This window comes from Leptinotarsa decemlineata, unplaced genomic scaffold, assembly GCF_025532065.1.
Source record: "Leptinotarsa decemlineata unplaced genomic scaffold, Ldec_3_MD MMD2_tig00000008_RagTag_RagTag, whole genome shotgun sequence".
Taxonomy (NCBI): Eukaryota; Metazoa; Arthropoda; class Insecta; order Coleoptera; family Chrysomelidae; genus Leptinotarsa; species Leptinotarsa decemlineata.
The window spans coordinates 4,129,677-4,201,765 of record NW_027412537.1 but is presented as its reverse complement, the minus strand read 5'-3'; the positions used below and the strand labels follow the sequence as shown (position 1 = coordinate 4,201,765).

At 35.4% G+C, this 72,089-nt stretch overlaps 1 protein-coding gene across 1 annotated transcript; it reads left to right on the top strand.

The window, feature by feature from the left end:
* Nucleotides 1-40,708: 40,708 nt before the first annotated feature.
* LOC111503447 (uncharacterized) lies at nt 40,709-48,385 on the top strand. The gene is made up of 2 exons (XM_023157744.2): nt 40,709-41,530; nt 47,894-48,385. Exons 1-2 carry the CDS (start codon nt 40,742-40,744, stop codon nt 48,323-48,325), a joined length of 1,221 nt encoding a protein of 406 aa, XP_023013512.2. The 5' UTR covers nt 40,709-40,741; the 3' UTR covers nt 48,326-48,385.
* The last annotated feature ends 23,704 nt before the right edge of the window (nt 48,386-72,089 follow it).

Here is a 72,089-nt window from a genome sequence, read left to right as displayed (position 1 = left end):
AACCAAAGGAATATACAGGTCACTGCTTCAGAAGGTCTTCTATTTCTTTGCTGGCAGAATCAGGAGCAAATATAACAGATATTAAGAGGCACGGAGGATAGAAATCTACAATAGTACTGAGGGTTACATAGATCAATCTATTTCTTATAACAAGACTATTGCTGAAAGAATAATTCCAACAGTATCGATCTCTTCACTTCAAAAATTAAATGTTAATGCCCGTTAAATTGACCACTCAGATAGTTCAAATATATTACAAGGCTCTTCAACATCGCAAGGTATTGATATCAGCAGTTGTTCTAATCGTACTTTTCATATTAATGTTCTCAAATAATAATAATAATGTAATTGATGTATTAATTATCATTAATTAATGTAACAGAATTTGTTTGTATCTATATATATATCTATATGACAACCATTAAAAATGTTACTGCCATTGACAGTTGTACAAAAACACGTTTTTTTTAATACTGTCTAGTGAAAATCGCACATTGATGAGTCAAAGATATGATCAATAAGAGAATGAATGAAATGTTATCATGGCAGAGTATCAAGTTTGTTATTCATTGAAGTTATTACTCCTCAAATAAATTCTTATTGTGCCAATAAATCACATAAAATAAATTAAAACTGCTGTAATTCACAGCAGCCACCTGGCGTATATAATAATCAGGCTAAGTCTATCATCACAAGCATCATCATTTTTGTGGAACTTTCAACAAAAAGTCATAAGAGACATACTCTTCAACGATATTCACCCTCTAGTTGGGAAACTGGACACGTTTATTGCAGGAACTTTTATATCTCAAATGTTTCAAACTGAGGAGACATAGTTTTATGTGCCTCTTCAGGATTTGATGATTTATCTTTCCAATATAGAAGGAAATCAGGATGACTCAGTTGGCCAAGGAAGGTGATAAATCTGTAATAATTCAGGATTTATTGCCGAAATCAATATACAGAGGATTCAACCAATCATTTGAGATTCGCAGACGCTGAAATGAAAATTTTTATGTAAACGGATGGTAGGAATATACAGTTGGAAGTTGTTTCATGAACTTGAAGACATCAGGTCGCTATTTTGGAATAATATTACATTCACAAAATTGATGTGTTACTTTGAAATATATAAGAATATGGTGAAGGAATTCATGGTCGGTTTCATCTTCAATTCAGTATGATTCAATTCAATATATTATGTTTCCCTCTTTTGATTCTGAATATTTTTGAAACATTTTGGAGGTTATCAGTTCAGAATAAGTTTACATATCTGAAGTGATATCTGATATGAGTTGTTTGAATGGATACTTAAAATATTTGTAAAATTTTATTTTATTTCCCCAATTTGGTTACCTTCTTTTTAGATACTTGATTACAATGTGAAACTGTTGGAAATGCATAATCTTAAATTGAATGAAGAATCTACAAAAGTGATGAAAATATTGAACTTCACATTTCGATAAAATGTTTACACAAGTTTCAAGTGATATTCTTTACGTTCATGAAAAAATTGAAAAACCAACGATTTGAAGTACCTGAAATTTGAGTATCTGAGTTTTACATATCAAATTAATATTGAAAATGTGTACCTGAGATTGAGGATAAATGAATTAACAACAACATTAGAAAAGAAGAAAAAGGAAATTAGGCTTCAACTCAACTTCAAGAAATGTGAACTTCAAAGTGAACCTGACTTAAATATTTCAAAACAATTCAATAATGTTGCCACCCGGATCAAAATAATTTAGAGAAATAATTCAATTATCATTGATGCCCCCACACAGATAAATAATTTGTCACATCTATCAAGAAAAAATTGACTGATTTCAAAATTATTTCTTCCCGTCTTCATATACTGTCAGGACATGTAGCTTTTTATTTCCTCAGGAAATGTTTGACTATTTCAAAGCTCATTCAAGTTCAACATTAAGTATTAATGTTGGTAGGTTAGTGTTACATGAGTTTTTGTGAGGCTCTGCTATAGGCTCATGCATCTTCAGGGGCTACCAAAGCTCATTCATCTTATGGGATGTTTGGCACCACCAAACAAATCTGACCAATTTGATGGAGAAATTCGTAACACTTTTCGACTTCTCTTGAAGGATCAATTGTAGAGCAATGCAGGACTTCAGATAACTTTTCCGGTCTCTCATGATTGTTTAGACATTGCACAACCACCGATCTTCCACTACCTGTCTTTCTATCTTCAAGTTATAGTGTGATCAATGTGATGGATTTAATTCTACCACCCTCGTGTCCATTGGACAACACCTTGAGTGAGGCCGAACGACAAATTCACAAACTGATCTAGATGTACCAAGTGTCAGAAAAAAAAGTTCAACAAACCTGAAATATTCCTTTGGCAAAAAATGTCATAATGTTTCGTCTAAATCTTCTCACAGTTTCGACGGAGTCGCATCTGATGTGGCCACCGGAAACGAGTACAACAACAATCTACCCAGTGCTTTCCAGAAGGTTCGATTAGTTTGTGGATTCTGGCTATTACAGAATGGACGATTTGATATCTACATACACGATCAACGGTGGGGCAGTAAGTTTGCAGCCGAAGGGTCTGATTAATCAAAGCAATTACTGATTCATCAATTTTGCAAGCACTGATCGAATGTCCACCACTCTTCAACTTGCTGAACAGCCTGAGAAATGAAATAGGAATTCCACCCCGCTTCTAGTTGGAATGTGTCGTTTTGTGAGGAAGTTTGATTACTCACCTTCCAACATTCAGACGAAAGACGATAGTGGATAAAAGCTCAATAACGCCCAAGCAGTTACTGTTAACACGGGCACCCATGTTGGAGTTAACTGAGTTGGTTGAGTGCCACACACTGAAGATGTTTGACACATTACTAAGAACATCCAGCCTTTCTTCACGCTGCCACCCAAAATTGAGAAAGTTAAGACTATCAGGAAAGCACTTGAGGTATTTGTCTACAAAAACAGATTGGAGGGTCTAATTTCGTCGAACCTGATGACCAGATTGAAGCGTGGGAGCAATCAATGCTCTGCGAACCTCCCGCTATCCTTATGTTACATCTGAAGTGTAGCAATTATAACCACGATGGTTGCACGAAGATTATCAAGGCTTTGGACAAGAAAAAAAATCTATGTGACGTCTATGTGACACTATATAACCGATGCCGTGTTAGGAATCACACGTTAAAAGGTAAGACCTCGTTAATCCTTAGCTCGCACAAGTTTCGACTTCTGAGGGTTGTCGTTCGTAGGGGTGCGACAGCTGGTTAACGGAAAAACAGATTTTTTTAAACACATGCGTTCCACGTCTAATACAACTATTGTTTGAGGTACGGCGATTCCTCAGTCAAGACCGTACAGGAAGAACACGTGCTGATGCTTCAGGGAACTCGAGTTCCTTATTTGTTAATCTACAGGTGCAGCGATATAATTCGCCGCCTCCTAGATGGATGAGCTTGCGCAATATCTTTGTTGCTACCAAATTTGATTTTTTGTTGGTTTGGGTGGATTTTTTTCATTCATTCTGTTGTAATGTAATTCCTATTTTATTTTTCTATTCAATATATTTTCGAATTGAGTATTATATATAGGTCTTTGGTCTAATTATATATAACCGTAGATGAGGAGATTTTCACTTTTATAGTGGGAAGAAATATTTGTAGTATCCATTATAATTGGTAAGGTTTTCAAACAGTGGAGAAAGTTCTGTTGATTTGAAATGAAATTGTGAACTTTCGAAATATTTTAGGTCAAATAAAGTTTTGTGTATAGGCGAGGCAATAGTTTCTTTGGAATGAATGTTCCGTGCAAGCTGCCGTCGCTAAATATCTCTTGAATACTTTCACTATCAACGCTGGTGTTCCACAGATATCTATATTCTTTTTGGAAAAACCCAAGAATACACACTTGTCTCGTCATTCCATTTGGATTCCAGGACATCGGCTACGGAGGCACATCTTCAACGGCAGCAGAAGTTTGCATATCTTAATGAGAATCTAGAAGTGATTTCGAATTGAGGTGAGAGTAATCAGGTTCAATTCAATGCCACAAAAACCCAGGCATCGGTTTTCTCCAAGAAGATAAATGTCTCCGAACCGGATATAATAGTGTCAGGTCAGACAATTCCGCTTTCTGCTTCGATAAGTTTGTTGGGGGTTAAAATGGACACCAATATGTCTTGGCACAATCATGTCGCTGGGATTGCAAAGGCTGCCTCTTAAAAGCTTGGAACACTGTTCCGAACACACCTTAGCAACTTTTGATTCATAAAGCTCAGACCATCTTTGGAGTATTGTTCTCACGTATGGAGCTCTGCCCCCAAACATACCCTGAAGTTGCTGGATTCCATCCAGAAAAGAGCCATCGGCCTGACTGGAGACGCGATCATCACATGCAACCTTGATAGTCTGGAACATCGGAGAAAGGTTGGAGGTTTGTCTCTCTTCTATAGATATTTTCACGGGAAGTGTTCAGTTGACCTGGCACATTTGATTCCACTAAGAGCGGTACATATCAGAAATACACGATGGACTATGTCTGCTCAACATTTTGAGGTTCAACTCAGTACACCTCGAATTCTACTGAACTATTTCATTTGAAGAACTACGTTTGTGTGGAATAGACTTCCTGAGAACGTTTTTCCAAATGGATATAATCTCCAGCGATTCAAATCCAATGTGAATGGCTACTTTCGCATAGGCACCGCTATGAGAGCGCCTTAAGGATTTTTCTGTAGTGCTTGTGTTTTGTTCTTAAAAAAAGATTGAACTATATATTCTCTACGTGATTTTATGATCATCCATCCAGCTATTTTTAGTTTAAAAGTAGGCTTATTTGAATGCAGCAAATGAATCGAAGGCAATAATTCTGAATTTTCTGAATCATCTGTGCTTCAACTTCATGATGATATTAGATAAATGGTCGACAAAGAACACCCCAAGTTGTCTCTCAATCGAATCGTTTCTGCAGCGTCACGTTCAGTAGCTGGTATCGGCGGCTCGTCTTCCCGGTAATTTGGTAAAACAAGTAGCGAACGAAACGAGAGTAAATAACGAACGCTTGCCACCCCGCCAGCTCTACTCCCTTCTCTGTTAGCGAACAGATTTAATCTAAACGACTCTGAGTTATTCGGTCTGTACTGGTGCATGCCTAGTGGATGCTGTGTGTGCTCATTTCGATTCTTCGCCAACTTTGTTTATTTTATTCTTTCCTGATCCGCGGATTTCTTGCTACTATTCCTTTCTTTATGGGTTACACTCGATGCTGCACCATATGTATTCCCAACTCCTGAGGATTGAAATTGTCAATTCCATTTGATATTCTGAATTTAGTTTTCATCAAAATTCAATTATTCTACTCTTCCAATTATCTAGTTGTCTTGCCTCCACAAGATAAACTTTTCTACAGGTGTTCTCATGAATGAAAGAACTTTTTATCCATTGAGTTTCGTCGAATACAGCTTTAGCAATAGTTGGTGCTTGACAAATAGTACATCATATTCCCAATATATAAATAAATGCTTGATTGAGATCCATTCCAAACTGTGAAAGATGGTTTTGAATGGTCAAGATCATACTTTAAAAGATTTATCCACTGCAAGAGTTCTGCGTATTGTTCTGAGTTGAAGTATTGAAATTGAAATGAAATTGAAGTAGATAGAAAGGCTTTCATTTTGAAAAATGCCTATTTTGACAAATGCCTTTTCAGCTGTCGTATCTAAAGAAAGTGAAATATGTATTTGCCTGTGTCACATGGTGCTATGTAGCATTTTCAATCCTTGTTTATTGTGTTTTTGTTGCGGTTTTGTTTCTGTGGTTGAGGAGATGACTACGTTCTAGGTCAAAATTTTCAATGAATTCCAAACCAATTTTCTTTCTATTTGAGTGGTTTTTCCATTGTCTCCTATGATGAACTGTTCATGAACGGCTTTGTTCGTTTACTTGAACCATTTATTCAGTATATGCTTGAAGCAATAAACCAGGTAGATATTATGTCAATGGAATCATTCAATAAGGAAACAGAAATGTTTCAGATGGCCTAAAATATCTTCACTCAATATAATAATGTCATCGACAAACTCATGTAGGTAAATACTGGAAATATATGCCATCAATCTCTGACAGGTGGATGAAGAATTTTTCAATCCAAACACCGAAATGTACAAGTTTTACCCTAAGTTCCTAGATTTCATATGATAAATCTGCTTCGCATTCGGACAGATTCTAGGTTCTTTATTTCAATCAGGTTGAATTTCCGACATTACAGGAAGAACGAATTTGTTGGTAATAAAATGATTGAAAAATTACTAGAAATCGACAGCAATTGTCACGTTTCGAGGTCTGTTCTACTTTTCTTTTTGGCAACCAGAACGATACGACAAGAGTAGACGTTTAACATAGTGTTTGGACACCGATACAGCATCCAGGCACTCTCTAAAAGTGAAAACCCACAAAAATGGTTACTTTATGGTGGTCAGCTGTTGATGTAATCAACTATAACTTTCTCTAATCGGGCCAAACCATCACAGAAGAGTCTTATTGTGAGAAAATCGCCAAAATTTACAGAACATTTAATCAGCAGCAGCCTGGTCAACAGAAGAGGTCCGATACTGCTCCAAAACAACCATGTTTTCAAGCACTTTCTCACCAGTAGAACTTTCGCCAATCACGACCAAGCAAAAACGGCCTCCATTGACTTCATCAAATCTCGAGCATACACTTTTAATGCTGATGGAATTAGTCGACTTGTATTACGTTGAAAAAAGTGCACTAATTCAAATGGCTCTCTTTCGATGTAATTGAGTGACCAAACTCTGATGAGAGGACACTCGTAGATGAAATACGACCAAAACATGGCATTTATGAAGCAAAATGATAGGACGGATTTTCCTGAAGAATGGGTTGACGACGTGTATGGTGTTCAACAGAGACCCAAACAATTCAATGTTATTGAATGTTACTTCACAAAAATCAAAGTTGGTTTACACACCCGGCTTCTTTTCGATCCATGAAGGCAGGAATTGATGAGGCCTGGTTTAGCTTACAATATACTTCTTTATGCCGAAAATATTGAAGAACTAGAAGTTCATAGAACCAGTCATTTGAACTATTTACTGTTCTCATAAATGCAGTGTAGACAATAGTCATAACAGTTCTGGCTTTTCTAGACTCATTTAAGGTCATATAACTGGTGAAATTCTTCAGAAAATACCATACCATGTACAATTCATGTTTCTCAACTTGAATAAATGGTATTTTCTTTTCTTCAAATTTGAGTGTTTTTTTACCATATATGTTGGAATCCAATTACTATAATAGAATAAAGACAAAACGACATTCATCATTATTTCAATGAAACATTATCAGTTCTTAGAATGATGATACAGTTTGAGTATTTGACATCTTCTTCTTCTTTGTAGAGTATAGGGCAGAACTTTTTAGTTTGACATGGAAATGAGTTTCTCAAAAAATGCGTAAGATGGGTATATTCAACAAAAACTAAGAACCTCATTTTCACAGGTTTTTTACGATATAAACTTTTGTTGATAATCTACAGATCTTTTCTTCTGATTGACCCGGGCGTTACTTGATGAAAATCCATAGTAATTTCACAAACTACATTGGAAACGATTTGATCTTTGCAAACTTCATTTCCAAAAATATTACGATCTGTTTCGCTATTACAGTAGCTTAGTAAATATATAGTGTATAGTAGTGTAGTATGTGGTATATGTAGTGTATATGTAGGGAATATGTAGTAAATAACATACATAATATGTTATTCACGTCGTAAAAGCTACTGTAATAGCGAAATATGTCATGATATTACTGGAAATGAAGTTTGTGAAGATCAAATACCTAGATAATGGTGAAGTTTGTGAAATCTACAGATTTGTATTTGACGCATATTATGGAATATCAAAATCAAATAAAACAAAACATAAATCAAATGTTCTCAATGAGTTGACTCACATACGAAAGCAGATGTGTCTCTTTCTGTGATATGGAATCGTGAAGTCTCAGCAAGGATTATTTGAATCGTTTTTCGAAAAATTCCAAAAGAGTACTGATGAGATATTGAAGATTATTATTTACAGCCGAAACTTAGAAGAGTATGCCTAGGAATCAATAATTTTAATATAGGTGAAATTTTATAACAATACCTTTTCATAAACAACGTTGTGTAGAGATCAAACTACTTTCCCGGCTATATCCGACATACATTTATGCAAGATACTTCACCTTGTTCAATCTTGCAGATGTTTTTGTTCTTTCAGCTGCAGGACCATGCTTACATGATTTCAAAGTGTATGAAGTATATGAAACCTTCCTTGACGAAGAAATATTGTCAACCAATAATAACTCTATTCCCCAAGTAGGGAAGAAACATCCCATATAGCAATACTCTCACAGAGATCAAACCGTGTCTGAACACTGTATCGAGAAAGTAGGTTGTGGTAAATACCTGCCGGAAAACAACTACTTCCTTGGCTGATACCACGCTGAATATTGAATTATGTCCGATAGGAATTAATGCAAGCTACCTGACCAAGGTTGGTCTCGCAGATGTTCCTCTGAAAATATCTGTGAAATTCGTTTGATGTTGCTCTTATTTTGGTTATGTTCTTTACGCCCCTATATTTCTAGTTTTTTTTTTCAAATCCAAAATTAACAAGGGGAAATAGGATATCAACGTTGATTTTTTTGTCTACAAACCTTGGGTTGTCATTCTCTCACACATATCTTTGTGAGGAATTGATATTGATGTTAATTTTTTTCTCTCTTAGAAATTTTCCCACATTTGTTGTATGATGATGAAGAAATAGAAATCTAAAAGGCTTCCTCCCAAAAACTGATCGCTTTTGAAAACTAATCCCTTTCCAATTGAGTTCAGATTATCATATCTAGATAAATTCACCGTGGACAGGGTAATTGTAACATTTCTAAATAGTAGCTTTCGAAGGTGAATACAAGAATGAATCAGGCATTCGATTCACGACTGTAGCGACATTTCTCTCGCACCAGTCTCCCCTATTTCATGCGTCTTGTCAACATCCATCGCTAGCTGCGGACAGCAGGAGCGCGGCGTGGACTTTACCAGGAGCCAGTGCCAGGCATCAGCGAGCTCTCTTCTTGCCACTCCTCGCCGACCCTATTGTTCGCCTGATTTACGGCCTCGGGATCGAATACAATGCAATAGTGCACCGGCCAAGACCGTTTTCGAGATACTAGTTGGTAGCATACCTTTTTACACATGCGTTTATAAACATCGTCAGCGTCACATTGCATTACGTATTCACATTCGAGACATGAACATAGTTCGGGTTGTTCTTCGAGTTGTTGAAACAATTCAAAGAGTTTTTATCGAACTTTTATGGGGTTTTTCCACCTTCTACAACCTGATATCAATAAAAAATGGTAATAGGGAATTTAATGCAGCTGTAGAAAAGGCAAACTTTTCAGCTTACCCGTTAAGATGCTGAGAAGACTCAAAGTATTTTTCACAAAAAAATTTTTTTATTCATACAGATACTTATCGTAAAGTTTTCGAGGCCAGAATCCGCCATCTACTTCAGGAATGAAAAATCTAACATCTTACAGTTTTTTTTTCAGTTTGATTCATTTTCAGTACTTCTCTGATGGATGCCAAAGAAGTTCCTGAATATGAAATAATGTGGACTGTTAAAAAAATAATGGGAATATTCGAATGTAGTAGGCTACGTCCATTCAATTTGCGCTTTTTTTTTAATTTTTTATGTTAGTACACTCGTCTCGAACATATATGTTCACAGTTTCAGCCGTTTAGCGTGTTTAGTTTATTGGTGAGAGGTATAAAAGTCAAACGTGTTTTGGTGTTCGTCAATTTTCTTCTATCGAAAAGAATCTGCATCAAATTTTGTGTGAAAAATGGAATCGAGTGCTCAAAAACACTCGAACTGTTGACAGTGGCATACAATGATTGTACTCTGAGTCAGAAAAATCTTTACAAGTGGTACAATCTTCTCACAGAAGGTCGAGAAGATGTGAATGAAGACGTTCACTCTGGATGGTGATTTTGGGCATGAAGCATATGGCAGCAAAGTTTGTTCCAAAAAACCGTCGCATGAACATCACACAGATATTGATTAATGAAGTCAACGGCGATCCATATTAGCTTGAAAGGGTCTTAACTGGTAACGAATAATGGGTATATGGTCATGACATCAAAACCAAAGTCCAATCAATCGCCCGAATGGAAGAGCTTAGGAGAGCTGAGGCCAGAAAAGCTCATCAAGTTTGATCGAATATCAAGGTTTTGCTTCCTTTTTGTCAATTACCGTAGCGTAGTGCATCACGAGTTCTTGGCCACATGGTCGTATGGTTAATAAGGAGTATTATCTTGAAGTTATGCGCCGCTTGCGAGAAATAATATAAAGAAAACGTCCGTTGTTGTAGAAAAACATTTTATGGCTTTTGCACTACGATATTGCAGCTGCACACTCGTCATTGCTTGTTCGTGATTTTTTGCCCAAAAACAACACCGTAATCATACGTCAACTACCATATTCACCCTGCGACTTTTTCCTTTTCACAAGATTGAAGAGATCCATGAATGGACGATGTTTTGCGTCAATGGGCTTATTTCATGCTATTGAAAACGATACTGGTTTGCTTATAGACTGATTGATTTAGGGGTATATTATACTTATCAAGCCTAATCAGTCTCAAGATCTCTTTATATTTGCAGAAAAAAGAACAATTCGAGAAGCAAGAGTTCAAATTTGCCGCGTGTCTGTTAACCAATAAAATTCATCGTGTCTACAGCGGTGTTGCCGAGTGTTTTGGTTTCTAATATCCAATCACAGAACTAAAATCATAGTGATCCAATTTGACAGACGTCATTTTTGTTGTTATTGTTGTCAACTCGGTATGAATTCAACTGTTATAATCCGATTTGTTTGTTACACTTTTCTAATTGAAGAACGTTTCCTTTTATAAAAGGTAGGTTGGGTCATTTCCACCCAGGGTTTTTGTGTATATTTTATTTCAAGTGAAGAATTTTTTCATCAATTTAAAAGTTAACGGGTTCATATACACTTGTATTTCTGTAATATCAATATGAAAATGTCTACTGCCGGAAATATTTTTAAAATTACGTTTTTATTGCGTTTCGTGTTGCACTTGTTTCTTAGATTTAGTTGTTGAAAGTGACTGTGATTTTATTTTGAATCACGAATGAATCCTAAACTGTGTATACACTCTGTGAATTTTACGATTTGGCAATGTTGATTATTCGTATTGTTCCTATTGGTCAATCGAACAAGAAGCGGGATTAGGCAAGTGACGTCACGGGCCTGGAAAATCCGATTTTCAATAAATAATTACGGAAGAACAACGGTATTTAGAAAGGTGAAACAAAGTGCATTGTTTTTCAATTTGAAATTACTATTAAATGAACTGTAAACCAAAAATAATGAAACAAGCCCATTGGGTAGATGAAAATCGAATTGCTGAGAGAGCTCAAGGACATCCCAAAAAGTGCATTTCAGGACTGCTTCAAGGATATGGATCATATCTGAGGGGGCTACTTTAAAAGAGATGAAATAGAAATCAATGAATAAATGAATATTTTCTGAAAAATGAAACTTCACCTTATTTTTTAATATCATTATTGTTGATTGACTTTTAAAAACTTTCGATGATATCAGTTTGTTGCAATTTCGCCACTATCCACTCAAGTCTTTCATATTTATTTCTTCCACAAAAAATTAATTTCGTTCAATTTGTAGGAGATTCTGTAGACAACTAACAGTGATCGCCATCAATCGTCATTATCTTTTATAATAGTCACTATCGACATTGATACACTTTTGCCTGTTTCCAAACCAATTTTTTTAAACAGTTGTTCCACTGGGAAGTTAATGGTTTTGAAAAGCTTCAACAGCTTCTTGAGGTGTTGAACATCGCTATCCATAAATTTTTGTTTGACAAGAGAGAAAAAAGTTTTGAGGCGATAAGTCTAGAGGAAACTTACAAAGAGTAATAATTTGTAAGTTTTTTTCTTTTGAATGTTCAATTATTTGATATGTTGTATATAAACTAACGTCATTAGGAAGCATGGTGCGTTGTTCTGAGTAGTTTCTTAAAATTTCCCTAATATAAACTTCAAACCATTCAAAGTTAACTTTTCTCTGAACTTCTAAAGCAATGATGGCGGTATTCCAAAATTGAGCCAGTCACTCGCACTTGAAGTTTTCCAGGTTTGATGCATCAACCTCAGTGAACTTTGTTTTGTAAATAGTGAAGTTATCAGCCTCAGTTTTCAAATTCAACTCCACAAACATATGTGATGGACTTTTTGGCACTGTTTGGAACCTTTGGTGAAGTAATAAATATTACTGAAGTTTTTTCCCAACATCAAATCGTTATTTTATCTTTAAAGTTGTTTCGATCACCAAGTGATTATCTTCATCAAACTGTAGTTTGATCTCTTCCTTTTCGACATGTGTTTCGATTACTTGGTGATCGAAACACATGTCGAGGTGTTAAAATAACGGTTTGGTGTTGGGAAAAACTCCAGTAATATTCATGTGTGATGGAATTGGTCGATTTTTTATGGAAATCCATATCGTTTTCAAGTATCACTCCATTGAGAGATTTTCAATGGACAGTTCGTAAAACTGCAACACCTATTTTGCTCTACAATAGCTTTCTCGAACGTTTTAGTTAGAGAGGAAATGGATATTCGGTAACTATCTGGTATCCGTCCCATTCGGCGGCCTAAATACTAAATGGCAAAATACTGTAAAAAGTATAAATATTTTAAGGTATTCAATTACTTCATTTGGTTAGTATTACCTGAGAATTATAATTTCTTAAACTACACCTCACGATTTGATCTCCACAAACTTTATTTGAAATATATATCACAATATGTTTCGCTAACACAGTAGCTTCTTCGGTCGGTCGCCAGGCGGTTCAACGTGGGTGCTTTGTTCACTCACTCGAATTGACTGCCATGTTGGTCGGTGGCTGAACGATCGATTTTCACTTGTTATCGTCCAACCCGTGTTAGGAATCACACGTTAAAAGGTAAGACCTCATTAATCATTATCTCACACAAGTTTCGACTTCTGAGGGTTGTCGTTCGTAGAGGTGCGACAGCTGGTTAACAGAAAAATAATTTTTTTTCAGTGATTTGAATACTACAAGTTGCTTCCTACGCTAATATTCATATATTACAAGTAACCACAATTGCGACTACCTCCATCAAATTACCTAAGCCTCCACAATTTTTATATACCTGAGGTACTTCTTCTATTATGATTATCTGAAGCATATTACCGCACTTCTACATTAATAATAATATTTCTTCGGTTTTTTAAGAAAACAAGTTCAATAATGGTGATCTATTCAAATACAGTTGGTCATTCATTAGAATTTTCAAGTTCAATAATTTCCATTGCTTCTAAATGATTCAGTTTCAAACCTTCATTTTCTATGTGTAATATTCCGAACTCTTTGTTGAAGATATCATTTTCTTCAAAAAGATGATTTGAATATGTTGAACTTGTTTTCTTATTTATGTAGTTCATACGATGTTCCTAGATTCGATCCCTGAATGTTCTGCCAGTCTGATCAATGTATACATTACGTTTCACATTTTGATATATATACTTCTAATTTTTCAAATTTGGATGTTTTGTCTTTATTATTTTTAATTAACTTTCCCAACGTTCTATATGCAATTTTAATATCTCGTTTCCTCAAAAATGAAGCTTTTTTTCCGTTGTTTGTCCAAAATACGTTTATAACAAACTGAGGGGTTCATCACGATAGTGTGATGGCTATAGAGGTTCCTGACACAAGGTGCAGGGCCTGCAGCCAGACGCCCGAGACCCTAATGCACTTGCTATCAGCATGTCCAGCATATGCGGTCTCGGCCTATATCCATCGACATAACGCGGCCATAAGAGTGCTATATCACCATCTACGATACTCGTACGGTATTGACGAGACACCGGTGTTGCCCTACGCTCCGGGGGATATTAAATCCGTTGTGGGGAACGAGAAGTGCCGACTTTAATGGAACTATTCGTTCCCCACCCTCAGACTCATACAAGCTAATAAACATGATGTAGTCCTTCTCGACCATCATAGCATAATGATATATGTCGTGGAGTTTTCAGCTCCTGGCGAGACAAATATCTTCTGAAAAGAGGAGGAAAAAACTAATAAAATATCGAGATTTTCTCTTCGAACTCCGCAGACTCTGAAAAAAAATTAATTATATTTATTTTCTCACAAGACACATAGGAATCGTCAATATATAGCAAGAGCACTAAAACAAAGTACAGTCATTTAAGAATAAAGATATATAAAAGTCAACATAAAAATACATATACACATATACACCTACAACAATCGAAACGTCGTGAACTAACGTGACTTGGAATCTCTACACTTTTTTATTTTTTTATTATTTTCTTTTTGCATTCCTTTAATTTTTATTTATTCAATTATTATATTTTTACTTGTAGGTTATTTCACTATCATTTCATTTCAGGTTTATTGTTGCTTAATATAATTCATATATATGGTATAAATAGCTATTAAAAAATTAACAAATTTTCTTCCAATGTGTAGAAACATTGTTCAGTCAAGAATGATTTGAAGAATTATTGAAGCTCTATAATAATAATTTTGGACAAACAACGGAAAAAGTTGCTTCATTTTTGAGGAAACGAGATATTGAAATTGCATATAGAACAAGTAATACGTTGGGAAAGTTGATTGAAAATAATAAAGACAAAACATTTAAATTAGAGAAATCAGAGGAGTATATAATTTAAAGTTTGGAACGTGGCGGAACATTTAGGAATCTAAGCCAGGAACATCATATGAACTATGTTTAAAACCAATTCACTTGGAAGCAATATAAATTAATAAACCTAAAAATCAAACATTCTAATGAATGTCCAATTGGATTTGAATAGATCACCATTATTGAACTTGTTTTCTTAAAAAAATCGAGGAAGCATTATTATTGATGTAGAAGTGAGGTAATATGATTAAGGTAATCATACTTGAAGAAGTAACTCAGGTATATAAGAATTGTAGAGGTTGAGGTAATTTCATGGAGGTAGTCCACGCTATATTTATATACCTGTAGTATATAAATATTAGCGTAAGAAGCAACTTGTAGTATTCAAATTACTGTTGAAGAAGCTACTGTGTTACCGAAACATGTCGTGAAATAGTTTTCAAATAAAGTTCGTGGAGTTCAAATCGTGAGGTGTAGTTTAGGAAATTACTATGGATCTTCATCAAGTAACGGCCAAATCAATCAGAAAATGAGAAATATAATCATCAGTAGTCACATAATATTTCTACAATTTAGGAAATTAATTAGTACTAATACTGCATTGAGGACAAATTATAGTGAATGAATACTAATTTATTTGCATAACGAGATAGCAAGCGATTTTGCTTGTTTTTGTGAGCTTGCCAGCTTTAGGAAAAAATCTTTTACTGTACACACTCCTGCAAGGTGCTGAAAGATAGTGGAAGATGACTTTATCTTCCTCTTGAAGATTATCATTTGGTGATCGCAACAGGTGTCGCGGTGTTAAAAAAAACGGTTCGGTTTTGGGATAAAACTACAGGTATATTCATTACTACATCAAAGGTTCCAAAATCGCACAATGAAGTGTTACGTTAATACGTTATAGATTTTCATCAAGCCCATCAAATATTTTGTGGTTTGAATAAAGTCTAGGAATCGTAATAAAAAAAACCCGATGGCGTAATGGTGAAAATTCAAAAATATTTCTTTTTTATTTTTACGTTACCACAAAATAATTTTTTCTTGATTTATCTTCACTCAATTTCAATTCATAATTTTGAATTGATATTTTGTTGATTTATACGTTTTTCCCATCGAAGAAACCCCATCTCAAAACTCTCATTCTGCCCTTGACACTAATGGAATATATTCCAAGACATAAATGAGAAACTTGAATGAACACTATCAGAATAATTCAGAAAAGTCTCGGATCGGGATATGCTATTGCAAACAAATTAATCATAAATTATAGTTATTGCCAACACTTACGTCACCCTTATAATTATAAATTCACTTTTATAGCTTGAGTTGTATCAGAAATTTGAAGATATAGCTTCGTCTTTTATGCAAATCTATGGTCGTTTCGTCTTGTTTTATTAGTCAACTTCATTTGGTTGACAAAGTAAAGGAGAAAACTTTATATTTATGGTCATTTCAGTTTGCGAAATTTTCAATTGAATGTGAGGAGTTTGTTTTGCGATGGAATTGACGTTTCCAGAGGAAACATCGTTCTGATATAAAAAAGCTTAGCTCAAATATATGAAACGTCTGTTACGAAAATATTCAACGATGTTTTGAAGGATATTTCAGAATTCAAAGGCAAAACTGATACTTCAGTGAGGTTAACATAAACAATTTTAAGGTCGCCTTGCAAAAAGAAATCTGGAACCATGTTTATGAATGCAGTAATTGTGAAGAAGCCTTTTAGCGATTCTTTGAGGTTTTCTTTCATGATTTTGAGGTTTGAGGTTAGCTTTCCTAAACAAAAAATATTTCTGAAGGATAATGAAGAAAGATGGATCACGCATGAAATAAAAAATCGAGCTCTTCATTGACACATTCATTTTTTTCTCAAGAAAAATAACCCTTTTGTAGCTGATATTTACAAAAATAATAAGAAAAAACATACAAATTTATTAAGAGAAAAGAAAATAAACTATTATCAAAATACAATACGAATGTGTGAGAATAGTTCAAGGGTTTTATGGAATATTGTATTTGAACTCTCAAGTGGAGTTAAATATTCATCAGGAGATATGGTTATTCAGTAGATTTCATAGATTCCATAGATGTCAATCCACACACTTCATTTTTGAAACCATTCATTGAAAGCGAACTGTCGACGAGGTGCCTGTCTTCCTGATAAAAAAAAAAATAAAAACTATCATAGAACCGTTAACCTTTTTGGTGAATCTATCATTTTCAAACGGCATCTTTCCATCGCAGCTGAAGGTTGGTATATTCAAAAAAAATAAAAAATTAATAATATTAGAAAATTTCAGACCAGTTACTATTTCTCTAACTTTCTCGAAGATTTATGAGTATGCATTTCCATTTTAGAACGCCTGAACGATTTTATCGGATCACACAATATTCTGACTACAACACAGCATGGTTTCTGGTGTAGCAAATCAACTCAAAGTGCCTTACTATCTTTCTACGATGACTTGATTGAATTTATTGACTCAGGCGAGTGTCCCGCTGTAGTTCTAAGTGACTTGAGCAGGGCTTTTGACAGTGTTAATTATACCAAGCTATTAGATATTCTGGATCGTTATGGAGTAAAAGAAAATTCACATTCATGGGTTTCATCTTTTCTCAGCAACAGACTGCAGTGTGTCTCGCTCAAATTTGACAAAGGTGATGTTTATACGTTTTCAACATCAGAAAAGGGGGTGGGTCCAGTTGGGAGTACATCAGGGATCTATAATTGGGCTACTCTTATTCCTATTATACCAGGTGTCCCAGAGCTTTTAGACCAGCAGATATCTCAGTCACCTGCAGAAAAAAATTGAAAAATAATATGTATATCATAGAAGACCACCAGCACTTTCATGTAGCAGAGCAAAATCCACCCCCTCGCGAGCAACCCCTGCGAAACCACCCCTAACTTTTGTTTTTCAAAAGGCAACCCCATGTTGTTTGTCGTTCAACTGACAGCTCTTGTTATTTCTCAACCAACAATATATCATAATTGTTCGAGAAAATTGAATACGTTAGTGGGTACTATTAACTGGACTGATCGAATTGTTCTGCATTGTAGACACCAGAAAAAGTGGGCGCTACGCAGAAAAAAAAGCGATAAAATGTTAGAACTTTTTGTGCTTCCTTTCATTCCTCTGATATCTGGATGACACATTGCCATCAGTCGTGATATTGTTGTTGTATATCAAAATGCCTTTTACCTTCACTCCCAATGCCGTGCTGCGGAAAGGCTGTATGGGCAGCGCTTTCCTGATCGTCGACAACCAGGTCGTAATACGTTTTCGTATGTAGAAAATACCATGCGAACGGGATCATTTCCAGGAAAAACAGATCAAGTACATCCTACTCCCGTGCGAACTGAGGAAAATTGCATAAATGTGTTGGCCTACGCCGAAGCACATCCTGATATTTCGGTTCGTGCATTGGCGGTAGAGATTGGGATCAGTAAGTCATCTGTGCAAGGAATTTTCAAACAGTACAAGTATCATCCCTTCAAAATTCATTTACACCAAGGACTCAGACCTACCGATTTCGAAAGACGAACGGCATTCATTGCTCACATTCAAGTTTTAGTCCATGACAATCCAAACATCCTCAATCAAATCTTGTGGAGTGACGAATCCCGCTTCCATAATAATGGTACTGTTAATCGACATAACATGCACTATTGGTCACAGGACAACCCTCACTGGATTAGAGAAACCAATTTCCAAACAATGTGGGGTGTGAACGTGTGGTGTGGTTTACATAATGGACGACTCATCGGGCCCCATTTTTTCCAAGACACTTTGACGGGCCACCGATATTTACATTTCTTGGAAAATTGTTTACCTGCCCTCCTGGAAGATATTCCACTTGAAGAACGACAACAAATGTGGTGGCAACAAGATGGTGCTCCTGCACATAACCATAATGTAGTTACTACATTCCTCAATGATACTTTTCGAGACCGTTGGATTGGAAATAGTGGACCTGTGCGATGGCCTGCACGTTCTCCAGATCTCACGCCACTGGACTTTTTCCTGTGGGGATATCTGAAACGAGTTGCCTTCGAAACACAACCAATGAATATTGACGATTTAACCCAAAAAATTTTAGAGGCTTGTCATACCGTTACTCCGGAAATGATTAGGGCTTCCTGTACTCGCGCGCTGATTCGGCGACTTGAAGCATGTGTGGCAAGTGCTGGCCAACATTTTGAACATTTTCTGTAGTATCATGTATCAAAATACAGATGACCTTAAACATTAATATTTCATTTGTGTTTTTATTTTCTATGATTCTGCATGTCATTCTACCTACCATGATACATCATTAACCGAGAAATGAAAAAGACTGTAAGTTGAACCAAAACAAACATGGGCGTGCCATTTGAAAAACAAAAGTTAGGGGTGGTTTCTTGGGGGTTGTTTACCAGGGGATGGATTTTGCTATGCTGCAAGAAAGTGCTTGTGTTCTCCTATGATACATATTTTTGTTTTAATTTTTGTTCTGCAGGTAACTGAGATATCTGCTGGCCTAAAAGCTCTGGGACACCCGGTATATCAATAATATAGACAGGAAAATACCATATTCTGCAGTAACTGCCTATGCAGATGATATTAGTCTGGTGATATCTGCCGAAACGACGAATGAATTAACACGAAAATGTGAATATACTCTGAATGCAGTTTTAAACTACTTCAATAGTCACGACTCGTTTTTCAATGTGACAAAAACTCAGTTAATCCGCTTTCACAACTATCAGAATGAAACCGATGACATTCAGGTGATTTTTAATTACTCTATTTTGAGAAACACCTATGATGCTGTTGAATTGCTAGGCATCCACATGGATGAGAGTCTTTCTTGGAATGAACACTGTGATCAACTAGTTTCAAAATTGAGCTCTATAACCTATCATGCCCAGGTTGAATTCAGGTTGCGCTATGGTGTATGTCTGTGGTCACCGACCGTGAGGCACGCCGTATACTCTTAAAATTTGAAGTACCTCAATTTTAAGTACCTGAGTTTAACCCACCCAATTAACGGTAATAATCTATACTTGAGTTTGAGAATAATTCAATTGATAATAACATACTATAAGACGATACAGTGTACAAATTCATTTAAATAAAGTTGATTACCATGATTGAAAAAATTGTCAATAAAGGGGACTCATTTAATTCTATCTGCTCATTCAGTAAATGACCCGAAGTCTCAAATCTTTTCATTTCTGAAAGTTCCAAAATATGGAGTTTCAAACTTTTCTCTTCTAAATGTAACACGTCATAGTCTTGATTAAACTCATTTCCTCCTTCTAAAAGATTGTTCGAAAATGTGAAATTGAACTTTCTATTCAAGAAAGTACTTGTATGCTCTTTAGTATTTTTGTAAATGTTCTCCCCGTTTCGCCAATATAAAGTTTTAGACAAGAGCCACAAGTAAACTCATATACTCCTGATCTATCCGACACTGAAACTTTTTCCTTATTATTTTTGACAAATCTGCCTAAATTTATATTTGTTCTGTAAGCCACGTCCAGACATTCCATTTTTTGAAAAAAAAAACGATATTATTGGTTTTATTGTTCTCGATAAATTTGCTGGGCAAAATATAGTCATTTATTTAACACGGAAAACACTAAACACATTCGGTTTTGATTTTTATCACATTCATTTCACACCAAAGACAAAGGTTTGAATTCTATAGCAAACCTTATTCAATGGTGAGGTGAATTCTGTAGATCAATTTTGAATCGTCAACTTTCAACGCCGAAGAATCGTCACACATAACCGCATAAAAAAGCAATTTTTTACACGTCGAACACAAAATATGATTTTGATCTCTCGTACGTCTCAAGAGAGTCGTGTTCAATGAAAACATCTACTTTATTACCGAAACAGGAGAACAAACGGTCCCGATTCATGAAATCCAATAACAGCTGTACTTCTTCACGACGAGTGATTTCTAGTCTGCTTTGCATACCAATCGGGGAAATATTGGCTGATCTGTCACAACTAGATACATACACTTTGTATCAAGTTGAGACTTGGCTGAAATTCTCGAGGATTTACGAGGTTGGTTCGAATCAAGCATAACCCGAAATGGATTGAATCATAAGTCAGCGTCTCAGGCGTGAGGTGGTGAATTTATAAGGCCTCTTCATAGCCGCAGATATCTGGCAGTAAGGAATGTGGAATATTTTTGCCAGGTTGAATAAATTTTACGGTCAACCTTAAAATTACAAAAGATGATAGTTCAAATTTTATTCATTTATACACCATTTTGAAATTTGAACAGTTTCATTATTACAATATGCTTTCGAAATAGATTTTGAGCTGACAGAAAACTGTGATTTCCTCTTCTCTTGCAGAAGTTTATTTAGACAATATAACATTTTAACTCTTGTCAGCATGTATATATTCGAATTGTCAATGTTTGTATTAAAAAAAAAAACATAAATTTATCACCAATGAAAGCATACATAGTAGGAATACTCGTCAAAAATATAACTTCCACATACAGTATTGTAAATATAAGGTTACTTCTAATTCACCTTATGTGATGGACCCAAATATCTTGAATAGGTTACCAAAAGATATCAAGGAGCTCAATAAAATTAATGAATTTGCCCGAAATCTGAAAAAGTATTCGATTGATAGTTGTTTTTATAACCTAGATGAATTTTTCATAAATATCATAAAATAGTTTTCTTTTGTATTGTATTTTATATTATGTGTTAATTTTAGAGTGTTTTTATATTGATACGGACACTGCGTTTTCATGTGTTCTTCATTGCTGGACAAATCCTATCCTATATGTCAAATAGATAATCAATAAATATTTTAAAAAAAATTAATAAAATCTATATTAAAATTAGTTAATACAGTTTATTGTGTAATTTTTACTAGAAAGGGTTTTACAAAAACCACGACATGTGTTTCACTATACAATAGCTTCCTTAAGCTTCGTTTTATTGTTCTATGATGAATACCGCAAACACTTAAGTTTGGCTTGAGTTTTAAGCGGGCTTGCGCAAGCTTCGCTTGCGCCGCTTGAGCGGCGAATACGGGCTTTATTAGTTCAGACTTCCATTGTCTGAAATGATTCTGTCACGATTCGAAATCCATGAAAAAACAAATAAAATCAAAATGAATAGCTAAAATATCAACTATATCATACAATAAAACGGTAAATGAAAATACAATAAAACGAGTAAAATATTCAAGATACATAATGAAAATGACTTCAGAGTGAAAAAAGTACTTTAAAATAAAAAGAATAAAAATAAAATAAGCAAAACATTAAAAAATAAATTAAAAAGATTTCAAACCAAGTTACTTCATGACTTCTCGATTTGTAGTATCCACAATAGTCTTCGGGTGATCTCTGGACTTTTCCGAGAGATTACTATTTATAGGAAATTCGAGCGCTTTCTCTATTCCTTTTTTTCACTGTGGACATTTTCATTTTTTTATCTTGAGTATTTTATTCTTTTCATTGTATTTTCATTTTACGTTGTATTGTTTGATTGAGTTGATATTTAAGCTATTCCAATTTCATTTGTTGTTTCACAGATTTTGAATCTTGGTAGAATCATATGGAAGTCGAAACTAATAAAATAGATCATCAATTGAAGAACAGATTCGTAGTTCAAATTGACCAAAACAACTGGGATGTATTATTTCACTATATACGTCACTATATATGTAATATGGTCAAAGTAAAAGTATCATACAAAAAACCTAAAACTAAACTTCAAAATTAATCGAACTTAAAGGTCAGTAGAATAAATTAAGGTCAGTGTAAGTTTGGCTGCTGAATGAAGGAATACGGATCTTCATCAACGAGACTATCTCGTTCAGGGCCATCCTACATACAATCCTCATCGAAATATTGAAGGATAATAAATTAGAATGGATAATACCTCTTCTTAGAGCGCATCTTCAATGTCCAGGGACCAAAATCTCTTTGATTGGACTCCAATACACACATTTACCGAACAGACAACTACAACTACTCAACTGTTGATCAGATCTCAACTAAAAACAGAACTGCCACAAAAACAACGAAACTTCTGGAAACAAAGGCTTCATAGAAATATTGAATAGCAAATCGTTGGTACCAATTTTCAAAATGTCATACATTCTCCTATCTATTGTCAATCAAGACGAACAATCATCTGCTCATCTTGGAAAAAGACTCCATTTCATTTTAAATGTTGAGTTAGAAGGAGGCGTGGAGTATTATAAGGGAATCGGTTAATATTTAAAGGGCAAGGTCGGATTGCAGCTTTTCCATCCTGCGGCATTCCAAAGAAAACTGGCCGTATTTCTTTCCGGATGAATTGCAGAGAACACATTTTAATTGGTGTACTGAATTATACACTGGCGAATGTTGGCTGATTGTGTTGGAGAAATTGTAAGTGTTGAAATACAACGCTATTTGGTTTACATTTCGAAGGGAATAAATCGAGAGTACTCGAGATATTTTTCAGATAGTGAAATGAAGTAACAAATTGAAAACATTGACAATATTCTAGGAAATGATGGCACAGGCAAATTCAAACTCAAATTGATGCATTATGAGGTTTTAAAAGTCACCTGCGATTTCCTACATTTATGACGTTGTGTTCTTCTTTAAAAGTCTTGAAGAGTATCGATCATTCCAGAATATTATTCAATGAACATAATTAATAAACTTCTGGATTTCATTAGTTCAGACTTCCTATGTATATTATGGTATAAAATGATTTGTAATCCCTGAAAGAACCAATATATTTGAAAATTGAAATTAACAGCTTGAAATAACAATTATATTAGGCAAAAGAAAACCTGAAATGAAATTATAATAAAATAAAATACAAGCAAAACCTTGAAAATTGAACAATTGAACAAAAAAAAAGTATTGAAAGATTTCAAGTTAGTTCACGACGTTTCGATTGTCAATATCCACAATCGTCTTCTGGTGATTAGATTAGGATCATCCAGCATCACCCTTGGCGACCCTGGTTAGTTGATGCCAAAAAAATATCTGGCAATGACCAGGAGAAATCTACGCTTAACAGTAGGATTTCTGACTGACCACTGTCAACTAAGGAAACACCTTCACAATATGGGGTTAGTGGACACACATCTATGCAGGATGTGTGAACAGGAAGCTGAAACTGTCAGGAAGCTGAATGTCCGGAGTTATCGTCAATGAGAGAATGTGTGTTGGGCGAGTCTTAGCCTACATTTGCTGATAAAAAGGAGATGTCTCCCAGAGACCTGCCCGCCTTCCTGGAAAGGACAGGATGGACGATGACCTAGGAGGACAACTCCTTGGGAGGATGTACAATAGGTCACATGTGGCCGAAGTGCTGTGGGCCTACACTGACACCCTCCCTACTCTACAGATACAGATAGATTAGAATGGATGGTCGGGAAGCTAGCACATTTCCTCATTCACTGCGACCGTTTCAGATATATTGTAATGCTCCTTTGTTATTAGACAATGTAGCTAAACAATGATGACGGGTGATAACTGGGTTATTCCTCCGAGATGTTAGTTGAGTGCTTTCACATATTCCCTCTTCCCTCTCTTCGCTTCACCGGTTCAGCAGGAGATGTCCGTTTGGCGGAAGTTGACCGTTTTCCCCTTGTCCATTGGTTTCCATATGGGATCATTATTCTCACAGGGCACTGACGAATTAAATTAGGATGTGTGAAGTTCGTGATGAAATTAGCAGACAATAATTGACTCTTTCCTGGGTGGTATGACAGTCAATAAAAATACTAGTGAAGATATCCACCGCAATAATAAACGAAACAGTTGGTACCGCAAGTTTCATTCGACTGCGGCCTACCAGTGCAGATGGTGACTTCGGCAGTGAAAGGCTATTTTCTTATACTTCGAAAGAATGTTTGTTATTTGTTCGTGATATGTTTGTGTGTATGGATGTGTTACAATGTTGTAGAATTAATCGCTCCTTCGAATATCCAAAAGTTATAAATTGGATACTCAGCCTCAGCAGTGGTAACCAGGTACGATCCATTTCCATAGATCTATTTGGAAAACATTTGTTAGCTGCTGGATGAATGTCCTTGATCTTCCTCAGCGATTTGATTCTTAGCTCCCCAATCTTCGCAAAACGACATTTTCCCATCAGTCTTTCTGATCTTGAGAACAGGAAAAGTTGCAGGGGGGAAAATCTGGTAAATACCGTAGCTGAGGCATGATTACGGCGTTGTTTTGGATAAAAAATCACAAACAAAAAATGACAAGTGATCAGGTGCATTATCGTGATGCAAAAGCCATGAATTGTGTTTTTACAACACCGGGTGGTTTCTTCGTATTACTTCTCGCCAGCGGCGCATAACTTCAACGCAACGGTAATCAAAGGAAACATTGAGCAAAACCTTTACTTTAGATCAAATTTGGCGTCCTTTTTTAGTCTTGGCTCTCATTGGGACCCTTTTGAGCAAATATCGACTGTACAATCATCGTATGTCACTGTCAACCGTCCAAGTGCTTTTGAGAACTCTTACACAAAGTTCAATGCAATTTATTTTATCAATTTTTTTTTCTATAGCAGATAATCGACAGAAACGCAAAACACTCAAAACTTCTATGCATTTTACCAACAAACTGAACATGCTAGACGGCTGAAAATGTGAAAATATCTTGTAGAGCTTTTTTGATTATATTTGGTTGGTTATTTAACATTCTACAATCTGGAAATGAACAAAACTGAATCCATAAACAATTGAATGAGTCCAATTAGACACTAACTAGCCATATTCACAAATGTTATCTATAATAAAAGATTGAAAAAATGAAATGTCAATTTTTATCTTTCCCAAACGGCTGACGATTCGGAAAGTAATCCCTCTCCCAAAAAATTCAATTGTAAAAAGTACCTCAGATGAAAAGAAATTTATTACAAATTTGAAATCGACTTCTTCTGATTAGTTTCGATGTTGTGAGTTTGTTAAGCAGTCTGCCAATTGATGAAACCCTAAGAATTGTATGAATGAGAAAAAAATCAAACATGGAAGCTACTTTGGAGGTATTGAAAATACGAATAGATGGAACTTTTTTCCATTTCAGAGATTTTATCATTAAGAATTTGGAATGGTAATGTACTCATTCTTATTACCAATTCCCTGTTACATTCCAATGAAACATTTTGAATAAATAATTTCGAAACTCACAAGAGTGCCCCAAAGATATAGTGGATAATGTTGATGATGTATTTGCTATCCTCGTCTGTATCCCAGATAACATCAACTTTTTTTGAATTACAATAGAACCCATGATCAAATTCACATTAGACAAAAAAGTGAATAATCAAATTGTATCCCTGAAGAATCGATAAATACTCTTCATAGGAATTTTAAATTTTGTTATCCAGCAGTACCATGAGACGAAACACGCATGATGGTTGCTCGATTAGTACTGCTCAAAAATAACAAAGTTACTAACAAACGCTTGAATAAACCATATATATTCCTACAGCAGCTAACAAATATTTTCCAAATAGCTATATGGAAATGGATCGTACTTGGTTACCACTGCTAAGGTGGGAGGTTAATAATGGGAAAATAAATTCAAATTGTAGAATGATGTTGTTAATTCTAATGGAATAGTTCGTGTGAATGATAATGAAAAAATGAAAAATGTTCTGTTCGAATGAGGAATGGAATGAGAACAAAAACAAACAGTATCTAATGTATAACTTTTGAGTATTCGAAGGAGCGATAAATCCTTCAACATTGTAACACCTCCATATACACAAACATATTACGAACAAATAACAAACATTCTCTCAAAAACGCAACGACACAGAATCGACAGCAAAACCATAAAATAACCGTTTTATGGCTGATAAATTATGCATCAATCTTAAAACATACGGTTTATTTTGTCCGCTAAAGTTGATCAGTCGATTAAAAAGAAAAGGAGAAAAGATGGCCAAAGCTGTTCGGATGTGAGATGTACCACCACGCAGTGCCATAATAAATGCGTCTTATAAATTGCACTGCGATAAATAAGTGACTTTATATTCTGCACACAATCAAGTATCCCACTTTACATCCGACCTAAACAATAAAATCACTGAAATATGATTGAGAAATGAGTTTTTATTCTGCGAGGAACACGGTTCGTCTGTAATAAATATCTGACCAACATATGTTCAGAGAACAGCCTCATTTCAGAACTTTTATTTGTGAGACAACCCCCTGCCATTTTGTCTCTACAAATATTTGGTTAAGTTGTACCTGAGTTACTCACTCGCGAAGGTCTTGGCAGTGTTATCTGTCAGAGCAAAATGAGTTGTTGAAGACCGTAACAAGAACCGTCGCAAAAACGTAAAATTGTTAACGTCAAATAAAGTAGTAGATGATTCGAAAGTCAGTATTTATTCCTTCCAGAATATTCATGTTTGGTTTATGAAGAAGATACTGTCAGTATCAGAGTAGACTTCGAGAAGACATGAAGGTGTGGAGTTTTCATAATATTTATTTGAAGTTGAAAACTTCAACAACCAAAGGTGGAATTCGACCTTTGATTTTCCAGGCTGGGTAGCCGTGATCCAATGGAAAGATTAACTCCGTTTCGCCCAATACTACGATGGGAATCTTCAGCGGTGGTTGCGATGGCCTCATGACGACTCACAATATTCAGTTCGTCAGTGAGGTACACTACCATTCTCCCAATTTTTCGTTTTCCAGTTTTTCGCCAATAATGCTTGAATTTCAGGATATCTGAAAAGTTTTCCAATCTGGAACAATCGCTCAGCTCACTAAAATCAATTCTTCAGTAATTATTCATTATCTGCTGGAGTTTTATCCCAACAACAAACTGCCATTTTCAACATCTAGACACGTATCACACCCTTACTAACACTTTTAATAAATGATATATTTCAAACCGGTCAATGTCCAAACACGTTAAAAAAATTTATAGTCACACCCATATTTAAAAAAGGAAAACCGGAGGTAGTCACTAACTACAGCCAATATCTCTTGTAACAAGTTTCAATAAGGTATTCGAAAAAACACTGAATTCGAGGATAACTTCATACATTGATGAATATAGGCTCATTTCTTGCAAAGAATATGGTTTTAGAAAAGGTCTCTCAACTAATGATGCAATTGCTGCACTAACAGGGGGAATAAACGGACACATAGATCAGAGACGACCGGCATTATGTGTATATTTAGACTTAGCAAAAGCTTTCGACTGTTGACCACGATCAGTTGTTGGGGGTATTAAATAAATCATGAATACGAGGCAAAACACAACTACTTTTCAGAAGTTATTTGGGTAGCAGAAAGCAAATAGTGAAAGTAAACAATCCTCTCAGTTCTGAAAGAGAAATTACTTATGGTATACCACAGGGTACTATGATTGGACCTACATTATTTTCATTATATACCAACAGCCTACTCACCATGATGATAGATGGTTTCATTTACAGTTTTACAGATATACGGCCATAATATATACTGATGATAATTGGGAAAAATTGAAAATGTAAGTTGAAACCCAAATTAATGTATTGAAAGACTGGTTCGATCATAAGTCACTCACAATCATTTTGAAAAAACAAAATTTCTACCCTTTGCAAGCTACGAAAATCAACTACCCAACTATAATCAATTATTAATAAATAACCACCGAAAAAAACAGAAGTCCTAAGAACAGACCATATTAAATGCCTGGGAGTCACAATTGATTCACACCTCAGATGGAATGAAAATATTAAAGAAATAATTAAATCATTGAGATGTTTATTGTATAAATTCAAGTACTTGAGATCCGTTCTCGATATTCAATCACCTCAAAATAATATACTACGGCATTGGTACAATCTAGGCTCCAATATGCCATACTCCGTTGGGGTGGCATATTAGACATCCATCTGAAAAAAGCTGAGGTATTACAAAAAAAATAATTAAAATTATGTACAATAGAAAGAATAACTACCACTCTAATTATATTTTTAGAGATTCAAAGCTACTTGATGTACGACAGTTATATATGTATAATATAATATTGTATATCTTCAAAAATAAAACATCTCTTCAGCAAATCGTTCATGATTATAATACTCGTACTAAAACAAAAGGTAAAGTGCAGCTGAACGCAACAAAAAAGTCAATTGGACAACACTCTTACAAATACCACAGTGCAAAAATTTTTAATTACTTACCTGATCTGTACAAAACATTCATTCATTAAATAAATAATATTAACCTGATGAAAACCATCTTCAAAAAGTATGTATATAATACTAATAGAGACACTGTTCATGATATACTCATCAATAAATAAATAATCCCCGTTTGTACTTCAAAATAAAATAACTTGTCATTGTCTTGTCATTGTTCGTTCATACTCGTTTACTGCTAAATGTATTATCATTTATATATATAAAACATACCCTTCTTTTTCATTTGTGTCCTTTAGTTTTAGTTTAATATTGAATTTATTTCATCGCCTTGTTTAAATGTGAAATCAATTCTGCACATCAGTTATACATTACGCAACTAAAGAATTCCCACCCACAACTTCGGTTTTGGTGGGTTTCTCCATGTTTGTTTGTATTGCTTTGTTTACATGTTACTGTCTTGAGCTATTGTATATTTATAAATAAACATTATTTTTATTATTATTATCATAATCTTCAATTCGTCTGTGGAGTACACCACCATTTTCCCAATTTTTGGTTTTCGGACATATTCATCTTCCTCTGGGAAAGGTACCACCCACTGTTCCCACACTAGAATCCACAATGTCGAAAATTACTTTTCAACAACGTCTAGACAGGCGAATTCTGAAACATCTCAATGTCAACAAGGAGTCTGGTCTTGATGAAATACCCGTTATCGTACTTAAAAAGTGCGCAAATGAACTCGCACCAGTATTCTGCAGACTTTTCAACCTGTCTTACCAAAAAGGGGGGTTTCCTTTTTGTTGGAAGATTGCTCGCGTTCAGCCTATTCCCAAAAAGGGCAAGAAAAATTCACCAAATAAGTATAGACCAGTCGCTTTGCTATCACTGATATAAAAAATCATGGAAAAAGCCGTAAACTACCAAATCTTGAATATTTGGAAGGCTTCAACATCTTGAACGATCATCAATATGGCTTTCGGAAACAAAGATCAACAGGCAACCTTGTATCTAATGTCACCTATATTTGTAATAACACAATTAAAAAAGATGGAGAGTCAAGAGCTGTAGCGCTTGATATTTCTAAGGCCTTTGGCCGTGTGTGGCAAAAGGGTTTGGTGGCCAAATTTCGAAGCTATGGCTTGTGGAATAAAAACCAAGAATCCAATATGTTGCTATGCTGATGACAGCCCACTTGTTTCGTCATTCCATTTCGTTTCCAGGACATCAGCGGCGGATGCACATCTTCAACAACATCAGGAAGTTGCATATCTTCAACGGCAGCAGGAGTTTGCATATCTTAATAAAAATCTAGAAGTGATTTCAAATTGAGGTAAGAGTAATCAGGTTCAATCCGATGCCATAAAACCCCAGGCATCGGTTTCTTCCAAAAAGATGAATGTCTCCGAACCGGATATAATAATGTCAGGTCAAGGAATTTCCTTTTCTGCTTCGTTAAGTTTGTTGGGGGTTGATATGGACACCAAAAAATGTCTTGGCATAATCATGTCGCTGGAATTGCAAAACCCGCTTCTCAAAAGCTTGGAACACTATTCCGAACTAGGAAAACTGTACACACCTCAGCAACTTTTGATGCTTCAAAAAAGCTCACATCAGACTTTTCTTGGAGTATTGTTCTCATGTATAGAACTCCGCTCCAAAGCATACCCTGAAGCTGCTGGATTCCATCCAGAAAAGAGTCGTCCGCCTGATTGTAGACGCGAACATCACTTGCAGTTCTACTGAGTACAAGAACTCTCCAAACGGTAAATCACATGTATAATCTGCTATAGAAAAGTTTCTATTACATTTTTTTTTTATTTCCAAGTGAATCCAGATAAGCCACAGATAATATATTCGAATGTTTTGCATTTTCCAACTTTTTCATATGCTTCTTTGTTGACAATTTTTGTCAACAAAGAAGCTTTATTTCAGTGGATCACTATCAGGTATTTGGAGAAATTGAGTTATCTGACGACCAATGAATTTGATATATCTATACTCCATTAGGTTCAGCCGGAGCTAAAAACTTGGAATGTCAAAGCGACAATGCCACACCGTATCGTCACTCGCATTACAAGTCCTCAGTTCTTAATTTTCATCATGAAACAACAATAATTTGAACCCTCATATTCTCACTCCTGACTTATGAATTCACTTTCTGAATGATCTGCATTAAGTACGACATTTATTTAAGTTCAAAATTACTCCACATATGATACTGATGAAAGGCCTCGTATTTTCACTCCACACTTCGAAGGACTCCTTGAGAAAAAAAGTTTTCCTTATTAGCATTGCCTTGTGTAACATTCCTGAGTAAGATATTCATTTCAATCCTATTTAGAATGTACATTTTTGTACGGAGGTATTCAATTTACTTTTTTTTTGTAGTTTTCCACTTTTTATACAGGGTGAATCTTCAGGAATTGAATCGATCGATTGTGGGAAAACTATAATTAGGAAAAATGTTGAAATTTGACAATGCAAATTTTTATCATTATGTTTTGGTTGTATTCCTTGTAGAGTAGAACCAAATTCAATAGCTTCATATGAAATTTAGATAATTATCAGTACAGAGTGACCAAAAAAGAAAGAATATAAATAAAATTTAATAAACCGTCTGAAGTGACTTTTTTCAAATAGAAACCCCCATTTTCATGATTCAATCGTACTGAGCAATAAAAATGAGGGTAACTTTGTAGAAGGATACCTATTTCGGAAATTAGCAGTTTTTGAAATATTTGCAATTCAATATTTTTCTATCGACGGGATACTCTCACTATTCGGTTTCAAAATTCCGTCAGTTGACCATGATATAGGACATTATACACAAAAAGCATTTAGATTCTGATGTAGGATTCAAAAATGTAACAATATATAGGGTGTTCCACCTAAAATAACGAAGTTGACGGTATAATCGAAAGTGCCGCCATTTTGAAAATATTTCAACCGAATAACCTCCATCGACAGATTCATTCTAATTATAGTGTTGTAGTGATGTAGTGATGTAGGATTCAAAAATGTAATAATATATAGGGTGTTCCACCTAAAATAACGAATTTGACGGTATAATCGAAAGTGCCGCCATTTTGAAAATATTTCAACCGAACAGCCTCCATCGACAGATTCATTCTAATTATAGTGTTTCCACAATCGATAGATGCAGTTCCCGGAGATTCAACCTGTATAAATAGAGAGTCAAAAGATTCTTTGCCAGAAATTATTCAACAGATTCGAAATATTTTTTCAAGATTTTGGGACTCCGAAAAAGGTGGAATAAACAATCACAAGTCTGGAAATTTTACTCTCCTCTCTGTTCAACTCAGGAAAGAGGCCTCTGTTATGGTCAATCCAATTCATTTTTTCGGTGACTAAATAATAACAAAAGTCACCTGTACATACAGTCCCTCATTTCGAAGGTCGTCATTGAAGTCACGTCAAGTAAACTCCGATCTACTTTCCCGAAAACCCATCTGCGGTTAATCAACTGCTTATCTGCGCACAACGCGCCGTCCTTCATCATTACCAAGTTTTTGTTCATTACCGAAACATCAACGTTCAGATGGTGCTTGATGAAAAATCTTTGGAAATTGACAGGTCTTTTATTTGCAGATTTTCCTTATTCATATCTCATTTTCTCCCGTACTTAGACAATGAGGCGATGTGGAATGGTGTGACAGGTCGGTAATTTCTCTTCTGCTTCGGCATGGCCATCTTTACTGAACCGCCACAAAACATCTAGTACGGCGTTGCCAAATCAAGATGATTTCTTTACAAGAACAGGTAGATTGGGAAGCAACATTGCTGGTGGAAACTTTTTAGTATTAATGGGTTCGATCTTAAAAAATATTCAGAGAAAAATTGAATTTTCAATCTGGCAAGTCATGATTGGTCATTTATTACTTGATAAGTCAAATTTGGAACCTCTGGCGAGAAATTAATCCACTGAAAATACGTTTTCCTCACCAGAATAAATCTGCTGTCTCTCGACGCACATTTCGATAACTAATTTGGCATCATCACCAGATGACTGAATCTCTAGTCTGAAACTTGCAAGAAATTGCAACAATTCCGTAATAATCAACCTAATAACACACTTTATACCTCAGTATTGTGACAAAATATAGGCAGGTCCCTAATCCATATAATACAAATATCATTATTTTCAGCGTTTGTTTGAAGGTGATTGACAATGTTTCGTGATGAATTTCACTAGTTCGGACTTCCATTGTCTACTATATAAAATGATTTGAAATCCCTGAAACAAGTAAAAAAGAATAATTAAAAAAGAATAGTTGAAAATAACAATTATATTAAGCAACAATAAACCTGAAATGAAATGATAGTGAAATAACCTACAAGTAAAAATATAATAATTGAATAAATAAAAATTAAAGGAATGCAAAAAGAAAATAATAAAAATAAAAAAGTGTCGAGATTTCGAGTCACGTTAGTTCACGACGTTTCGATTGTTGGTATCTACAATCGTCTTCGGGTGATGACTGGACTGATTCCTCCGAGAGATGACTATTTTATAGGTCGTTGAAATACTTTCACTTTCTCTACTTTCCATTTTCCGCTTCATTGATTCCGTGAGAGATGACCGATTTGGCGGGAGTTGGTCATTTTCCGTTTGATGATGGGTTTCCATATGTTTCGTATATCTACGCTGGCCTGGCTGAATACGTTGTTGGACAACATGTATGCGGCTTCCTTAAATTTTCTCCTGAACCAATGTTCCTCTCTGTGCAAGATCTCAGCTTGGGACCACTCGATGTTGTGTTGATGGGTCCAAACATGGTCTGCTATTCGTGATTTGCTGGTTTCTCCCCGCTGTGTGTGCTTTTTGTGCTCGGCAATGCGAACATTCAATGGCCTCTTAGTTTCACCAATATAGGATTTTCCGCACTCACAGGGTATCCGATAAATGCAATTCTTGGAATCGCAGTCCGCGATTTTTGCATTCTTTTTGCATTCCTTTAATTTTTATTTATTCAATTATTATATTTTTACTTGTAGGTTATTTCACTATTATTTCATTTCAGGTTTATTGTTGCTTAATATAATTGTTATTTTCAACTATTCTTTTTTAATTATTCTTTTTTACTTGTTTCAGGGATTTCAAATCATTTTATATAGTAGACAATGGAAGTCCGAACTAGTGAAATTCATTATTTTCAGCGATCGATGGTCAATTGAACTGGCCAAAATATGGTACATTTTGAATTATACTGGGTGAAACATGAAAACAAGTTATAAGTACATCTAACCCAAATCAAAGTAACTTGGAATGAAAAATACGAATTACGAAATGACCCAATAAATGAAAACAAGCATAAACCAAGTAACTGAAATTAATTTTCACCTATTGTCTCAGTAATATTTCTGGAAATCAATATTTTTAAATACGTTATTAAATATTCTTATTCGAGTCTGTCGAAAATATTTTCCTGATTAGCTGACCGGAGTCTGAGGAATTTCATGCTTGAAATTTCGTCTAACTAGGATAGACAGGTAGACATTATCAAAGGCGATTTGTTAGGCCAGATCTAACCATCTATTTCAGATATTTGCGTTATATCAGGACCTATTGTCGTTAACAGCACACTATAATATTCGTGGTTTGGTTCTTTGGACTCTGATACGTTCAATGATAACTGTTAACACTCAGACTTAATTTATGTTGACAAATTCAATTCACGATGAACCGGGAAAACCAAGGAACAATCGACTACATGGATGTACCAACAAATAGGTGTGAGAATGGGACATTGAAAAATAGGAGTGTGCAGCAAACCAACAGGAACAGATATCTTGACAGAAGCTCTTACCAACAGTCTAACAGAAGAGTGTTGATAGTCTAAGAGTAGTTTCAGAGTAAAGACACACCAAAAGAAGCTATTGTGTAGCGAAACACGTGTTGCATTTTTGTGAAACTGTGAAAATCTCACAATAAAGTTTTCTTGAATACTACAACTAGTTTATGGAGAAAGAAGATTCCACCCAACGTTATGTATGCGATGTGATGTGAACAACAGTGTCAAGCACATGATCCAGGAGTGCCCAGTTTTTGAATCTGAAAGGCAAGCGGCAAAACTCCCCAGTGATCTCAAAACTGCATTGAAGTAGCGAATATGAACTATCTGATTGTTACCTTTTCTGAAAGCTGTACATACGAGTAAGTTAGGTGAAATCTATACTAATTAATGCGAAAGTCATTCACTTAATACTGACTTTAGAAAACTGGCTTTGTATGGATAAATAGACATGTTTACCAGTACCAGTTCTAGGAAGCTGAAATTTGGTATATAGTTGCTTCTTAGGTCTTAGATGCGCACTTAGGAAGGATTTTCAAATATTCCACCTAAGGCGCCCCCTGTGGGGGTGAAAGGAGAGGGTTTACATATGAAAATTACCTTTTCGTCACTGTTTCTCTGTACCGCTACATTTTTAAAGCTGAAATTTTGTATGTAGGTAGGTCTGTTTTATGTTGTAGATGTGCAATAAGAAGAGATTTTTGAAAATTCCATCTGAAGCGCCAGCCGGGGAAAAAGACGCGTCCAACAAAATTTTCTTTGCATCACTGTTTCTCCGTGCCCTCAAATTTTCGGTGGGTGAATTTATATTTAATATCAGCATTGCATCCGTGCAGGGCCGGGGCGGGCCGCTAGTATAATTACACATAGGTAAATGTTCCTTCGCTAATAACCACCAGCGATTGATGCAGCTATTTTTGGACTAGTTTATATCTTTCATCTTATTGAAATTTGAACAAAACTCTTAAATCTAGGTAGAGGAAAAAACTCCAAATGGATTTCTTCAAATTATTTAGTTCTTCGTGCAGAATTATTTCAAATCGATAAATTACCGCCAAACAGTGAACTAAAGTAATGATAACCCGTAGAAATTCTTCATTTAATATCAGTTCTCACGACATGAATTTGGCAACAGTGTTTTAAAATCCCTATTACCACCGCTGATCTTCATCTGTCATGTCGCTAATGAGATCTTAACTTCTAATCTCCTCCAAAAGACTGTTGTTTTTGTTTCCGGAAATCAACTAACTACATGTCTTGATATTTTGAAGAGATTTATTATGAAGAACACTGATGAACAATTTTTATGAATCTGATATGTAAGTTTGATATTATTTATGGAAAAAATGGTTTGAAAATCATTGTCACCATCATTAATATTCCGGAGAGGTGCATTATGACATGCTCAAGGTTGCCTCCTTTCTCTCATGCAGACCTACGACTTTGTAGGTACGTGTGGAAAAAACAACAACTAACCCAGCTAATGCCGCGCAGAAAGTTGAAGTAAAATCATCACGCATCTGTGCAACGTCTTCGATTTGCAAGATTCGTCTCATTGGAGAATATGTAATTGATCCATACTTTTTTCAGAGACATATGAATGGAACAATGTATGTGCTCCTGCTTACTATTCGACAGAAGTGAGAGATCTTCTAAATGAAGTATTTCCCAATAAATGTATAGGACGGAATGGGCCTGTACGGTGGCCCGCTAGATCACCAGATTTACCAAAACTGGATTTTGTCTTATGAAGATACATAAAAAATATGGTTTACGTCGAGCCACCGATCCACCAGCTTCTTCCGAAAATATGTGACTTAGAATAACGAATGCTTTTGGCAGCATTACACCAGCTGTCTTGCGCAGGATAGAACAGTCTTTCAAACTTTAGCTCTGCATTCAAGGAAATGGAAGGCATGTCGAACATATTTTATAAAAGTTTCATTACCAACCTTCATTAAACTCTTTAGTTTTGTAGTTTGTCAGTTGACAAATTTAAATATCTAGAACTTAAGCCCTGAATTCATGAATATACACTGTAACATGAAAAAAACATATTAGTAATATTCGCAATGTTTTTTCATTTAATCTTGTTTGGTTTGATATTGCACGATTTATGGGAAAAATTCTGCATCCAATGAAAAAAATAATTTTCCATTTAGAAAAATGTGATAGGTACATACCTACATTTATTTCGTATAAAAATATTTGTTTGGACACGCTATAATGTACAAAATTGAAACAAGATATCTTTCGTACATTCTTATCAGTCGTCAAATGGATTTCGCTTTGAAAAAAGTCTTTCATCGAGTTTATGACGTAGAAATAGGAAGAACGACCATTTTTCAAAAAAAAAGCTTTTTTAAGAAAAACTATTGAACCTAGCATAGGGAATACTCAATGAAATTTGTAGAGGTTTCGTTGATGCTCCTTATGGATCATTATTTTACAAGGTGTTCCATTTAAAATAAGGAAGATTCTGCGAATTTTTATTTACAAAATGTGGCAAGCGGTTTTTCATACCCTGTATATCACAGGTCGACTTCAGATATATCGTTTTAGAGAGTTACCACTGTAGAATATTTGATCAAAAAAAATTCAATTGGACTTGGCACAACTTTATAATTTCAAATATTCTGAGTAACGGATATTGGAAAAAAAACCTGTCATGCCAAATATCTATATCTATATTTTCGAAGTGAAGATATACATAAAGTGTCTTTTATTTTCTATGTAGAAACCGAAAAAGCGATAAAAAACCGGAAGACAGCTTATGAGCATCGATAGTAGTACCGGGCAGGCGGTCCTCGATTGAAGACAAAATGTGACCAACCGTCTTCAGTTCAGTTCAGGTTGGAGCCCAGCTCCCTTACCGTTTTAGCTGATTCTTGAAAAATGGGTTCACGACTGAGGGGGACGAAATATGAATAACCAAGCAAAGTACTTGATGAAAATAACTGCATGAACGCAAGCGAGACAAGTGGACCCACCTATTAGTGTGACACCCAAGTCAACTTGCCAAGTTTTTATGTGGGTGTTAGTGGTTAGAGCAGAAATTTGGGTAGCAGAAATTTGGGAAGCTATCCTGGAATGTCATCAAAAAACGAATCCACATCTTTCTAGAAATGATATCAAGTCGAGAAAGGTTAATGTAGTCAAGCTGCTGGGAAGAAATTCCGTGGAATTGCGTGTTTGTCGATTTTGTGCTATCGAAAAAATGGATCAAAGAATTTGTATCAAATTTTGTGTATTGAGTGCTGAAAAACATTCGAAATGTTGGCAGTGACATACAGTGGTTGCACCCTGAGTCAAGCTTTTCACTGAAAGTCGTGAAGATATGGATGACGACACCCGCCCTGGACGCCCAGCACATCAAGAAACAATGGAAATGTTGAAAAAATGAAGCAAATTTTTTTTGAGATTCATCGAATCACTATTGGAGAAGTTGCTGATATATCGGCATATCGATTGGCTCATACCATGCAATTCATTCTAAAATTTTGGGCGTTGGGTAGCGAAGTTCGTTTCAAAATTGCTGAATTTTGATAAAAATTACCGTCGCATGATCATTACAACGGAATTATTGAATAACGTCAATGACGACAAAAATTTGTTTGAAAATGTCATAACTACTGACGAATCATGAGTTTATGGTTATGTCATCGAAACCAAAGACCAATCGTACCGATAGAAGAGCTCAGGAGAGCCAAGACCAAAAAAAGCACATAAAGTTTGATCAAATGACTAGGTTTTGCCCACTGTTTTTTCTTATCACCCTAACGTAGTGCATCAGAAGTTCTTGCAGTATGGTTAAAAAGAAGTATTATCTTGAAGTAATGCGCTGCTTGCGAGAAGCAATACAAAGAAATTGTCTGGTATTGTGGAAGAATAAATCATGGCTTTTGCGTTTGGCTGAAAACAACAACGTTATTATGCCTCAGCCACCGTATTTACCAGATTTCTCCTCCTACGATTTTGTTCTGTTTCCAAGATTAAAGAATCTATGAAGTCGGCGGTTTGCGACGATTAAGGAGATAGAAATCGAACCGCTGAGAGAACTCACGGACATACCAAAAAGTGTATATCAGAACTGCTCCATACTGTAAGTCAACTTCCACACTTGAAACCTAATTAGTCGTAGGCGAATGTTGACAATATTAAAATTAAGGAGGATAAGTATACCAAAAATTAATTTTGCAGGCAAATGTCGGCTGCCCTTGAATAAGTATTTAAAGAGCCATCATGCCCAAAATATATGCGTTGAGCTCAATAATTAAGGTTTAATACCATCATTAACGCTAATTGCCCAACTCAGCCATCCATTGAGCTCCTTGTGTGGAAAATTCTCTCAGGATCAAATTAATTCTTGGAGTCATCTGCCAATTTTTAAAAATACACGCCTCCCTCATGTAGATGAGGAATGTATACCATCTAGAAGTCTTACCTAAAAAGTGTTCAGATCACAAATTACTTGAGGATACCATGATCGTCTGACATACTTATTATTACTGCTATTCATGCTCATGTTTTTCTGCAATAAGATGCAAAAAACTCATCTCAGAAATGAAAATTATATTTTTTCACGTTATTGAAATGGATAAAAACATATTCGTCTAACGAATTAATTAGTAATTATTAGTCAGTATTTATACTTAATAATGTGATGAAAACCAAAACCGGTCGTAAAAATGAAATAACTGGTGGAAATTTTACAAAAGTGTTCCCATTCATTTCATTAATATGATCATGGACTTTCACAAAATAAACAAGTCATCAACTACACAAATTACATTTTCTCAACAAAAACTTTTCAGTCAATCAATTGTTCACTTTCAGTCGAGAATTAGAGAATTAGAGAATTATCTTTTGTTCAGTACAAACCGATTTTTTTGGGTATTTTTCAAAGATATCTTCACTACACATCGAATCATCATGCGAGTGTTAAAAGAGGTATAATAATTAATCTTTACAACAGAGCAAAAACAATGTGCAATTCAATTGAAAATTTCAATAAAGAAATATCATTAATCAAATCTGTTCTGAAAGATAACGCTTATCCAAATTAATTATTGAATTAAACGATAAATGCAATACAAAATAAAGAGTCAATTAAAAACCAAACGATCATACAAACAGCTTCACAAATTCAACAACATCCAACTCAACAATTATCGAGTCAATATCCACCGACACCTTTCACAACTAAGTTTATGCCTTATATTTCAGGACTATCTGAAAAAATAAGAGGAATTGGAAATAGGTATGATGTTAGAACTACTTTCAAAACAAAAAATACGCTGAAATCTATATTCACACATATAAAACCCAATAACACTGAAGAAAAAACAAAAAATTGCATTTATGAGATACCTTGTTCTTGTGGTGAAAGTTATATTGGTGAAACTTCGAGACCATTGAAAGTGCGTGAGAATGAACATCGAGATTACATAAAAAATAGACAATTGACAGGATCGAAATTGTCAGAACACATTTTAAAATCAGACGGTGAACATCGAGTGGAATGGAACAAGACAAGAATGATTACCAATGAGCCTCACTCTAAGAGACGTGAGGCTCATTGAATAAGATGAAGTGAAAAAGCATTTCGGGAGAGGACGTGAAAAAAAAGATTTTGTTATTTGAATATAGGTAGGTGTTTTTTATGTACAACAAAATACCTACTTTTTACTTGTCTTCATTATCATCGAAATTAAGTAATAACTTCTAGGGGCTTGACCACTACTATGTGATCCCCCTGGAACCAAAGCTGGATCCGCCCTTGCTTTGGCCACCCTGTATCTACTTGTGTGAAATTCACCTGGATATTTTCTGATAATCTGAACCAAATTCTATTCCACGTAGTGATAATTGTTATCAATTTTTTAAAATTATTTTTTTAATTATCTATCCAAATTATTATAGGTACTGAATGGTTATGTTAAGAATATAGAAACTATTGTGTAGACACGTTCGATTCGAAATGGTCTCTGATAGTGAAATCACACATTTGGTGAAAACGTCTTTAGAAAATGATGAACATCTTAGGGAAATAATTGTGAATATTCCACGACATTCTAAAGTGGAGGGATGTATTGGTGAAATTATTTTTGTGAATGCCAATGGTATAGCCGAAAACAATGAAAGAAAGTATTTTGAATTGGCCGTTAAATATTTGAGATATGACCGAAAGCGAATAGAAAGTGCAATCTACTCCACTGTCATCGAATTCAATATGTACAACAGAGTATTACCATCACTACAAATGTTTCTTTCCGAAAATGGATTAATTAATGAATTATATTTTATACCAAAACAGTATGAGTGCATCGTATCAAATATTGAAAATGTTATCATAATGGAAAATTTGAAATACACAGGATACAAATTACATGACAAAAAGAAGAACATGAATATGTGTCATATCAAAATGGTAATACAGAAATATGCGAAACTTCATGCAGTTTCTTTTGCCTTCAGAAAACAAAAGCCTGAATTATTCCAGGAATTAACGAAAGTTCTAGTCGAAAAAGATACCATGAAACATGCGGTGATCTACTGTACAGAAATGAGAGAAAGTACATTGAACAATTTGGACACAGCTTTGAAAATATTCAAAGAAAATGGAGATGAAGGTTTGCATCACCTATTACGTACGGCCGTTCCAAAGCACCCTTGTGACGTATTATGGGATATTCTGAACACTGAAGAGATGAAAACGGCCTTATGTCATGGGGACTCCTGGAACAATAATTATTTGTTCAAATATAAGGTGGGTCAAACTCAAGTTCTGTTTTCCATTCGTAATATTCAGATGTGCAATAAACGTCTGGCCTACTATTTGAATTTTCTGCATTCAAATGCGAAAGGACTCCATTGACATTTTTCTGGTGCCACTTTTGGAACTATTGTTGGATTTGAGAGGCTATAGGTAATGTGTTAATCAATTATTATTGTGAATTATCGATGGCGATTCATCGATAAGTTTTCAGAATTCAACAGGATTCACTAGAGTGAGTTTTGAATAACTATTCGTTTGAAAATATCAATTGTTTGCAGATTTTTGAAATGAATGAAAACTGCCTTATCATTCAAAAACAGCTGATCTGATTCAATGAATAAAGTAGTGTTGGATAGAGAATTGAAATATATGTACCAAGAATCCCTTTTTTTAAGTTGGTAGCGCTTCTCGGTGACGAATGATCAGGGCCGTAGCGAAAAGAAAATCCAGAGGGAAAATCCAAATTTTCCCAACTCCACCAGCAAAATTTCCCAACTTTCGAAGAAATGAAAGCCGAGGAATTAGTTACTACTATAATATATTAATTTCCTTACTTAGCTATCCAAAGATTGGCTGAATGCTTATGCCCGTTAGGGTATGCACAAACAAAAATAAATTTTGGTGATTATAACAATATGCAAGCTCATGATCTGTATTTGACAGAATTATCGACATTATTGCTTGATCTATTCGTAGGCAGATGGCGCTGTCATAACCTCCTTGATATATCGATATATATTGCTTGATCTATTCGTGAGCAGATGCCGCTGTACGTAACCTCCTCGATGTATCGACATTATTGCTTGATCTATTCGCGGGCAGATGGCGGTGTACGTAACCTAGTTGATATATTGACATTATCGTTTCATCTATTCGCGGGCAGATGGCGCTGTACGTAACCTCTTTGATATAATTCGAACTCACTTCACATGTATTTCTTCATTTGAAAAAAGTATCTCCAGAATCGGTCATCGGTCAATGGTCATTTTTCTAAACAATATACGGCCGATTGATCCTAAAGTTTATATAAAATAAATATAGTTTAAAAAGACTATAAAACACGCTTTTATAGCATACGATACCATAAAATGAAAAATAAATATAGTTTAAAAAACTGAGGAACACGCTTTTAAAGAACATCGAACTGAGAAGTTAAAAATATTTTTTTGAATGAGGTCAAAATAATAACGAACGAAAAATAATAGTATTATTGTGAAAAAAGCGTGGGCGCTTTTTGCCAAATTTTTTGTATATCAAGCGCACGTCGCTTTTTTCACAATAATATTAGTATTTTTCGTTCGTTATTGACATTTTTCTGGTGCCACTTATGGAACTATGGTTGGACTTGACAGGCTATAGGTAATGTGTTAATTAATTATTAATGTAAAATATCGATGGCGATTCGTCGATGAGTTTTCAGAATTTATCAGTATTCACTAGAGTGAGTTTTGAATAACTATTCGTTTGAAAATATCAATTGTTTGCAGACTTTTTAAAACGAATGAAAAATGTCTAATCATTCAAAAACAGCTGATTTGATTCAATAAATAAAGTAATGTTGGATAGAGTATTGAAATATGTATACCACAGTAAAATTTCTCAACTTTCGAAGAAATGAAAGCCGAGGAATCAGTTACTACTATAATATATTAATTTAATTTTTCAGCTATCCAAAGATTGGCTGAATGCTTATGCTCGTTAGGGTATGCACAAACAAGAATAAATTTTGGTGATTTTGAAAATAACAATAGGAATTATCTACTTTGGACCAAGGTCCCTGGTCTTCCACCATATCCACCATGTATAGGAATATTGAATACAAATGAAAGGAAACAACAGTTAAATAATATTGTGCTTATTGTTTTCTACTAATATTTTTTCTATCTTCACGGCCCGAAATTTCCCAACTTTTCCAAGTCGAAAAAATTTGTGGACAGTTCAGGAGTGTTCTCTTATTAGAGAGAAATTGAACTTTTCAAACGATTCAGAATTCTCTTCAAGTTATGCATGTTGGGAAATCCCAACCTTCTCCTGGTTGTTTCCTTTTCTTAATACCTCTCCTTTTCTTTTCTTTTTTTTTTAATATTTTTGATTTTTATTGTTGTCTATATTCATGACCCAAAATTTCCCAACTTTTCCCAACTTTTCCCAACTCTTTCCCAAGTAGAAAAAGCAGGGGAGAAGCTCCCCCCCATGGCAACGGCCCTGCGAATGATGCAACTCTTTTTTGCCATCAAGAACTACTAATGACAATGCCTTCTTAGATACATTTTGAACAACCTTGATAACTCATTTTATTCAGAAGTTGACGGGGGACTCTTTCAGTTCAGACTGAAATACTACTAAAATGACTTACGATAATGATTATAATGCTGCACAACTGCAAAATGGAATTTCAAAACGAATCCATAAGTAAGAAGTTGTTATTTGATTCTTTGGAGCCGTTTGACTCTTTCATTTCCCCCAAGTTTCTGGATGAAACTGCAATCTTATGGGATCCTTCCAACAATTCATGTTTTCTGAAGTAGTTTGTACAGGTCCTATATCATTAAGAGCCTCACTTTCGTGTAAAACAAGACAAGCTGTTTCTGTTTATATATGTCCTCTTGGCGTCCATCAAAATGGTTGCTTCTGAATACACTGACAATCATCGATTTCGCACAAGATAACAAGATAACACCTCCATCACCTACCAGTGTTTTGAAAATTATTCAGGTGTTTTCACAACATAACCATGTTTTTTTATGGCTGGGTTTATACAACCTCACTTTACAGTTCCTGAAGGAAAGTTAATGAAATCTGAAAGGGTTGAATAGAAAAAAAAAGGTCTTATTTTTTTTTCTGCGATTGACATACCTGCTTCAGAAATTGTACCTGTATTGTTAACTCAACCAATGGAGCTAGTTTCTTCATCTCGTCAAGGCAGTGATTGTAGTTTGTTGGTCATTTTTTTAACATAACCAAAGTTTTATGAAATAGTTTTCAGCTACTACAAGTAGCTCAGTTGGAGAAAACGTGTACGTTTTGGATACTCCAAGAACCAGAATTAGTAATAATATTAGATGGTAAGAAGTTTTGTTTGTTTTATTATAAGTCTATTTTGAACTTTGATATCTCAATTCATTCGAAATTACTTCGAGATAAGCGCCAGTTGAATCACTGATTTTTTGCTAGTGTATCACAAGTCGATCAATTCTATCAGCATAAAAATGGCTTGCTCGGGATTTGATGTAGCCGAGGAAGATCGTTTTCGCCTGGTACTTATTGGCGAAGGTTCTACCGGTGAGAAAGTTATCGAAGTACTTGGTTGCGAAGTATGGTGAGTACGACAGAACATCGACGCCCAATTCGTTCAATTTTTATAAGGTCAATTGTGAAGCTTGCGAACGGGGGTTGTCGTGGAGCAGGACCGGACCTGCTGACGCAATTTTTGGTACATTTTGTGGATTTTTCCACAATAGGAATATGCTGTGATGTTTTGGCCTAATTGCAGAAAGTTATAATTAATCACACCAGCCACTGACCACCATATACTAACCATGGTCTTTTTTTGGTGGGTTTTCGCCTTTGGAATGTGTCTGAATGGCTCATCGGTGTCCAACCAATGTGCCTAACGTCTTCTGTTGTAGAGGATCCACTTTTTATCCCACGTGATGATCCAATCTGAAGAAGGGTGGTTTTGGTTACGCAAAAGCAAAGAAGAAATTATTTCGAAACGTGACAATTTCTTTTGATAATTCAATCCGTAGGGTACCCACTTTTTGAGGTTTTTGACCTATCAAATATGTTTTAAACCATCAAAAACCGCATAGGAGCTGACGCCCAGTTCTTACGCTATCCCACGCACCGTTTGTTATGGATCAATCTCCACCAGGGTCCTCAAATCCTCATCCTAGATTACAGTAGGTCAGCCACTTCGGGGATCATCTTCAAGTCTGTTTCGGCAACGCATTGGTTCAATTTGAATTCATAGAGAATTACTTTATGCGTATTACTTCATGATGTAGAAGCATCATAAAGTAATACGCTGAGAAGTGGCATGTAATTAGAATTTGGGAAAAATAAATGTATAAAGTACAAAACTGTCCATCAATCAATATACAGGGTGTTTATTGAACATGCGGCAAAAGATCAAGGAAGTATTCCTTGGACTATTCTAAAAATATTTTGCCCTTTGATGATAGGGCGCTCTGTTTCGAAAAAAAAATTTCGACAATAACAATTTTAGTAATTTTAAAATACTTAACGTAGCCAAAATAAAATATAACGTACTACACTGGACCTACCCAGAAATAAAAACATTCCGATTACTACAAACAGCTGCAGACATTCAGTTTGAATAGTATGTCTCGTAAGTGATCCTGGTGTTTTTGAAAGAGTTCGAGAGTTGATGAGGGATTGGATTCTTGCATCCGAACGGGGGGAACTTAGTCATTTTCAACAGTTCTTATAGATTAAGAACCATTACATGTAATTTTTGGTAATAAATTCTTCTTCGACCCGTATCTTTGAAACAAAGCGCCCTATCCAAAATCATCAAAAGAGAAAATATCCTTAGAATATTCCAAGGAATATTTAATAAACACCTTTTTTACCACGACACACTAGAATAAATATTTATTGAGATATTGACCTGAAAAAACACGTGGTAATTTCATAAACTACACCTCCACAACGTTTGTGGAGATCAAATCGTGAGGTGTAGTTTATGAAATTACTATGGATCTTCATCAAGTAACGGCCGAATCAACCAGAAGAAAAAACACATGGCAAAACTTTTTGAAACAGCCTAATACATTCCATATTGGAAAAAACATGAATATTCATGTTAAGTCACTACCGAATAATACATTTCGTCAAGGAGCATCTGATAAAGAGTCTATTCAATTTTTATATTCGAGTATTCAAAATATGAATCAGCGGCCTTCATAGATTACATAACAAGTAATTAGTATTGGAATTCATATACAATTCTATTTCGAACACGATATTCAGTGAATTAGAAATCATGAATACAATTTTTTCTTCAATGGGTGAATTCAGGAACAATAATATGATGAATAGTAACTGAAAATCTAGTTGCGAACTGTATATTCTTTAAAAAAAACTCTATATATATATTCTTTAAAAAAAACATTTATTTTCATTCACTTCGTATTTGAAAGTAACCTTTGTGCACGATCGTCACATCTAATGTGAAAAAGTTATTTTGAAAAATGAGAAATTAAACTTTCTGTTTTGTAACCACTTTAATTCGTAACAAATGTTGTTACTGCAGTTTCGTTATATAGGGACATTTCCAAACAGTTACAATAAAACAATTACAATAAGCAGATTATTGTAATTGTTTGAAAATGTCCTCACAGGACGGAAATGCAGTAACAACATTGTTTACGAATGAAAGTAACAACTAACCTCTTTCAAAAATATACCTCTTTCAATTCAACTAAGATTCCTGTGGCTGGGATTGAGTCAAATAAGCGTAAGAATGTCATAAAGTTCTGCATTCGTGACATGAGTAAATTAAGTGCTTCATTTGGTATTGTTATTCAGATTAGTTCTGATGAATCAATAAGCCAAATGTTTCATTCCAAAACTTTGAATTCCGACGTTGAGGCAGACTTGAAAGTAATTGTTTCGAAAGTACTTTTTCTTTCGTGTAATTCAATGTTCATATGGAAGTAGTTGTTTCGGGAAGACTTTTTCTTCCAGTTTGTATCTGAAAGTAACTTCTCTGTATGGTCTTCACTTCTTTATAAAGAGTTATTTTGAAATCAATCGCCTTCTTCTGCCACAAGTTTTGTGCTCCAATAGTCATTCACAAAGTGAAAAGTGACAGCATTGGGTGCATTTTTACAACGCAAATAATGAACATTTTGATGTTTGATGTATACAATTTGTATATACTATCAAAGAACAGTTCTTAGTAATAATATCTTTCTAACTATAATAGTACTCTAATATAAAAAAATTAACAGATGGCACTGATGTTACTTTTGTCATCTTTTTCGATTTTCTCCTCATTTATTGGTACAAAAAATCATCAAAATTATCATTTGAGTAGGTTTTCCTACTACTGCAGCTTTTCTGAAACAAGCATTGTTCCCAAACACCGGAACTGCAACACTCGACGCGTGGTTCACCAACCAAGTAAGTGTCTTCAGGAGATGAATACTAAATGTCTATTGTGTCTACTGAATGTTTCAGTAGAATTTTGTTTTTTTTTTCATTAGCCCCGAACTTCAATGAAAATCGAGTCGTGGCAATGAATTGAAATCATCGGATTTTTATCCTGAAATTTCTTATGTGTCTTTTTTTCATAATTATTACTAATTCTTTGATTATCATTTACAGAAAGACGACTGTACAAAACCCATAGGCGTTAAAATAATAGACTGGCAATTATCCGGCATCCGTTCTCCAGTCTGTGACCTTTCATACTTTCTGTATTCATGTGGATCACAAGAAGAACTTGAAAAATTCGATGAGATACTGGAATTTTATTATGAGACCTTTTCGTCTTTCCTCTTGAAACTGGGTAATAATCCACAGGACCTATTTACATTTGCCGATCTGAAAGGTCACTGGAAAAGTTATGGGTTGTATGGAGTCATCTCTTGTTTGAATTCGTTGAAAGTTCAATTATCTGATCAGGTACCTATTGCTTCTAATTGTGGAGATGGTAGTGAAAGAATTGCCATATTCGATTTACCAGTGAGTGATATGAGTTTGTTTTATTCAAGACTCAAATCAGTTGTCAGTCATTATTTTTCAGTAATAAATTAAGTGACGATTCGTTTAGAAATCTGAGAATCCACAAAGGTTTCCTTTCTTGAGAATATATGACAAAACAATAAATGTTTTATAATTTATATCAGTTGAATATTACTGGAGTTCTTTCCCAACACCAAATCGTCCTTTTTAACACCTGGACACGTGTTTCGATCACCAAGTGATCATCTTCAAAGAGGAAGATTGAAACTAGAAACTAGTGCGAGCTAATCCTATTTATGCTATAAAGGTAACCCATACAGGTAAACCATCCAGGCGTACCAACCATACAGGTATACCAACCTTAATTAATTTTACAATTTTGCCTTGACTATCATTTAACAATATATGTTTATATAAAACAATTTTCAGCTATATAAAAATTAATTTCAGAATATTGCCTATCCAAATTCATTTTTGCAATGTGTCCTTATGTAGTAATCAGTAAACCCAACAACATTATTTTATTTTATTTTAACAAGCTATATAGTATGCTCTTTGGTATAGGTCCGTCATTGTTATTCATAATATTATTGTGTTTACTTATTTCTACACTCTCATAGGTATCTAGTTGCCTGTTGTTGTTAACTTGTCTAACTAATCTTGATGAACTGAAGTCTATGGAATGGTTTTGTTGCAAAATATGATGGACGACTGCTGATTTTTCTGGTCTTCCATATTTTAAGTGTGCTATGTGTTCCTTATATCTTACTTTGATATATCTTTTTGTCTGTCCATAATATTTTGCATCGCAGTCCTTACATTCAATTTCGTGAATTCCAGGCTTTTCCGAATTCTCGACTTTGTCTTTTGGACTTCCCAAAAGGCTCTGTAGTGTATGACTTGTTTTAAAAACCACCTTCATACCTAGTTCCTTGAAAATCTTTCCAAAGTTCCTCGTATATTGGTGGTATGGAACTGAGATGTATTTATTTTGGTTTTTGTCCTTTCTGAAAGTCGAGATTTCGTTCATACTTAACCTAAACTTCTTTTTCCTTATTATGTAATCTACAATACCCCCCGAGAAACCGTTAGTGGCTGCTATTTCCTGTATTGTGACCCTATCATGAGAGAGAGAATTCCGCTGAAATATTTAAAATATAATATGATATGGAATATCAACATTTCTCAAGGAATACGATAGTTGATCTTCAATTATGACCTTTGACTATTAGGTGGTACTATATTTGACATGGTTAGTTGACATTGCTTAGTTGAAGACAGCACACTTATCTCCTCATTCCATTTGGATTCCAGGACATCGACTACGGAGGCACATCTTCACTGGCAGCAGCAGGTTGCATATTTTAATGAGAATATATAAAAGTGGTTTCGAATAGGGGTTAAAGTAATTAGGTTCAATTCAATGCCACAAAAACCCAGGCATCGGTTTTCTCCAAGAAGATAAATGTCTCCGAACCGGATATAATAATGTCGGGTCAGACTATTCCACTTTCTGTTTCGATAAGTTTGTTGGGGGTTAAAATGGACACCAATATGTTTTGGCACAATCATGTCGCTGGAATTGCAAAGGCTGCTTCTCAAAAGCTTGGAAATCTGTTCCGAATCAGAAAACTGTACATACCTCAGCAACTTTTGATGCTTTATAAAGCTCAAATCAGACCTTCTTTGGAATATGGTTCTCATGTGTGGAGCTCTGTCCCCAAACATACGCTGAAGTTGATGGATTCCATCCAGAAAAGAGCTATCCGCTTGATTGGAGACCCGAACATCACGTGCAACCTTGATCTGTTTAAATATGTTTAAAATCTGTTTTTCCGTTAATCAGCTGTCGCCCCCATACGAACGGCAACTCTCAAAAGTTGAGAGCTAAGGACTGATGAGGTCTTACCTTTCAATAGCCTGGAACATCGAAGAAGGGTTGGAGATTTGTCTCTCTTCTATAGATATTTCCACGGAAAGTGTTCAAGTGACTTGGCACATTTGATTCCACCAAGAGCGGTACAAATCAGAAATACGCCACGGACTTTTGCTGCTCATCGTTTTGAAGTGCAACTCAGTAGATCTTGAACTTCACTGTTTAAAAACTCTTTCATCTGGAGAACTGCGTTTATGTGGAATAAACTTCCTGAGAACGTTTTTCCAAATGGACTAAATCTCCAGCGATTCGAATCCAATGTGAATCGCTACTTTCACACAGGCACCGCTCTGAAAGCGCCTTAAGGATTTTCCTGTAGTGTTTGTGTTTTGTCCTTGAAAAAAAATCGAAGTTTGATAAATTTTAATGAATTCTTTCAATTAGGTGTACGAAATATTCATCATATGACAGAAAAAAAGTTTGTGTGCAAATTAATTTTCAACATTATGAAAAATTTCTGAGAAAATTGTATTGCAAACGCCTTTCACACAATAATTTGGATATATCATACTTCAGATTCGAAAGAGTCTCACAAAAATATCTGAACATATCAGTTGATCTAGCAGAATAATATGATCACTTAAATAAATGATCATTTGGATTTGAAGAATTCAACTTCACTTTTCATTTCAACACCCTCTTTCAGGAAAGTAACTGTTTCGTTCTTAATTTGATAATGCGAAAAAGTTATAACAATTGAAAAATGTACACTATATGAACCCAAAAACTGAAAAATCGTGCAGAATTTTAATAACTACATTATTTCATATTAGATCCTTGAATTCTCCTTCATTAACTGTCATAGATGTGTATACGTTAGTTTTGAAACGTTTCAATATTTTCGAGCATTACTGTAGGTACTTGGTAAAATTGCTTTTCCCACAAGAGGGCGCCAAAATAAAAATGTCAGTAGTGAACAGTAGGTACCATAATTTAAATAAATTCTAGTTTAGTAGTTTTCAGTTATATGCGAGAATAACCTCACAGAGGTTAGTTTTGCAGGGGTTTCTTCTTCATCCGGAAGCAAAACAATGCTGGAATCAATCAAATGGATCACCTTTATGGAGCTGGTACTGGAGCTGTTACTAATTGATGACCTCTTTCTTAGTCGAAGGTTTCTTATATGCAGTCAAGCTGCGTTGAAACTAATCGAGTCCCAGGCATTTTGCTAGCACTGGCAACAGGTTATACCTCGAAACCGGTCTGTAAGTAATCTATTCGATGTATTTCAGCATGGTTCTGTTTGGTAACTTGTATTATTATCTGTCGAATATAATTAAATGTCTAGCGTGATATCAGCCGGAGAAGTAGTTGTTTTCCGGCAGACAATAATCAGAACTTACTGTATAGGTAAATTGGGGAATATAAATTTTTCGAAATATTTATTCTTCTTAATGCTTGTGTCTCTCCTCTATCCACTCTTAGAAAGTATTTTCTACAGTAATTGCAACCGCCATCTCATGACAACGACCTCAGCCACGATAATTATATCCATATCTCCCGAAAATGTTGATCCTGGATGTTGGTCATAGATCTTTCAACAGCTGAATCAATTCGTCATTCCGACCGTTTCAGCCGTCAGTTACGCGGCCTGCAGCTCATCAACCCGAAACATACACATCAGGTTTAAACATCAACATAAACCGACTCGATCTCGTTTTTATTCCGTTTTACAGATACTTACGAGATTCAAACTTGTCGACAGAATTATTAGCAGGCTGTTTGTAATTTATGTTTCCGCGAATAACGTTGATGTAGTGTCAATATTGAAGGATTCCTGGGTTTTTCTGGCAGCGGAAATTGGATCATCCGAATGCGAAGTCACAAAAAGTACAATGATCCTGGAAAGAATTGAAATATGGTATACGGATTTATGAAAAATTTTGTTTATTGAAGAATTACTGTCGAGTAAACAAAATACAAAATGATCATATTGAACATTAGCCACTGAAATTGGGTTCAATTATTTACACAAAATTTCCAAAATTCATTTGTTTCATCAGTTTTTATCTATTCGCAAACCAGCAATACTTTTGATGATTCGTTATGGAATTGAATCTGATCACATTCGAATATTTTTTCACCTTGTGCTGATTGGTGCTGAAGAGGCAATTCTTTCTGACGCGGAGTCTATAGAGGAGATTAATGTCGAGTTTACGACTCCAACGTACCTCCCTGTAAATTTAGTTCAAGAGCGAGTCTACAGAGGAGATGGATGTCGAGTTTACGACTCCAACTTACCTCTCTCTGAATTTAGTTCAGGAGCGAGTCTACAAAGAAGATGGATGTCGAGTTAACGACTCCAACTTACCTCTCTGTGAATTTAGTTCAGGAGCGAGTCTATAAAGGAGATGGATGTCGAGTTTACGACTCCAACTTACCTCCCTGTAAATTTACTTCAAGAGCGAGTCTACAGAGGAGATGGATGTCGAGTTTACGACTCCAACTTACCTCTGTGTGAATTTAGTTCAGGAGCGAGTCTACAAAGGAGATGGATGTCGAGTTTACAACTTCAACTTACCTTCCTGTAAATTTAGTTCAGGAGCGAGTCTACAGAGGAGATAGATGTCGAATTTACGACTCCAACTGACCTTTCTGTAGTAAATTTAATTCAGAAGCGAGAGCTGCGGCGTATGACGAATCTGTCTCAGGTGGGGGAACAAACCTCCCATGAGCAGGTTAGCAAACGTTTGTGCTCAAGTGATGATTTACCAAAACCAGAGGCAAGAAAGCCCTGCACGGCTGAATCTAAGGCATCGTCAAGTGTAGCTGACGTGCAAAAACCCTCATATGGGAAGGTTGTCGTGGGTATCAAGGTGGCAATCTTGCAACTTGACTATCCGACTACCTCATTAACAAAGCATATACTTTGTGCTTGCCCCGCTGGGGACCGAATCAGGTCTTAAGAGTTTGGCAGAGCCGTACTCTCTGACCTGAAAGACCACTCACCATACAAACTAATCGGCTTCGTTAAGGAGCTGGGTTTATTTGGCCAAGTGTGAATAGGTGTGAGCCACGATAAACCCTTGCGGGTTGCGGTGGAGGTCCAATAGAATAAAAGGCAAGTGATTATTTCGAAACATCAGATGTTCGACATCTGATGAGAATGACAGTGCTCTATGTAAGTGAAACTTCACCTCTTTCATTTATGTAGCAATCTTTTGAATGATATCTGATTCAATTCCACGAGGAATGTTTTGAGTACAAATTGAATGGGAAAGAGTGTTTCTGGTATAATCCAGTGTTCATATAAAGGTAGTTGTCTCTAAAGAGATTTCTCGTCTAGTTTGTATCTGAAAGTTACTTCTCAGGATGATCTAGACATCTAGCTGAGAGCTTATTTCGAAATTATTTGCTTTTTTTCTCTCCTTGGAAGATTCCCAAATTTTTTTTTCATAAAGATGAAGAAGTAGAAAGCCTCAACGTTTTTTCCCAAATATTTCATTGCTATTTCATGATATGTCATATCCTGCTTCAAACTCTCTAAACATCAATAAATGAAAAAGAAGTTGAAAAGTGTTTTTCGTAGAAATATTATGATTGATTGAAATATTCCAAAGTTAAGATGCTATTTTTATTTTCAATTTCATCAGATCATAAGTAATCATGGAAATGTTTACTAACAATAACTCATCTACGGAATGAGAATACTTAAACCACCTATATTAACGATAATACATTGATGCTCCTAAAAGCGATCTGATGCTGTCAAACTTTGACATCAAAATTCAAAGAAAATGTCTGTTCTATATTTGTCTGCAGTTTCATAATTTATGAGCTGAGAAACCTAAAATGGTCAGCCTGGTGAATTTTGAAATTATTCGAAATATCATTATATACGTGACATACCTGATGAGTGAGACACCTTTGAAAATATTTAAATTTGAATAAATGTGGAGTTAAACTTCTTCTCTTCTTAACATTATGGATTTCTGTTCTGCCTCCCATGTGAAGTATTGAAACCCTTTTTATTGGAATGCGTTTTCTGTTACTCGCAATTTCTTTCCAAAATGACATCTCTTCCTTTTCATCATACATTTCAATTGACCTCTTCAAATATCGTGGAGGATTCATCGTATTCAGAAAAATGTTTTTCCAACAAGTTATATTCTTGATATTCTTGTATGACACTTCACAGCAAAGGACTAGACATTTGCTGTGAAGGCGAAGATTTCTGTTCTACAGAAACAAGCTTTCTTGGCACCCTCCATTATTATCTGCACCATACGGCCAATTGGCATGAAAATCCTTCTGAACCCACTTTCTTCCCACATCATTTTAGAGACTTGGATAACATACAGTATTGTGCATATTGACAATTATCCTCAACAGACTCATAGGAAGCATAACCGACTAATGGTCGATACTAAACATTCTGGGAATGACTTCCGACTGGATGAAACCAATATTCAATTACGATCTGCATTATATAAATTTGATTTCGAGTAAAGAGATATAAATCCTCAAGAAGGAGAAAAAAACAAGAGCAGATAGGTCTTGTTTACCAGATCACAAACGAATTCAGATTTGGTACACAGTCAAAAGCACAAAAGCAACGTCTAAGTTGGTACTGAACTATCAAAAATTCCCTATCTACAAACAAAAATTAACACACCTCTCTGGTCTCTACTTTTCTCCTCAATGACCTGTATAGTAATGAGGCTACTGACATCCTTGCAAGTGATGGCGTTGCAAGGGGTTTCATCATTTCGAAACCTCAATGGTGAACCTGAATACCCGGAGTGCAAAAAGAGTTTTAGACTTCTAGCCGGAAAGGGGGAGGTAGTATTGGTACTGGGCAGTCGCACCTACGCAAAGACATGGGGGCTTACACCAGACATGATGTATTAGTTTTGAACCAATGTGGTTATTCCTATGATAACATATGCATCTATGGTCTGGTGGCCTAAGATGGAACAAATGAACACCATAAACAAACTGAGCATGGAATAATGAGCACGGGAGCAATTGAAACCACTTCCATAGCTGCATTGGCTACAGTGTGATATTGGGGGAGGCAATAGGTGGAATGAAAATTTTCGAATATGTGCGGAATGTGTGAAATACATGTTCGACACAAAGTTTCAAACATCTCAGAGTGAAGAATCAACATGAACAGTAATCTAGAGAACATACTCGGCAGAAACACAGATGGGTCAAAATTCGAACATGGAGCGGAAGCTGGAATTCACTGTGCGAGTGGAAATATCCATTTTGGTTACCCAATCTGACAGAATACAACAGATTTCCAGGCAAAAGTGTAGGCAATCTTGTGATAAGCGAAGAACAATAATTCGATTACCCAACGAAATGAGCAGATTAATATTTTCAGACAGTAAGGCTACACTTGGAGCATTGACAAACCGAAAAGTGACATCTAGACTGGTCTGGAGAAACTAACAGATTGACTATATACTGGGTGCTAGGCCTCAGGCATCGCAGGCAACGAAAGAGCTGATGAGTGTGCTAGACACGGAACACGGACCATCAACTCCATACATAATAGGCTCCGAACCAGTTGTGGAGATATTAAAGTTTGGTACAGAACCAAATCGGAATGTAGGTCCATAAGGAACATAGAGCGTACTGTGAAAACATACCAGGAAACACTCACGGAAACACCTCCATAAAGGAAAGGTCCGAATGGAGAACTGAGGAGCTGCTCCAATAAAGCAGCGATTGTCTCAGAATAATGACAAAGCTATCCACTGGACACTGTTTATTGAGAGGTCACCTGAAACTGTATCACGAAGACCTTAACTATAGGCAATGCAACAAAGGGATAGGGAAAGCTCGTCATATTATATGAGAATATGAGGATCAGGCGAACAATTTATGGATAAACTAAATTGTGTCCAGAAGGATATGGCATGCACCCAGCAGGAAACCTGTACAAGTTTCACTATCTGACTCCAAAGGGGATCCACCAAATGAACGTCTTAATCTTAGTAATCGTCTTAATCGAGTTAGGGCCGGTTTATCAATCGCCAGCTAACTTCATTTGACTAATGGTTTTGTCTTAGCTCCTAGTCAAACTGTTTTTCGTTATCATGTTACCATCAACTGGTAGCTGAAGTCTCGGTGACCGTAACAGTCGCTAGAAAGTGATAGTTTTTTTAATTTGAGCTGAAAGTTATGTCACAGAATATCAGTTCCGATATTCTGTGGTTATGTGGTCGCGCATGCGAAATTAGGTTATTTATGTTTTTTGTGATAATTTGAGAAATACTTTTTGCAAGTAAAGGGTTAATTACTATAATTGTTTGATTAAAGAAGTTTTCCATTTGTTGAATGACGAAGATGAGGATATATTGGAGTTCAAAGAAGACCTTACATTGTTAATGAACGTAATGATGCTTTCAAAGAATTAGATGAGGTAGAGACTTACAGGTCCTGATGTAGAGGAATTAAAATCAAATTCAACTCTTTTCCAGGCCTCTTCTTCCATGTGATGGCATCAGTTTTTTTTTTGCACTCAATGATAAATTTATAGGAATTGTCAATTTTTATTAGGAGTGATCTGTCTGTTTCGGTAAAATTGGATGTTCTTTTATTGCTCATTTTCGTTTTTCATATGCCCTCTCAACTCATATAGGTTATTATGTATAACTCATGAACTTTTTGTTAGCAGCTGTCATTTTTTGAAAATCAATCCTCCAATAAAAACAAGCCCCTGAAATAGTCACTTATGCCAACCTTAGTTAACTAACAGTTATTAAACATTAGCATCAGTCAGGGTATGATAAACGATTTGAGTAGTAACTGCAACATTGACTATCAGCTAAGCTTAGCTTCGAGGTAGCTAACAGGAGCATTTAACTACATATTGATAAACCGGCCCTTACTCAAATAGACCCATTCCCTGTGAATCTAACCTAACCTATCGCATATGCCCTCATTATAACATATTACCCTGATAGGATGGGAAATGTTCATTTGACAAACACTGCCTTCCAATTGCTCTTTAGTGTTCGTTCATCTATATCAGAATATTCAGATTATCCTTTAACAAAAACATACTACCTATTCTTTAAAAAATCACAAACTCGATAATCACAAATTTCACGATAATAAAATCCTCTCAGAAGTCCCTAATCCCATTATTCACGACCTTTCCCCAGAAAAATGTACAGCGATTGCCAATGAAACGACTCAGTATACCAACATGAAGTAGATAAAGTTGGCTTAGAATAAATGACCAACATGATGTAACCAATGAATCCTTCAGCGATCCCAAATTAAAAACCCGGCGACAGTGATATATTCGATAAAGCAAGCAGTCTATTTCTGTAATCTTTATGACTTTCGATCTGCGACATACAAACGTCGTTCCATAGATCACTTGATGGGACGTTCAGGCCAATATGTCGTCGAACGTCCACATACGAGCAGGTGACGGTGTCGATGATATGCCGGGTCAGAAATAGACCTTGCAACGCATTTGACAGTGGCAGATCAGGAAGGAATAATTTGAGAGAAATGCGATTCAACGAATCATTACACAGAAGTACCTACAATGCATTTTATTTGGTGCATGATATCTGATTTCAATATTGTTTTCTCTTAACAAAAGTTGGTTTTCTTGAATCATCCATAAATTGCAAAATAAATGAAGAACATCATTTTGTACAATATGACTTCAAATTTGACAAGTGGTTGGACATAAAAAATACTACTAGATGTTCACAATTTTCTTTGCCAACGTTTCGGTGATTAATTATCTCAGTCCTCAGGGCTACAAAATGAAATCAATTATTAGCATTTACATAAAAATTATGTTATCAGGAAACTTCTGTTGAATGCCATTCTTTGTGTTCTCATTAAGTAACAGTAACTTAATTCATTCATTAAGTAACAAGTTTCGTTATTCACATAATTGTTATCCGTTTCAATTGATTTTTGTTGAATTGAAATGAGATTTGTAATTTAACTCGAAATGAGTTTCACTGTTTCATTTGATTTTCGTCTGTTTATCTATGAACAATCTTTTTCATGTTGCTAAAGTCTATTTTTTTAATATTGTTCAGTTTGACCTAGGTATACCATGTCACAATTCATACATGATATCCGATAAAATATGTAAGTGTGTTCCATTAGTGATGTCTTCCAATTACGAGGATAAATAGGATAAATAGGTTTTGGTATTATGGACCGCAATTTTTAAATTTTCTGTGGTAGGTAATGCACTTCTTCGATCTGTCGGAAAATCCAGTAACACTAGGCAACTTGAGAAAACGATACTTGTTTGATGAGTTCTCATTGAATAACGGGTTATGTTCTTGTGTTTTTTTAGTCACAATCCCGTCAATAAGTGTAATCAGCTTATTACTTCGTAGTATAGGCTGTTCACGTTGAGAAGAGAATGACGTCATTTTTCGAAATTTCGTATATCCAACATAACAACGTTAACATTTCCACTGAAATGCGTTCAACAGCAATGAAACTAGTGACATTTCATTTTGTAAGTTGCTCAACTGATGATAAAATTTCAGACGTTGCCGAATCGAATAAAACTCGAAAACTGTCAGTCTTTTTTTTTTCAGAACTAATCATTTCTTATGATAAGGCCTGCGTATATTCAATATGTCTAAAACATTGTCGAAATAGTCTCAACAAATACTAAAAGTAAGTAAGGATAATAGTAATAAAACATATCAACAGTACAAAAAAAATTGAAAAATTGAAATAGTGCACATGTTGGCAACGCCAGAACTAGTCTAATCAACAAGTTCAAAAACATGAAAAATTGAGATAAAGGTCCTAAAAATATGAGTGATAGCTCATTCGATTCGGAATCATCTCTACAGAAATGTTTTTGAAGGAACTTTCTGTGACTGGGTTTGTAGATTTTTCTCAACATTCTCGAGACTTCTGTGCTGTATAATTGTTTATAATCATATGTGATCATTCCCCACCCCGATGGTGAGAACGTTGAGAAAAAAAATCAGAATATTTTCTTCTACCATATAGTAAACACTTATCGAAAATGTTGGTAATATTTTCTATTTCCGATTTTTGAATGGCCAACAACGTAACGTCCACGTAAAGATATAATTTGGGTTGAAAAAATATTTTTTTGATAACATTTTATTTTATCATTCGATATAGTTGCCTTCGAAGACAGCACAACAATTTATCTTTAGCCTCACAATAGGCCTCAGTTTCGACGATTGCCATTTCATCGACTCTAAATTTCTGTCCGGCATACACTATTTTCTTGAAGTCTGAGAACAGAAAAAGTCGCTAGTGGCCAGATCAGGAGAATACGGTGTATGCGAAAGCAATTCGAAGTCCAATTCATACAATTTTGCCATCGTTTTCAATGATTTGAAACACGGTACATTGTCTTGATGGAAAAATACTTTCTTTTTTTTCAAATGGAGCCATTTTTCGGTGATTTCCTCTTTCAAATGCTCCAGTAACGCTATGTAGTAGTCGCGGTTGATAGTTTTCCTTTTTCAAGACGATCAATGAATATTATACTATGCATATCCTAAAATACTCATACTATAACCTTGCCAGCCGACTGTTGCGTCTTTTCACGCCTTGGAGTCTGTTCACCACGTACAGTCCAATCAGATGACGGTCGCTTTGATTCTGGTATGACATGCTGGAGCCATTTTTTCATGCATTGGTATATCTCGACGCATAAATTCGGTTTTTTATGGTGCAACAGTTCCAAACACTTCAGAATCATCAATTCGTTGTTGTGTTGTAAGCTCACGCAGCACCAACTTGGAACAGAACTTTGGCATACCCAAACCAGGAAAATTAGTGATATCAGAAGTGATGTCAATAACGGTTCAACTGACGATCCAGTCACCTACATGATTTTCTCCACTATTTAAGGTAAGAAGAGGAACTTGCACAATGACAGTACCTGAAAAACATTCATACATTCAACTTCTTTTTGGTTCAAAAAGCATTCTTCCCAAAAATCATTTTCTCCTGCAGAATGTTTCTTTTCGAATTTCACTCTGGTTAATTATTGTTTTGGCAAGTGTGAGGGAGCACACTTGGCCAAACAGGATTAAAAAACTAATCAATACAGTTTATTGTATGATTTTCTTTATAAAGCATAAGTTTATGCTTGAGGAAGCTATTGAATAGAGAAACACGTGTCGAGGTTTTTGTAAAACCCTTTAAAGTGAAAATTGTACATTAAACTGTATTGATTAGTTTTTCAATATGTATTCTCATCTAGTATCGGCTAGTTCTATTCAGTTAAAACAGGATTATTTACTTCCTGTGACACAGGTGAAAATAAAATTTTTATGTAAAAATAGTGCATTTCGGGAATTTACGGGATGTGTTTCTATTTTGTTGGCTTAGGTCATATGTTGTTTTCCGATTTCCTTAGTCATGTTCTGCAGGTTGTCAAAAAATGATCGATCTTCGATATCCATTTACATCAATACTGGGCAAAAAAAAATTTTTTTCGGTATCAGTATCAACTGTTTTCAACTTTTTTAATGGGCAAAATAGCTGATGTCATATTTCAATTAAACATAGTTCATTTGCTGGTTGATAAAGTTGTGACGATTAAATTTCTCTCTAAGTTTTCATAAAAGCTCCTGAAAAGTAACTGGAAAATGATTCGCCACTCACCATCATTCGTTCATCCAAAGTTTTAATTGTTTTTGTTGTCAGAATTGATTTTCTCCCCATAACTTTCTATCTCTGCCATAGTCTAAGAGAATATCAATGCATATTCTGAGCGCTGTTATACGGAATCTCGTTCAGGTCAACATTTCAATTTTAATTTAAACTCTCGCGGTTGCAGTTAGTGAACGCTGTTAGACAAGTAAAACCATCAAACTTGTTAATTACCTGTTTGGTAAAATTCCCTTGAGTATTTTCACTAGTATAATTTCCAGGAATTGTCGGTATCAGACATGCCTAACACTCACACTGTTTGCTATCTGTAATTTCCTCTTTTGCCACAGGGCCCAACTATACAATGAAACAGACTCGGTGCCACGATGACTTCTTTGTTATGGAAACGTTCAGAAAATGTTTTGTCTGGTTATAGTAAATGACCATTGCCTTCGAAAAATTCAAAAACCATAAGAATCTTTTTTGGGAAAGAAGCGTTTTGGCTTTCTATTCCTCAAATTATCTAAAAGAACAATTCTTTCAGGCCAGTATTTCCTACACAGTAGGTTCATGGACTGACACCTATCACAAAACAACTACTTCCCTGGCTAATACCACGAAGGGGGTTGGATTATTTCCGACAGGTGTCAGTGCAGGATCCGTTACAAAAGTAATTCCTGCATATGTTTTTGGCAAATAAATTTGGCGTCTCTCAATTATTCGAACGAACACACTTGCAAACCGGTTTTGGGCTATTTGATCCCTCCTTAGGGCAAGGTAGTGTCCTACATCAACACCAAGTCGAGGATTTCCGAAAGTTAAAAATCAAATTCTTTCAGAGCATCATACCTCGAATAAAGCTAAACCGAACGACAAGTAATATGTCTGCAATCTTCTATATTCAGTTTGTATTCCAAATATTCGTTATGGAATTGAATCAGACATCATTCACAAGTTTGTTACACAATATAATAAATGAAATAGATGAGATTTCACCCACTTAAAAGACTGTCATCCTCACTGGTAGACATCTGATGTTTCGCAGGAAGACACTTGCCTTATCAGCTTTTCAGTACCAAATTTGGATAACATTGTGAGAAAAAATACTCAATTGATTCATGAAACTAGGACTTCATGTCACGGAATGAGTTCAGTCTACTCATGTTATCGATGACAGTATGTAATGACATTCATTCGGTCATTTGATGCAATCCCAGAGCTGTTCAATGATCCACAGGCATTAAAATAAATACAGACCATGTTTCATAGTTAATAATCAAATCATTCTTAGGGCACCAAAATCACAATTTTTCAGTGAGAATTTGGAGTTCATACTCTATTTTTTTAAAGAGTGAGCTGTCATGGGTAGTATCGTGTTATCCTCACATAGAATAATATTATTAGAACTCATTTATATGTCAGGTTCCAATAGGATGTCACGTGGATCACCCAGTTCAAGTTCTTGCACAGAAGAGTTATATATCTTATTACATAAGGACACATTGTTGAATTAATTTAAGACAAGTAGATAAGGCAAATTGTAAAATTAATTCGAGACACTCGAGACCCAGGTACCTAAAACAGGTATTTATGGTATATATAAGGATAGCTTTGGAAAAATAATCAGATTGATCTTCTTCTTGAAGATGATCACTTGGTGATTGAGATACGAGTTGTTGAAATAACGGTTTGGTGTTAGGAGAAAACTTCATTAATATTCTTTACTACACCAAAGGTTCCAAACAGTGCATCACAAGTACATCTCGAGATATTTTTGTATATTTCAGGTATAACAGCTATAATAAGGAATCACCGCAGAATCAAACTCTTTCTATTTTTGATATGGTATCATTTGTATCTATTCAGTCAAATGCCTTCAATATATTGAAAAAGACTGCAGACTGCACGTGAATACTTTTTCACTTCAACGAGGAATATTTGAAACTAAAAAGTGAAACAGTCGTACTCCTCGTCGATCTACCCGGTGGAAAAACATTTTAGAGATCGGTAATTATATTATAATAATACAACTCCCTCTTGTGTCACAATATCCGATATTCATCCCTGCGATCCTCCACGTTCCGAATAACAATAAACCCTCCAATCGTCATAAATAAATCTTCGATTAGGAAGAACAATGGACGACAAAAGACCTCTGTTCTGGACATTAGCCTTCTTTCATTCCGCCATCAACGTAAAGTTGAGCATTGCGAAAATGAAAAGGGGTAGCTCGTTAGGAAAGGGGTGCGTACATTCTGAAAATTTATAGACAAACAGAGGACCGTTTCGGGTGCAGATCTGCGTTCAAAACTCACATTAAAACTATGATATACGGACCTGATTTAAGATACAACCTCATTCCAGTCACGGTCCCCTTAATTTATATCAATGTCATTTTATCAATTATAAGCGAACGTCTACGTATTACCGTACCAACTCGTAAATTACAACTTTATGTTTGCTATCGTAATTGGTTTCGCAGAAAAGTTATGATAATTTCGGGTGAGTGGGGTCGGAGGACCGTCTCCAAAAAAGGGGTGAGATAGCGAGGACATCCATCATTTGAATTCGAGGAGAAAATTGGTTGTTTCTGAATCGGTAGGATGTGAAATTTCACCTGGGGGTTTGTTTCTCGACTATACTGAAAGAAATTTTCCACTTGTGTATAAGTTGTCATCATAGTAACACGAATATCGTAAATTAAAGGTTTTTACATACTTTTAACTGAATAAAATATTCGTATAACCACAGCCTGTTGATATACCTACTTCTTTTATGGAAGACCTACGAGATTAATCTCACTTCAGGTCAAAAATCAAACGCATCATTCTTTTTTGTGAAATGAAACTACTAGTCACCCATAAAAGTATGATACGATGAAATACAATTGATGACGATGAAATAAAAATATATGTTGAATAGTGGTCCAGGTTAGGTCCAAAGTAAGTCGATATATTCGATCCTCCACCACAACCCGCAAGAGTTTATTGTGGCTCACACCTTTTCACAATCGACCAAATAAACCCAGCCTCTCAACGAAGCCGATTAGTTTGTATGGTGAGTGGTCTTTCAGATCAGATGGTAAGATTATGACTCTGCCTAACATTAAAAACTTGATTCGGTCTCGGCGGGGCAGGCACAAAGTATGTGCTCTGTTATTTCATCATTTTACAAACAGAGGCGACACACACTGTCTTTCGATAGTCCCAGTCTCTGCATGTGATGATTCAAATGGCAGTGACCTGTAAGAAGGCCTGTTAGACATCGTAGTTTCTCCCTACTGTAGTCCAACAACTGTTTGGTATCAAGCTTCGAAGAGTGGAATGGAATGAGCCAATCCTGAAAGATTCTGCTAGAGTTCCGTAAATCTTCTCACCATCCAAGTGTCCAATCTTTGTTTAGCTAAGCCTAAAGCGATGCCAATGACAGGTTCTGTTCCGATGAAGCTGTCTACAGAACCCTCCTTTGCAAGGGAGTCAGCAGCCTCATTGTCTTCCAGGATAGTATGGCCAGGAATCCAGAGAAGAGACAATCTGTTTAGTCGTCCTATCGAGGAGACTCGTTTTTGACAATTTGCTACCAATTTAGACCTTGCTCGATTGCTCGGTAGGAGCCAAGAGCTTCCAACGGCGCATGACTGTCCAAGAATATTTTTATTGACTTTTGTATGAGGTTGGATTCTTCCAATATCTTTCATGCTGTGGACATTTATTTACATTTCAATATACTGAGGTTTTAGTTAAGCACATTTATCTGATATGAAAGTCTGTGGTTTGGGTCGTTTAACATTTGTTTCATAATAGGTAGATGAAGTCCACCAGTTTTTTGCATTGCAAGGTTGTATTGTGATGCATTGATCCATACTCAAAATTTCCATCATATTTGTTTGTAACTTTTGAGACGTGAATATACTTCAGGTTATGTTATGAAACTTATCATCTGAAGGAACAATTCGTTCTGGTCAGTATTTATTTACCTACATAGTAAGGTTATCAGAAAACAACTACTTCCCTGGCTGATACCATGAAGGGCGTTGGATTTTATCCGGCAGGTGTCAGTGCAGAATTCTTCACAGAAGAAATACCTGCTTTTGGCGATACAACTACCGAAATCGATTTTCAATTAATGGAACGGGCACACTTGCAGACCGATTTCAGGCTATTTGGCCTCTTGTCACTGGAAGACGAAGTCGATGATTTTCATATATGTATGGTATGTTACGGTATAGATCTGCGATGAAAAAAATGTAGGATATTAACAGTATTTTGTGTGCAGATTTCGGAAAAAATATTGAAAAAATTCAATCAACTATAGGTAAGTCACAATTTCAATTTGAAAAACATAAAGGATATTTCATACCCCACCAACATACATTCAACTGTTCGCCCTGTTCCTCATGGACCCAACTTGCCTATTCGTTCACTTCCGGATACCTTAGACTAACTTTTAGACGATTTAGACGCAAAAACATATAGTAGTAGTAGCGACAGTGATGACAGCTACCATCCAGGTACCAATGACCCTGAACTTTTATCACAATCAGACTGAACGATTTAGTACGAGATCTGAGCCTCCCAAAGGACTCGGCAGAAGTTTAAGGGTCTAGACTTGAAGAAAGACATATGTTAGCCTCCGGTGTTTCATTTTCATGGTACCAATTTAGAGAAAGGGAATTTGTCTCTTTTTTACACAAGAGGGAGACCTAGTTTTCTGCAACAATGTACCCGACGTCATGAATATGTTCAACATAACGTATGAACCAGTGAAATGGAGACTTTTCATCGATTCATAAAAAAGAATTTTGAAAGCTGTACGTCTTCACAATGGGAACCAATATGCTTCTGTGCCTGTTGGACACTCATTCCATTTGAAAGAATGCTACGAAAATCTTAATTTGTTCTTAATAAGCTCAGCTACTCTGATCATAAGTGGACCATTTGTGGGGACTTGAAAATTATTTCAATGTTACTAGGTCAACAAAGTGGTTCCATGTTTCCTATGTGAATGGAATAGCCGTGACAGAAAACAACACTATGTCAAGCAGGTGAGTGCCAATAAGAAAGGGTCTTAATACTGGAGTTCAAAATTTTGAAAAACAAAGTTTAGTGGATCCTGAAGAAGTCTTACTTCCACCACTCCAAATTGGGACTGATGAAACAGTTTGTGAAAGCATTAGATTAAGGAGGAGATTGTTTCAAGTATCTTTCTAAAAAGTTTCCTGGTCTATCCGATGCTAAACTAAAAGAAGGAGTCTTCTTTGGGCCTGACATAAGATAACTTGTAAAAGATGAAAGCTTTGTCAGTAAAATGGAAATGAAAGAAAAAATGCCTGGAATTCATTAAAACTTATTATTACAGGCTTTCTTGAAAACGAAAAACCCAAACTACAAAAGTTTGGTTGCTGAATTGATACAAAACTACAAAATGTTGGGCTGTAACATGAGTGTCAAAGTCCATTTCCTTCACTCACATCTTGACTACTTTATCGAAAATCTAGGGGCTGTAAGTGAGGAACAAGGATGAAGGTTCAATCAAGACATAAAAGAAATGAAGAAATGAAGAAATGGAACGCAGATACCAAGGTCCGGTGGAATATTTACATGATGGCAAACTACTGTTGGATGTGAAAAAGAATATAGCCGAAAAAGTACCAAAAGAAGATTTGACGGTAAAAGAAAACGTTTTTCCAAAGACTTATAATCACTTTGCAAACACTTGTGTATCACTATTATGCTCAGTTTAGCTATGTAGCATTGTTTTTTTGCTTTTTCTTCATGTTAAAATAATGAAAATAAATCCACAATTCCTCGTTTTTTGTACTTTTTCAATTATTTCATCCTTATTTTGTAGGCACACCTTACGTGATAGATAAAAACAAATTCCATTTTTCAAATCAGCGCAAAAAACTACATAAAAATCAGTTAACGAAATTTAAAAAAAATAAAAATTTTTTTTTGCAGACCCGTGTTATCGCCCCTAAAGAAATGTAATTATGTGTCTATCATTTTCTAAACCGAAAAACAGACGTTTCTTCAACGTGAGCAGACGAAAATAATTATTGGGTACTGGAACAAGTAATAGATTTCTAAACAACATGTTATGCAATTATGTCACAATACAATTTTTTCATATGCTCCACACAACTCTGGAGTCGCTTCTGAGTGAAATATAGCTCAAACTTGCCACCTGACTTTTTGATGGAAGTTGGAAGAACACTCCTAGAAAAGAAAAATTATTCTTCCGAAAATACTCTCGCAATCGGAAAAGCTTTCAGCGCGAACAGGGCATAAGACATACAATATTGACCCCATATCTCAGCCATCACCAACATATCACAAGTCGCGACGTGTGTATGTGAATGAAGAGAAAAAAGTCTTAGAGCGGTATGGTCGTCCCAATTTTATTAAAAATATAAATCACGTGGCGCACAAAGAGTGCGGTGGCGTGGCTGTGCGATAAGTCACAGGAGTCGTCGTCGTTTGGCGCTGTTGCAGCCCCTGCAGAGAGGTTTCGGGGGCAGCACAGCAATGAAGCCCGTCATCCAGATGATGGACGTCCGCCCATAAAACTGACGAGTGAGTCATGGCGCCTTCACAAATGGCTCTGCGGAGCCTCGTATATCACTTTTATTACAGCCATCTTCATTTTCATATTTCATATTTGCATTTTCTGTGCCGTTATAAATCAGGGAGTTTATGGCTAATTAGGCCTTTGTGAGGGGCTCGGGCGACGGAGTAACGGCTTATCGGACGTTGCTGCTCTGGGCTGCGGCGGCGGTGGGGGGCGGCTTTCTGCTGTCGATGCGTGTTACGAGACCTTCAGGGTTCAACCTCTTTTGCCGCCTTCCTTCGCCGAGATGTGTTTATTAGGCAAACGGCTCGGATTTCCCGAAGGCTCGGATTGTTGCCGCAAGAATTTTGCGGCGACGAAGAGAGATATTCTGTTCGACTGATAATGGAGGTAACTTTCGTTTCTCAACGTGATCATTCTTGATGTATTCCTTGGATTTATTCTAATTGTGCAAACCGTATGTGATGAAATTGGGGGGTTCATAACGGGGGGTTTCCAATTCTGAATTTATTTCGGTTACAAGTTAAATGTTTACGACTCCATTCCTCCAAAATGATGAAAATAAAATACAAAATTTCAGAACAATAAGTAAGTGTCAACGAAAAGGTGAAGTATCAGCCTAGGCTGCTGCTTTTCAATTCTGATTCAATTCTGAACTGTACATTGATTAGATTACTGATTCATTTCTCTTTTTCAATGCATATCTAATCATGAAATACAAATCAATTCACAGAATTAAGTTTATAAAAAAAGGGAGACGAAAAAAGATCACCTCAAAGGTGTTGCTTCGTTCCCTCCTGTTCATAAAAGAGGACATATGCCTCATGACTCACACGTGTGACACGTGTGAAGCGTTGTATTCATGCCACGTGCCACTGTATGGGTGTCTGCAACATGCTGTGTAATGCCTGTTGTAAGTAGTCCCAGTGTGATTTGAAAGTGCATATAGATTATAACGACAAGGAGCCACATTGTCTTCTGCATAATTGGCGCAAATTGGCTACATTTTTTTCTTGGAAATCACAACTTTGAAACTGGAAATTTCTACTTTGATCTCGAAATTTCGGCTTCAAGCTCTTAATTTTGAATTTAAACTCAAAAATACGACTTTAAACTCGTCACTCTGACCCTAATTTCGAAAGTTCAACATAAAACTTGAAATCACTATTTTAAACTGGAAATCACAACTTTGAACTCAAAATTTCGACTCAAATCTCGGAATTACGATTTCAAGCTTGAAATTTGCTTATTATCAGCAACTTTCAGATGATATTAGATCGGTTTCCATTTTTGCTTCATCAAAATGCAGTAAACGGTTCTGGGTTTGACTGGTGGGTTTTTCTCATAATATATCAAAGACTGGCTTACAGTGAACATTGAGGTCGCACAAACGATTATCCTCATTGTTTTTTTTGTAGAACGAATATTTTCAGAGCATGGCTTGAGTTTTCCCACAGAAGAATCCCAGAAGTGATCTGAGAATGTATCAATGAGTAGTACGCAGAGAGCAGAGTGTTAACGTTAACAAACTTCTTTAATTGTCGCATTAGATAAATATAGCTCGATACTTTCTTACTGGGTTATTTTATGTGCCTGGACCAGTTCAGTTTATCATCCAAAACAATTCTAAGCAATGTGACCTCATTACCTGCCGCAACGTTATAATTAGTTGAAATAACGAGATTTTGAGTTTTTTCTCTATTTAATTTAAAATTATACCACACCTCCGCTTAATTTTCTGCCTGTTCAATAATAATCTCAAAGTTTCCCGTATTTTTACCCGCATTTATGAGTTTTGCACCATCAGCAAACATCACTATATTATTTGGATATAAATGGAAATACAGATCATTGATGTAGATAATAAACAAAAGTAGTCCAAGAACTGACCCTTGTGGTACACCGTGTGTAACTGGCTTGGAACTAGAGTATCTGTTGTTTACAAATACCCTCTGCTCCCTGTTCGTAAGATACGATTCAAAAAATTTAAGCGGTAGTCCTCTTATACCATAATGGGATAATTTTTTCAACAAGAAAACATGGGATACACATTCGAAGGCCTTGCTTAGATCACACAGCGTGATAGCAGTATGCTTGCCCTCCTCAAGGCCTTCGACTGTATTTTCCACACATCGCATCTATTGTGGAGCATTTGCTCCTAAATTCAAATTGAATCCTGTTCAATAGACCGTATTTTTCGGAATACTTTGTCAGCTTGATCTTAATCATTTTCTCTATTATTTTAGATAGAACTGGAAATATTGAAATTGGTCTATAATTACCAGGGGTTGATCCCTATCAACGATTTCAATTACAGAAACGGTCAGTTCTATTTTAATTGTCGGTACAGGTTCTATGTTGTCTGGAATTACAACGACTTGTGGTATCGCAGCATCTCTTTCTTCTCCTGAAATAATTTCTGATGAGAGAATTTAGCAGTATCTGACACACAAACCGCTGAATTTACGAACAGTTGGTACACTCACCTGATTCCTCGGCTTTGGGTGCTTGGACTGATGGTACATTTACTTTTGCACTATTGCCAGATGCTCCACTGGGTGCAATGGCTCTATCAAAAAGTGCATAGTTTCCTTCATGATGTGAGAGATTAGATCGTGAATGTCGTAAGTATGTGTATTTTTTAAAGATTTGATTGCATCATCCACATCTCCGGGTGTGACAGGATCTAAGAAAAAAGAAGTTTTTGTATTTGGGGTTGAGACATCTTTTAGAAACTGCGTAACTTCGGTATTGTTAACAGAGAGTGAATCAATGTACTACGATTGCAAAGAAATCGACAAAAGCATCAGCATTTATATGAAAATCCCCTGATTTTTTGGATGAGGCATTCCTTTCATAATTTATAATCTTCCAACTATTCCTAGTCTTGCTTTCCGAGCTTGCAATGAAATTGTCATATACCTTATTTTTAGTTCGTTAAATAGTGTTCCTGTACTTTTTTTTAATCCATTATATATGACCTCATCAGTTTCATGAAAGTGAGTCAAAATCATCACGGAATTTTAAAACTACCCTGAAATACAGGGCATTCTTGAAAAAAATCATTTTCAGCCGATTTTTATATCTTCAGAAATAGTCATCAATTCCGAACAACTTAATGAACCAATGGTAACATTTATGTATTCTATGATTTTTCTTAATTTTATGGGGAAATCACTCGAGAGCCGAATACCAAGTTTGTTTGAGTAAACGAATGTATATACCGAAACGGAACCCTGTACAGCGAGATGTTTAATACTCCATCAAACAGATAATCACTTCGAGACTTACTCAATCATTGAATGCCTTGTTTACCCAGTGTGGAAGACGAGTTCTCTGCCTTTGTTATTTTCCATATTTGATTCCATTACTATGTCTTTTGTGTTCACATTCTTCTGATTTCACTTCGACATTTCTAACATTAATGAACTGGAAATTTAATATCAAACAGCGCTGTTTCGTTGAAGTCTCATTACTGGTTCTAGACTGGAGACTGCCCAACTAGCAAATTTATATTTCATAGTGGTTGTGAAAACGTTTCGGAGGAACAAATTATAAAACTGAATTTTTCCCAGAAATGTTTTCAATGTGTTTATAAAACAGCTATAAATAGGAAATTGGCACCGTTTTATAAAACATTATGGTCTTCATCAATATTTTGTAAGGCCTTTTACAAGCACTACAACACAGTTTTATAAACATATCGGCAGTTACTATAAAATAATTTAAATACAATTTTATATGAGTTTTTTAGTTATTCCAAGCTTTATAAATCATAATGCAGTCTGAAACGATAACGATAAAATAAAAATGTGTTCAAAATGTTTCATTAAAGGCGCAAGAAGTAATTTTGTATTGGACACTAGGAAAATATTATAGATATGTCACTAACTAAAAACTAACAAATCGAAACGTTGGGGCTATTTTAATTATTTCACTTTTGTACTTATGAAACTTTCAGAGACATTGTTTATGCTTTAAAGATTGATATTTTAACTGCGAATGAAATTTTATTGACAAATATATAGCCTATTATTAGTAAAATTTAAGCGCACCACTCTTCTATTAAAATTTTTGGAAAAAATTATTAATTATACAAAAATTCACGCTGTCGACGTTTTAATTTTCTAGTCGCAAATCAACTCTGTTTGTTCTGAATAATATAATCATATATTATCTACATACTTTCAATCTGTAAATATCACTATATGTACAGTAATTCATATTTTCAACTCATCTAATGGCAGTCTTCCAAATTGCTATTATTTTATAATAGCGTCGTTCTATAAAATAATTTGGTATCAATAGCAAGAGTTTTGATGTGTTTTATTTTATGTTAACACTATAAAACTGTTAAGAAACACTTAGTTCTAGGAGTGATGGTATTGCGGCAGAGTCGGACTTCTTTTAAAGTTATAGATTTCTATAAAAATGAAGACAGGATTTCTCACGTATGGTTTGGATGAATATTATCTGTCGGGATGTTTTGGCTAAGAAGCTTCTTCCATCCATTATAAAGGCTGAATTTCGAAGGAGTGTTGAGCTAGTGATTTGAGTGTATATAAACATGGTGCTCCACTTAAATCGACGGATTTTAATCATCAACAACCTTTTCCTGTTTTTAGCAAGAAAAAAATTGAAGCACTAGGTAACGCGAGTCTTAGTCTAAAATGAACCACTTTTCCTAATTTTTTTTTCCAATTACCAATATTACAACACGTTATTAATATTATA

Bases quoted from the DNA above. Each gene is read 5' to 3' on its own strand.
- LOC111503447 (XM_023157744.2), top strand. From the start codon at position 40,742: ATGGTCTCTGATAGTGAAATCACACATTTGGTGAAAACGTCTTTAGAA. The intron at 41,531-47,893 runs GTGGGTCAAACT...TATCATTTACAG, and splicing joins ATTATTTGTTCAAATATAAG to AAAGACGACTGTACAAAACC.